At 45.8% G+C, this 51,446-nt stretch overlaps 2 protein-coding genes and 1 long non-coding RNA gene across 7 annotated transcripts in view; 2 read left to right on the forward strand and 1 right to left on the reverse strand.

Annotated features, from left to right (window-relative positions):
- C15H19orf12 (chromosome 15 C19orf12 homolog) overlaps nt 1-9,866 on the forward strand; it is an 11,974-nt gene extending 2,108 nt beyond the window's left edge. For 2 of the 5 annotated variants that reach the window (XM_037408752.1, XM_037408757.1), the window contains exons 2-3: nt 5,926-6,034; nt 8,504-9,866. In XM_037408752.1, the coding sequence (XP_037264649.1) occupies nt 5,935-6,034; nt 8,504-8,769 (366 nt within the window). In that variant the 5' untranslated portion in view covers nt 5,926-5,934 and the 3' untranslated portion in view covers nt 8,770-9,866. Of the gene's footprint in view, nt 1-1,932; nt 3,281-5,857; nt 6,035-8,503 lie in introns of those variants that run through there. The other 3 variants (XM_037408755.1, XM_037408753.1, XM_037408756.1) reach the window with 2 other exon arrangements.
- Nucleotides 9,867-19,596: 9,730 nt separating this feature from the next.
- LOC119157955 lies at nt 19,597-32,573 on the forward strand. The gene is made up of 3 exons (XR_005107712.1): nt 19,597-22,996; nt 23,147-23,472; nt 30,125-32,573. It is a non-coding gene; the product is annotated as an uncharacterized LOC119157955 (long non-coding RNA).
- PLEKHF1 (pleckstrin homology and FYVE domain containing 1) lies at nt 24,520-32,874 on the reverse strand. Its single transcript, XM_037409377.1, has 2 exons — nt 32,808-32,874; nt 24,520-27,639 (listed from the first exon to the last, which is right to left on the reverse strand). Exon 2 carries the CDS (start codon nt 27,625-27,627, stop codon nt 26,806-26,808), a length of 822 nt encoding a protein of 273 aa, XP_037265274.1. The 5' UTR covers nt 27,628-27,639; nt 32,808-32,874; the 3' UTR covers nt 24,520-26,805.
- Nucleotides 32,875-51,446: the final 18,572 nt, after the last annotated feature.

Here is a 51,446-nt window from a genome sequence, read left to right on the forward strand (position 1 = left end):
TATTTAACCCAAGTTTTACTGGCTGCTGATGCCAGTCATGATTTAAATCAGACCACCTGCTTTGCAGATTTGAAATACTGGCTGGGCTCTAAAGGTAAGATTTTCAGGAAGTGATTCAGGAGCAGAAATGCTGCTCAAGCCAACAGTATGCATATGGATCAGTGATGAGCCAGCCCTCCTTTGTAGATAGGAATATCTTGATAGCCTGCCCATCCACCAGCTATTACTTAAATAGTCACTGAACTTCTGGCCTGTTTAATCATCAAGTCATCTCTTTTTGCACGCCATTGTTTTTGAGGTTGTGTTCTTTACTCTGTCTCAGTTGCTGAGTATTTTGCATTTGGTTTTGCTCTAGTGCTGATCTCATATTTATTTTAAAAAGTTGCACTATAGATAGAACCGTTGCTGTACAGTTGAGACAGAAGAAATTGCCCTGGGTTATCTCCTGGGCATCTGTGCTTGCATTAATATTTGCTGTTGTCTTAAAGCTCCAGTTTGAAGACCTACACAGATCACATGTATGCTTTCTAGCAGTTGTATGGAGGTTCTTGCCCCACATTCTTGCTTATCACTGTGTGGTGTCCACCAAGACAAAGTTAGCTCCTGGTAAGAGGACTTAGACCTATGTCTTCATTGTTTGGTAGGTTTGGAATTTGTCCTGTGGGTGATTCTACATGTGTGCACATTGTAGAGGTGTTTACTGAAGAGTATACCCTATTAACTCACTAAGAGGTTATAAGAAACTGTGAGGACAGTTCAGCGGCTGTCCAGGCTGTGTGCTGGTTAGAGTACCTTCTGTGTGGACATTTGGGAGGGTGTTTATTTTTCTATAAGTGAGACAGTGAGCCCAGGAGGTAAAACGGCTTTTGCCTGTCTAAAGTTATCGTTCTGTGAAGGTGAAAGTAGGGTAATGAAATGGGAGTATTAAATAAGGAAGAGCTGGAATGAGGTTCACACCACAGATTAATTTGGCAGCCCTCTTTTTGTTGTTTGCATTAATAGGACTTTCAGTAAGTTGCGTATGATGTGATCCTTTTCTTGTTTCAATTCTTTCCATGTTATTTTTCTTCTTAAGAACTAATAAACTAGGTCTGAGAGGAATGTACTTTTTAGTGTAGGCTCAAAGATGAGATAGAAACATATGTTACCATTCTCTTTGGATAGGTAAAGTAGTATCATTGCTTACTTTACTCACCTCAGATGAGCATTTGGGGAGACCACAAAGAGAAGAGGAACGCAGCCACTGAACTGCAGTAGATCAAAAAAGGAAGGTCTGTTATACAACAAAGCTTGGTTTCTTAGCAGCTTTGTTTTCCAAAACTCTTGGTGTTTTTTTTTTCCCTTGAAGCAATGGATATTGTCAATGCCATGTGAAGTCAGTAGGGGACTCAGCACCTCTGAAAGCCAAGCCCATTTTTATAGATGTCATTGACATTTCCACCCCTCCATTAATGCAAATCCAGTATTTTATGTTCCTAGTGTTGCTTAACATATGCGTGGGTTCTGTAGGAAATAGTTCGGTGCTAGAATCAAATTGCACTTTTGTTTACTTGTCAATTACACAATCAAAGTTTATAAATATTTTTGGCTGTCATTTGGTTCTGCTTCTGACACAAAACTTACAGCTTCTTTTAATCTGGGGTAGGATTCTTGCTTCTTGTAGTTCACTGGCATTTTCAAATATGCTTATCTTCCTATTCTACTCGCTCAGCGATTCTGATCATTTGGTTCATGTCAGCCACAACTTTGTGCTCTGCATTCTTGCAGTTGGCTTCTTACAGGCCTTACCAGTCTGTGAGGTGTTGAGAGGTCTGCAGCTACAGATCTTTATAACCCTTTTGTTTGATTTCCTTAGCCTAAAGCTAGCTGTCTGCCTGTTGATTTAATTTTTTTTGGGGGGGGTGGGGCGGGGTTTGGCTGCTTGTCCTAGTAGCAGGTTATACTTTTGTGGAGTTTCTATGTTGCAACCTGTTAATGTGTTGTCAAAATATCCTGCTTTCATGGCCTGTGGTGTATGGTTAAAAAAAATACCATGCTCACTGAAAATTGTCTGGTTGAGCACCATAGTTCTGTGTCAGAGCCTGAAATTTTCAAAGAAATTCATAATGGTGTGACTTCATAAAAGATCTCTGTAATGTTGGTCCACTCATCTGTGTCTTTGTGCTCAATGTAGGAATCTTTGGGTTTACTTTTTGTGTTCTAATACGTGGTTTACGTTTTGATGGCTCCCACTAGTGCCCTGTATGTACAGTATAAAAAAAACCCCACCAACTTGTATGTGCTGTGCATCAGCTCCTGTATTGACTAAAATTCACTGCAGGACTTAAAATACAGTGAATATGCTAAAAGATCATAGAATTACTTTTAAGAGTTGAGAGAAAATGAGTGCTGCTTGAAATGTCTATGAGAATTTTGAGTGTGATGCTCACATTCGGAATTAAGCAGGACCAGCTCTGCTGTGCCAATAACCTTCTTCGATCAAGCCAAAAAAACCCCAAATAAATGTTAATTTTGTGAGTGGAAATTCTCTTTGGGGAAGTTGTGAGGGGAGTAAAGCAGTAAAATAATTTACTATGGAAAAAATACTTACAATTGCTTGAGTTCTAGCATGTTTCTGCTTTACCTTGAGACTAATACATCATTACAAATTCATGTGTTTGCCACATTGTATGCCACCAGATAGCAGTATGATTCCTGTTTTCCAATTGCACTTTGAATCTAGTCATGAAACTGTTTTATATTTATTTGGAGAAACCCAGAGTAGCTGATCACCTTTGCACTGCTTTAGATGCCATTTCACTGTAAGGAGACTTCCTAGTATTGGCAGTGTGGAGTAACGTGGGTGGCTTTACGTGGACAGCCAGCTTCTATGCAGTGCAGGGACCTGATGCTTCAGCTTTGGGTTTCTTTGCTCACAAACACCATTTCATGTATTGGATCAGTTTAGGAGATTGTGAAAGTCGGTCAGTTTGATTGGGGGAAAGCAGATTATATTACTGTCAGCGAGAGCCATACTGTGTTGTCAGTTCTCTAACTTGTGTTGTCCTGGCCATGCCGCAGATCCTTCATACTGAAGAGTTTTGCCAAACTGGATTTAGCCAAAAGAGAAGAAGCAAATCATTTCAGCACTCCGGTGGTTGGGTTAATCTGAGGTCATGCTAAGGAGTTGCAGAATAAGCATGGATCCGTTCCTGTCTCACAGGAGCTGAATCCTGCAGCACTCAAGGCTTCTTGGTGCTGGTGTGAACGTTAATCTGAGTGGCGATCTGTTCACCTTTTGGTAAGAAGGTAGAAACAACAAATACATAATCTTACTTTCTACCATTTCTAGGCTTGGCCGTGTGAACTGTACCAGTTGTATATTTTGGGGTTTTTTTCCTACTTTTCTAGAATGAACAGAGCAGCCATTTGTTTGTTACTTTGAGGCTGAATCATATTGAATGAGATAACATATAACTCTGGAAGCAGAGTGTGCCACTCTGCTGTCACTAACCAGCATGCGTTGACATTCTGATACACTGCTGTGTCATAAGCCTGCCAAAAACCCAAAAGCAACGGTGGTAAAATGAAGAACTTTGATGTTTTCCTTAGACTGGCATGCGGATGGATGAAGTAGTGAGAGAAATGCAGCTATATGATGAATTTCCTACTGCATCTCTGCAGCTATGGAGCATATGTGGTCCCTTCCCAAAACTCGGATTTTTGTGTCGTGTCAGCAGTGCTCGGATACTGCAGTGACATAGATGATTTGGAGTCAGCCATTTTAGTGCAAAAGAAAGCTTTTGCTTTCACAGTAGTTAATTATTAATATGAAAAATTATGTGATACCACTCCGGTTTCGCTTTGCATTGAGGACATTGAGGAGATCTACTCAAGAAGGACTTGAAGACAAGTTGGCTTGGGCTGAGAAAGTATCACACATGCACTGGGATAAAAAGTTTTCTAGAGGCTGGAAAACCAAACACTCATCTGTTCGATAGTGCTAAAGTTACATGTACAACAATAATTCAGCCTTCTGTGTATGTGTGATTATATTTTTAATCATACTGAGTATTTTTCCCCCCTGCAAACCCTTTCCTCAGTGTACAGAATGGAAGGTATTTGCTTAATGATCAAGCTTTTTCTTACTGTTCAGTGCCAAGTCCTCGGGCCTTATTTACTGAACACTTCTCCAACTCTGCTATGGGGATGGAGTTTCTTAATTGCATTTTATGGGTTTTCCTCTGATTTCATTGGTCTGAATCAGTGTCTTTCATTAGTGTTGAACCTATTTTTGCAACATGAGATGGGGATATTTTTATTATCTCTGTCTGTTCTCCTATCTTTAAAATAGCTGTTAAAGTCTAAAGTATCCACTTGCTTTGCCAAACCGAAAGCCAAAGATGGATTTTTTCAGTGCTTGGCATCGTGTAACACTGTACACAAGAAGAGCTGCATTTGAGTTCAATTATTTTGAGGGGTCACCGGTTTTGCAAATCTCTCTTGAGATTCAGGATGGGTGCCTGGCAAAGTTAGAGCGTAGTACCCATATCTAAAAAGTTTGATTCAAGTGACTGGCTTAACAGCAAGCAAATATTGGGTGCAAAATAAGGGGTAAAATATTTTTCTTCAGGTAGAAGCTTTTTTAAAGCAGAGAAGACTTATTGTTTCTTCATGCAGCCTCTTTCCTTGCTCACTACACTTGCTGGCACCTGCAACTTTTAAGTCATGTGTTTGCTTCTGTTACGCCTCCCAGTTTACCTGCTGTGACAGGGCAAGCAGCCTGTGGAAAAGAATATTTAATATGCAGAAATTCCAAAAAGATGTCCTGTATCTTTTTTTTTTTTTTTTTTTAAACTGGGTCATGTTTGTGTGCCTTTTCTCATGGTTATAGTCAGTGCAATAGCATGGCTTCCCATGCCTGCAGGGTGGGGGGCTGGAACCCTCACCCAGGCATACCCCGCTGCCCTTTTTGTCAGCAGTGGCCACAGCAGCAGTGATGGGTAGCCATGCTCTCTGTGGGCCTCTGCGGAAATCAGTGGGCTTAGATGGGCAGCAGCAGCAAGTGAACAAGGTGGGAAAGGTTTGGTCTCGGAGAGATTGTTCTTGGGACCAGGTATCTGCCCCATGCTGGGGACTTGTCACTGCGCGTAAGGGGGCTGAGGTCCCATCTCTGCCTCCCTGTACACGTGTCTGATCTGAGTCCGATCTCTGTACACGTACACCCCTGCATTTCTGATGCCCTGTCTCCAGAGCTCCCCGTTTATTCCCAGTGCCAGGTCTCTCCTCTGACTCCTGAAATCTGTTCGCTTCCTCAGGCTTTTCTTTGTTGCTGTAGACAGCCTTTTGCCTTCAGAAATCAGTGTAGAAGTGTTTAAGCAGGTAGCAAAATGGGGAGAAGAACTGATATGTGAAAACAAGCAACTGATTTGTGTCAAGAATTAGGACAAGGAGAAAATACCTGACAGACTTGTCAGTTAAATTTGCTACTTGCAGTAGAGTGAGACTGCTTTGCCTTTTTCCTGGAGTTGTACATGATCCTGAATATGTGCAGCAGTTGTGCAAGGCAAAGGCGATGTGCTGTAGAATTAGATAGAAATTTTCTTAAGTCTCTCATTAATGGTACTTGCCATTTTTTTGTTTTCTGAATTTTTTACTGAAACAGTTTTTTTTTCTGGTCTACTCTGGTTTCATTTGCAGTTTCAGTAACCTTCAACTAACTTTCCAGAAGTGAAAGGGAAAGCAAATTTATTTTTTCCTGTACTGAGTGTGCACCTTTAGTCTCACAGACTCCAGAATTCATTTTTTTCCTGAATTTAGCAGCAAGATTTAGTTTCTGTTGCAGCAATCAAAAGATAACTTTAAACTTCTTTTCCAGGGTCTTAACTCGCCAAGATGCCCATCGATGTTGATGATGTGATGCAACTGTTTTGCCATCTCTCTCAGGTGAAGGGCATGAAAGCTGCTGTCAAACACTCTGGTCTGGGAGCACTGATGGCTGGTGCAACAGCATTTATTGGGGGTCTGATGGGAGGTCCACCTGGAATCGCTGTAGGTAAGTGTGTTTTGCTTTAGGAACAAGAAGTATGTGTAACTCCCTGAGTGAAGAAACTAGGAGGTCTGTGTAGTAGCCATGGGTTGCAGGAGAGGGATATGCAGTGTTGAGATTTCATGTAACCGGGCTTTAACAAGATGCCATAGAATGTCGTTTTTTTAGAAGATAGTATGTTGGCTTTTTAGAAACAAGGTGTGCATCAGAAAGGCATGTGTCAGTATTTACTTCTAGGGTGATAGTGACCTTACTGACTTTGACTCCTGTGCAGAAAAGGGAAGCTATCCAGATCTGAGGCTGAGATAGTGGCACCTTGAAAAACCCTTTGAACAAGGTGTTAAAAAATCATTTGCTTTTGGTGGGTTTCCATCTGCTGAGGTACACCCGTACCTGGGGTGTGGGATGAAACAGCAAACTAACGGGCTCTGAGCTTGTTAGTGCTAGCTTTGCTCCGGTGCTGTGGTAGGGGAGAAAAGAAGGGAGGGGGGAGGCAGGGGTGAAGAAGCAGAAGAGATGACGTAGCAGTTGTGGGGGATGTTGGTACCTGATGGCACAGAAGAAAGAAAAAAAATTGGTGTGTGAAGTGAGGGTGAATAAATATTCTTGGTTAGCTTTAGCATGAGACAGGATCATTTTCCTAATGATCTTACTAAAAATGGTGTTTGTTTCTGTATTTTAAAAGTACCTGCTATCCACTTTGTGGTGAACTTGAGTTTTTCCTCTGGAATTCATTATTCCCTGTCATTTTCTTTTTTTTCCTTGCATGGAAGATTACAGGAAGGCCAGAGTCCAATAGTAAAGAGTTGTCTCTCCTTTGTCTCGCCTCTGTATCTCTTGAATTAAGAGTTTTCTAGTTTGAAAGCTGCCATGTCACTGAAGTAATGTGGGCCTTGGTCCCTGAATGCTCCTTATTCCTGCAAGCAGTTCCAGCACTTTCATGGGCTTATTGGCATTGGAGTGAATTGCAGTATGCCTGCGTGAGGGTTAGCAAGATCGAGTTACAAAAAATAAACAAATATTATGTGAGGAGTGGTAACAGAAAATGCAAAATGAACCTGTGTATTTACTCTTTCAAGTACAGAGCTTACTTAATAGCCAAAAATACTATTTTGAAATTTTATAGGTAAACAATGCTGGGTCTTCAGTGAGTTTTAGGACAGTTTACAAGGACATTTGCACTTTCACTTACACAAACAGCCTCTATTGCTATGGGACTGAGTAGCAGGGATTGTCCTTATTGCTGCCTTGCACCAGGAATTAAAGGATGAGTTACCTTCCATCTGCGGTGGTCACTGGAGAAACTTGCAACGTATTGTGCTTTCTAAGGACTGCTTGCTCTCAGAAGAATGGATTGTGGACGTGTTGCTTGGGGGGAAAAAGTGTGATCCTGTAACAAATCCTGTCTCAATAGACAAGGAACTTAGACATCAATACTTCTAGTGACTTTTGCATTAAGTGCCCCTAAATCAGATATTGATGTTCTCATAAAAGTCCCTTGAAGATGAATTCAGCCGTTGTAGGCTTTCAAGTATTTCTGTGGTATCATGGGAAAAAATGCCAACTGCGTAAAAGCTTCAAATTACAGAATTTTTGTCTAATGAAAAACTGCATGCCTGTGAGTGCCTAAATGACTTTGTAGGAGCAGTCGCTGGCAGCGAGAATTTTGGAGGCAGGTCAATTCTGATCACAACCCCACTGTTGTGAGGGTTCTCCTTCCTTCCACCAGGATGCCTGTCCCTGGGCAGCTGCGTCAGTCATGTGAACTGCTGTTGGAGAGCACTGTGTTGCAAGTTAGACTGGTCACTCTGAAAAGAGAACAGCCGTGTAGGACTGCAAGGCTGGTGACTAAGCAGCAGCCACAATCACATCAGCTATAGAGGATCCCTCTGCTGAGGGATGACCTGGAACGACTCTTAATTAAGAGCATTTCTTGGCCAGCTGGGTTGGGCAGTGTGGGTGGAGTGTTGATTTGGTAAACGAGAGCATGAATGTGTTTAACCCCACAGAGCTGATGTGTTTGGTCTCTGTGAGCACCTTCTGAGGGGTGGACTTCATGGGAGTAGGAGGCTGAAAGATGTGGCTCTACAGAAGCAGAAAGCTTGGGTCAGTCTGGGAATCTCTAATAAGAGATCATGTCTTAATGGCACTGATAAAGTAATTGTTGGTCACCTGTTTTCCTTGGGCATGGTTTTTATTTAGTAGTAGAGCTTATCCTAAAGAGAGACCGCTGCCCTAGGAAGTGCTGTTTTGTTTCTGATTTCTGGCTTGAAGCTATTTGCTTTGATTGTGTAAAGAGTTCCTTTGTGATTGCTGTGGGTGTAAATAGCTGTGGTGCTTTGAACATCCTGTGTAAATCTAGTTAAAGTAGAGACAACTCTGCATTGATTTCTCATAAAGGTGGGAACATTGTTGATGAAGGCTGTGGATAGAATTTCCTTAACTGGTAAGGAGTAACATCTCTCTCTTTTCCAGGAGGAGCATTTGGTGGATTGCTTGGTGCCTGGATGACCAGTGGGCAGTTCAGGCCAGTTCCTCAGATTTTATTGGAATTGCCTCCTGCTGAGCAGCAGAAACTGTATGATGAAGCCATTGTTATTCTCAGGCGCTTAGACTGGACCGATATTGCTCAGCTGACTGCTCTTGTAATGGGAAATGCTAGTCTTCAGCAGAAGTTAACAGCAGTGCTGATAAATTACCTCACCAAAGAGCTAAGAGCAGAGATCCAGTATAGAGAATAAACCTTTCCAGGGCAGGCTTTTTACAGTGTAATGAATTTTACTCTGACGGTTGTGATTCTTCAACATAGCAGTTATTCATAATTAGTAGTGATAACTAATCTAGGCAATTCTAAGCATTGTTTTGGGGTGGGTTTGTTTTCTTGTAATGATGGTATTAGGTTACTGCATTATCCTGACACTGACTTGCTATGTAATTTTGAATTCCTTTGCACTAGGACTGAATTAAAAGTCGCTGAAGGGAATTATGCTTTTCTTACACTAATGTATCACTGGTTAGAATTTTCAAAGTCGTTGTGTTTTATTTGGAAGATTTAATCCTGTTTGTGTAAGTGCTTTAAATTTCGTCTGTGAAGGTGCCAAAGTAGCTAGGGCACTTGGAAGGATTTTACCTACTGTCTGTTTTAGTCCTGCAAAGGAAGATTATAAGAAACCATGTTATTCTACTGTGAACTCAAAGATGTCAATCCTTACTTTATTCTTTGTTGCATTTTTATTGTAGTCCTTGAGTTATTTGTTCCTTTATGTAAGAAGTGAAGTCAATGCCTAAACAAGATTTAAAGCAACAGGTAAACAAACTGTGCACAATTAAGTGTTCCTGGTGTCCTAGAATGGGAAGACATGGCAAGAATACTCTTCTAAAATTTTTTTTTAAAGGGGAGCTGAATCTGCCATTTTTGTACTATCCCCAGGCTTAGGATTGTCATTTCAGCATTGGTTTCTTGACTGAATCTGAACAGCTGGTCCTCGGTTTTCATTCAGATATTCATAAGAAGCATCATAGTGGTCTGTGTTTTCCTTGAAAGTGAATGAACTCTTCAAGAAAGAATACTGAAATTTGAGGAAGAAGTCTTGTACTGGACAGCCAGCAGTTGGTAGCGGGGGTGAGGAGTGACATGGTGGCTGCAGTTAACACTGAAAGCTCCAAATGCATTGTTGCTGAATGTCCCAGCCAGTTTTTCACCATTTGTTTCAAGGCACTTGTAAGACAAGTTTGTGAGTCAAAAAATGTGCAGGTGTGCCTTTTTTTTGTATGTAAAACCATGTGAAACTGCTCTGATAATTTCATTTTCCTCCTAAAATAAAGAAACATCTCTCTGTGTGTGGTGAGGTTTCTAGAAGTTGAGTTTTCAAGGGTGAAGCTCTAAACTCAGAAGTTGCTGTTGTATACATTTGATTAATTCGCTTCTGCAAGTACCATTTGCCAGTTATAAATTCAGTGTACTTTCCTGCCTGGGGTGCAGGGCAGTGATCGTTATTCTCATAATTTGAAAACACTTTTTCAGTGATGTGAAAGACAGACGGAAGTGAATGGTAAGTGGGCGCTCCTTACTTTGTCATAGTTTTATAATGCCAAGCCTGAAATCGGCATTCTTTCAGTTTCATTGACACATTACATACACTGCACTGGCTTTTTAAGACTTTACATACTCTGTTATATCCATTTAAAAATATTGTTTTAACGAATACAGTTACTTTATATTTGCAATCTTCTAGTTATTTCTCAAAGTAAGTTTACTCTTTCCAAAATAACAGCAGATGATTGAATGACACAGTAGGATGGAGCCTGCCATCTTACAATCAGCTGTTCAAACCCAGACAAGAAAGAAGTTGACATCTGATTGTAAAGCAGGCCATAGGAAAGGTGTTGGTTTCAGTTAATTTATAATAGTATCCAGTATTTAAACAGACCATTACAAGTTTCGGAGTGATTTCAGACATCAATATCATGACCCTCATTTTAGAGGTATTCATAAATTCAGGCCCAAATGTAGGTAGTCAATTGATTTTTATCACTCATATCAATGCAATAGACATGAATGGAGCTTAGATTATGTGAGTCCTGTCCTGTGCTCTCCCGTTACTCTATTTCTTAAGGTATTCTTTTAAATGCTTTTTATTATACCCTTAGAAATACTAAAGCAGTTGGAATTACCATCTTTTTGCCTTCATTGTAGTATGAAGGGGGCATCTGTCATATGAATACCAACAAAATTGGATCTAAGTAGCTCAGAGTTCTGTATGGACCAGTCTAGCTTATGTTAAACCTCACAGCTGCTGTGGTCCCGAGAAGCTTTATATTCTGTGCCACAGAGTAGCATGCTCTTGGTCATTCCAATAATTTTTACTTCCATAGGTTTTCAGATGAGTGAAGTAGAACCAGGAAGAAGTGAATTGAATTCTGTTTGTTCTCTGTTTCATTATTTAACAGGTTTGATGCTTGTGGAACTTCTTGGAAGGTAGCAGGTATCTATTTTCAAAGTGGTAGCAATAGGCTTGCAGTTTGGTCTGAAATACGTTTCACTGCTGGTACTGGAAGAGCAACAGAATCCAGCTCAAGTGTTCGTCTCAAGTGAACTTGGACATAGGAGAATTAGGAAATAACCGCTGCTGATTGCAGACCTGATACATAACTACCGAGGAAGAATAAGCATGGCACCCCACAGTGGTTTTGTGGTTTGTATTTTAGTAGTTTATGACAGTTCATGCTGTTGAATACTGCAGAAAGATCAAATTCTACCTTTATTGTTCTGACTGTAGCCCTATGCTATCATACTGAGGTCACCGTGATATTGGTGTGTAGCCTTCTGGGAGGATTTGGGCAAGTTAAAAGAACCTTTCAGCAAATTTAATCATTGGAGGAAAAAGACCAGCTGCATGAGTATGTATTAATATCCATCTGTTGCTGCTCTCTGGTAGAGACATGGCTGTCCACTGCTGCATCCCTTGTTGGTATTGGGAACAGCCACAGGCAGGAGATGGCATCTTCTGAAATCCATTCCAGCTGCATAATGTCCAGGCTGAGTGTGAGGCACAGCTATTGCCTAGGAAACGAGGTAACGCAGTGCCAGCAGTTTTGGGAAGCAGCTGAAAAAGTCACTATGGGGAGATGTACATATTTATATAAAGAAACCATCTGTGATGCTAGTTATTAACCTGGTTTGGTTGTAGATGTGACAGAATCAAGCTAGGTTTTCACTGGCAGATGGTGTATTTTTAGTTAAAAATTCCTTTTTTTTTCTATGTGTTTTTTAAGCTGTCTGATTTCAAAATAGAAAGCAAGCATAATTGCAAAGTGTTATGTTAGCAAAGAGAGGGAGTATCTTTTTTTTTTTTTTTAAAGAAAAAAGCTATCCTGAATTCAAACATAGATTAGTAATTGAGATGTGCCATCTAGTGGCAATTAGATTATTTCTTAAATTTGGACTATCAAGGCTGTGTCAGTATATGGATAACACAGTTATCTTTTTCCATGAAAAGTAGGGTTAAATTCTTTTTTTTGCTCTTACTCTGTTAAATTCCTGGCTTTAATGAATTTTTATTGGATTAGAAATATCAGTCTAGCTTCAGACTGGACTAGAATTCATGTATGTTCCCTGCTGAAGTTGGTTTTCTGGTGATTATTATGTGAGCTATGACTGCACAAATATTTACTGCAGCTGCATGTCACATTTAATTATAGTGAGAAAATACACAATCAGGCAGAGGAGGGCGGTTTCACCCTCATGATTACTGAAGGACAAGTGGATTTTGTGAGCTGAGCAGCAGCCAGTTTGCAAAGACTGATTGACCACAGTTGAATTGGCAAGCCAGTAAAGAGTAATTGCTTGTTGCTTGGAGGATTGCATTTCTTTGTTCGGTTTCATCACCTTCAAGGCTGCATCTGCAGCAGCTCTACTTGGGCCAGTGCAGCCTTCGGAGTGGTGCTCGCCTCTCACATAGACTGGCCTGTGTGTAACTGCTGCTCACGTGGACCCTGCAGGACCAAGGAGTTTGGTTGGGCGGTGAAAATTCTGTTCTGCTAGTCACTATCACAGCACAGACTTCCCAAAGCTCCTGTTGCCAGTGGCATCACGGAGACTCCCAGGCTTGGTCCTTGAGGAGCATGAGAACTGCAGCAGAGGCCTTGAACTAAGGGTAGAGAACAGGGTGCTCGAGTGGTGCACCACGGTGCCCAAGGTACTCCTGAATCATTGCTGTGGTTCTCATCGGCTGGACGTTTTACGGATTGTGGTGAGATTTTTCTGCTGTGGGAAGAGGGTTCCCTGTATTGCCCACCGACTCCAGAGCGCACAGAGAACTGTGGAAGCAGAGCAGTCCTGAGGTCCCGTTGACTGGCTGATGCTGAGTTTACAGCAGGCAGTGAGAACCTGGCCAGCAGCGGGGATCTGCCCAGGGGTGGCCAGGCAGAGAGCTGCTTTCAACCTCAGCTGAGGTTTTGCTGAGTAAGTACGTGCCCCCACGAAGGAGGGTCTGGTTACTCCAGTCTTACTCCAGTCTGAAAAGTAACACAGATTAGCGGTACGCGGGCAGATTTTCTAAGGACAGCCTCTCCTTCCAGGGCTGCACACCTGCACCTACGGAGGGTGTTGGTGGGGAGGAACATTCCCAAGCAGGAGGGTCTCCATCTCAGTCCGAGGTCTCCGGTGGGCTGCTGTGGAGGGGCTGCTCCGCAGCCACCTGTGTGGGGCTCCTTGCCCCCCTGGCGAAGCCCCTGGCCGCGGTGCCTCTGCAGGCTGCTGCTCCCCAGCCCGTGCCTGCTGCTCTGAAGGGCAGGCTGGTTGGCGAGGTGCTCTGCTGCCTGGCTGAGGGCAGCTTGTTGAAGGAAGCAGACTGATCTGCAGCAATAGTTTGCTGGGGTGGCTTTGGACAGTCACCCAGCTTCCCCGTTCCGCTGCTTTTGTGTGAGATGGTGGCGACAGCACCTGGCTGTTAAAAAGGGCTGTGCGAGGTGGTGGCTGCTGACGGTGGGGCGTGATGCTACCAGCGTTTTGTTACTATCATTCGATTATTTCTCACTGTATCACATGAGAAGATTCTGGTGGTGCTATGTGTTGTCCTGTCTGCTGTAGCCCAGTCACAGGGCACTGTGCCCTGGCAGAACTGCTTCCCCTCTCATACTCCACGATTTATAGCTCCTGCCATAGGTGCTTCAGTGCGTGGGGCACGGGGGCGTGTATGGCTGCAGTCACCTGCTCCCAGTAACATGCACCACTTTGGGGGGCAAAGCTTGTGCTGCAGGGGACTCATGTGGGCCAGGGTAGCTGCTCTTTTGAGGCAAAACTCTGGCACACACAGCATGAAACTACCGAGACCCAGTGTGTCCATGTTTCTTTCAGAGGACAGCTCTTTGATGATTGCAACCTGATGGTGGTTAGCGTGCCTTTATCTCCCTTTTGCTTGGTTTACAGGAAATTAGTGTTGCAGAACTCACTGAAAGATCTTACAGAAAGGGATTGTGTTCAAAGTCATTAAGCAATTTGATTTTACACAGCCATGCCCTCATGGCATACCTGCTCAGATGGTCTGACGACGATTGCTTGTGCACAATACGGAGGATGAGTCAAATCCTCACTTCATTGCCTGCGTTCTTCTTGATTGTAAGTGATGAACTATTTGGACACATCTTTTATATCCTTTAGGATATCTTTTGTATCCTATTGCTATTGCCTTCCTGCTAGCCCCTTAGCCCACTGGGCTAACAGGAGGAGGGCTGGCATCTGCGGTTTGCTGCAAGCTCCGCCACTGTCCTGCTGCCCGCACTGGCTCTGCTGTTCAGGAGCCGTCTGCGCTGTGGGACCCCCGGCATCTGACCGCAGCGACGCATTCCTCCGCTGGATGCAGTGGCATCCCTTGCTCTCCATATAGGCCCCTCTTGTAATTGCTGTTCTAGTGCTTGCACGCACGTGTATTTCTGGTCATACATAATTTATACCAATCTTAATATTTCTGTTAAAAACTATGCAGATTCATGTCGAAATTATTTTTTTCCATTTTTTCCTCACAGCGTTGCAGCGGCTCCAGCAGTGCTCACTAGTGGAATAGGGGCACACTCAAGGGTTTAATCCTGTGTAGCTGCTGTGGTAGGACCTGCCGAGCTCAGTTTCCACCAGCAGTTGAGCAGCACTGGTGCAGCCAGAGGATGGAAAAGCAATGCGTTTTTTTCCCCAGAGTAAAAGCCCTTACAGAGAAAGCAATAGCTTCTTAGAAAGGCTATCATTGCTTGACCAGCTGATGTATAACTCCAGACTAATTGAATAGCAGACTTTCAGCTGGGTTGGAAAGCTTTTAAAAAACCAAAGGCCTTTGCATTGCAGTGAACTAAAGCTATTAGGCCCTAATTAAAACATGAGGTTTCATCTTTACCTTTCTAGAGATCACAGAAATCTATGTATTTTTCAGGCTCTAAGCCAGAAATCAAACATTCATCACATAATTGCAGTAAGTGTGTGCTAATACTTCTCATTAACTGTGATTTATGAATTCCAGAAGAGCCTAAGAGGTAAATATATAAAATTACTCTGAACTCTGCAAAAATGAAGGCATTCATTTCTTTGGATGACTGTTCAGCAGGAAGGATTTAGACAAATGTGAACATTATAGCTTTCAACATTTGGTAAAGACACTGCATTTGGACATCTCTACCCTCGCAATTCCCTCAAAATGGTCTGGTTTCATCTAGTGTCACTGCTGATGTTTCAATGAAGGTCTGTCAGCAGGGAAAGCGGTGCAGCTCGGTGGAAAGCCCGTTTTGCTGGGCCTCAGGAGAGGTACCACCTTCCCTGGATGTTCTGCTTGTTTGCTGGGTGACCTTGAGTAACTTCCCGTCTCGATCCTGAATGCGTTTTCTGGTAAACGCTTTGTAATCTATCAATAGGAAATGGTGTGGTACAAAAATGTGATAGTGCTATTATGCAGCTAACCACTCGCTGATCCTGTAGTCAGAGCTCATGCATCGAAGGAGGAGGAACGTAATAAATGTTAGCAGAGGTTTGCAGCCATCGGGATGAAGAAGAAACTGCTAGGTTGTGAAATGTAGCTACTTACTTTGTTGCAGGGGAATGAAAGATTTACACTGGTGTTTGACCTTAACTAATTAGACCCTGCACAGGAGTGTCTAACAGGATACAAATGTTTTGTATTTCTTATTTCCTGCTCAGTCTCGGTGGGCAGGAGTGATTTAGGGTGAAATTAAATCTTTCCTGTGCTCTGACATGCTGCTTTGGAGTAGAGCACTCGGATATCCCCTTGTATGTGTAATGTGAAGACAGCAAGAAGGGTTTGTTATTTCTGCATCAGTCAATAAGATATGATTAATAATCTTTGTCATTTGGGGTCAAAACTGATAAAGCAAAAGCTCTGAAGGTCTTATTTTTACCTCGCCCTGCTGCAGATCCCTGAGCAGCTCCTTCTGTTGAGCTGTTACAACAAAATAATTGGAGAATCAACCAGCTGAGTCAGAATCAGCCCCTGAACTCTGATAGAGGTAGGAGGGATCCCGGCGAGAGAGATCATGGAGCCGGAGCAGATGTGTGCTTCGCCTCGACTATACCACACCAGCATTCCCTCCCAGCTGGAGGAGATCCGCATCTCCTGCTGAACTGTATGAGCCAGTGGGTGAAGCCTATCCTGGGCTCAGAACTGTAGGTAAGCTCATTCTTCTGATATGTGTATGGATTTCCAAGGTGATTTTTCGTTCTTGCCCAGCTAACTGTGCCAACAGACAGTTCCTCTAGATTTCTGCCCTCTCCCTGGCAGGCAATTCTGCTTGATACTGATGGAAGTTTTCTGCAGAAAGAAAGGAGGCCAGGGCAGCTCTGACTTTTGACTGCCACCTGTGTTTATTCAAACCTCTAAGGATTCCACTCTTTCAGGCCAAAGTAAGGTGGCCATCTAACTTTTCTACCTTCCAGGTTTATTTTAAGCCCTACATAACCAGATTTTCAAAATCCTCAGTTAAAAGATTTGCTCCCTTGTAGAGCAGCAAAGGTTACAAAAGGCACAACAGCTGAATGTAATATTTGGGCTTGGGAGAGACTAAGTGCAAGAGCAAATGCTTCTTTTTTGAAAAAAAAAAAAAAAAAAAAAGGCAAATTTACTCAAGAAAACAGGGGACAAGGCAAAATACTGCGTTAAAGCGGAAGGCTTGCTGGAGTATCAGTAAGAATCAGCTGCCTGCTCTGTGCCTGTCCATGAGCTGAAGTTCACGCAACAGACTTTGGACCAAACTGCAGTTTATTAATTGCTTATACAGGAACAAAGTCAGTAATAAAAAGCTAAACAGGGTGCTGGCAAGGCAGGCTCTTGGATGTGATTTTGTTGGTTTCCATAAAAGGGGCTTGCTTGCTTTTTCCCAGCCATTCTCTCCAGGAATCTGTGTATAAAAATATTTGTTCCATAACCACAGCGAACAGCCTCCCATCGCCTGGCAGTCGCCTGCATACTTGAGGCTTTCTGCTGTCTCTGAAGTTTAACTCTGCAGGAGCCTGTGCTGACTCTGAGTCTAATCCTAATTTCGGGCTTTCAAGTCCTCAGCCTGGCCCGTGGGACTGGGGCTGCTGACAATGGCGGCAGCACATCCCCGGTGAGTACAGGGGGAAGATTAGCCTTCACGTTGTGCCACTAATGATAAGTAGCAATGAGGATAATAAGGAGCACTCTTGTAGTGCTTTACGTCTTCAAAGTGCTCTGCTGATACTAACTAATTAAGCTGCCACGCAGACTTGCGACAAAGGTATGTATTTCTATTGTGCATAATTTAACCGTACTGTATTGTTGTGCAATAAACCAAAATTGGATGGTGTCTTCAGATAGCAATCAGGAAATCAATTAACCAACTCCTGGCTGCTCACACCCCAACAACTGAGTCAGCTTCAAAGCTGCCCCATGCTTTTTGGATAGGCTTGGTGCATCTTTGGGAACCTCTAATACTCATGCAAAGCAGCACAATGCCAAATATTTAAAAAAGTGGCTCCAGTGTTTCGCAGCAGCTCAGGTTCCACCCGTGCCTATGGCCTCCGCCACCTCTTGGCCCTGCCCAGAGGATGCAGTCCCAGTGCCACTGAGTTAAACCCAGAACTGCTCAGCTTAACTGAAGAGCCCCAATTTCTGCGCTGCTGGTGCTGTGTTCTAATTACAGTGTCATACTGGTGTGTACTGGTTGCAAACGAGAATAAGGTCATGCTGTGCTGCGCTGACGTGTCAGGGAATAGAGCGCATGCTCTATGTACCTGCACGGTGCCAAAGCCTTTCTGGGCAGTGAAGCCACTTGTCCACAGCCCTCTGGTGCCTGCCATCCACGCTAGCATTGATGCGAGCCAGCAGCCAGTAGAACAGTAGGTACTGGTTTATATTGGTAAATGCCACCAGACGAAAGATAACCCTGATTATGTAGTCACAGTGCTGGGCTCCAAGTGACCTATTTTCTCTCAGGAAAGAGCTTGAGGTCACTGTGGACAGATTTCTAACAATACAGGCTCAGTGCTCAGCAGCAGGTCAGAAGGCAATGTGAAGGTTAGGACTGATGGGGAAGGAAATCAAGAAGGTGGTAATAAATGTTTTTAGGTCACTGGATAAATCCAGGTAGCGGCCACATCTTGAACAGCCTGTGCAGCCTGCTCAGTCCACTCTGATTAGTCCTTTTGGAGTCAAAAAGGGCATTGCAGGGCTATGAAGGATACAGAGAAGGGTAACGCTGTATGGGAGGACATCTGTGTAAAGAGAGATGGGCTGGTTTAAAACTGTTCAACCTGGAAAGGATGCTAATGGGGAGAGCTTTGGTCATGGCGGTGAACAGCACAGAGGTGAACGGGAGGAACAATACCGTGGCATGGAAGGCAGGGTGCACCCGCTGGGCTGGCGGGGGTGAGGGGAAGTGCTTGTTCCCACAGTGTAACGGAATGCAGCGCTAATTGGCACAGGATGCTCTAGGTGCCAAAACGCAAGTGTGTTCGGAAAGTGATTAGGCAGATTGGTGGCAGCAAGGACTACTAAATGGACCGGTCCACAATCATTGAGAAGTTTCCCACCATGGGCTGCCAAACGACAAAAGCAGCAAAGTATGGCTCTGTAGGTGCCTCTGGCATGGCATCCCTCATCATTTTGGGGTAGGTGAACTCTGGCTCTGGTGTATTAACACTGCTTTCATATGTTATCCCAAACACATGCAGTGCACAATTTCTGCAGTATTGTGCCAACATATGTGCTACCACGGCTGAAATATGACGCATGTGCTGCCAAAGCAATCACGTTCTGGAAACAGTGCAGCACGCTTTGTGTTGTACAGACGGGTTTTCCTGTGACAGGGGAAGACCTGCCTGTTTGCCTTTGTGCCTCTTATCCTGCTCAGGAGTGGAGCCTGCCTCCCTGAATGCTTCCCTGCGTACAAACAAGTGATTAAACAGAAGTAGGAAACCTTCACCTCTCAGTCCATCAGCTGCAGTCAGTTATTTCATGTTCTTAAAATTGCAGTATCAGCTTAAAAATTAAACCAGATGTCTTTATTGCTTGCAGCAAGAAGAAAATGTCTCCATGTCACCAGAATCCAAATCACCAGACAGTACTTTTAAAGAAGTGAAGTTCCTTTATTCACACCCACATACAGTGGAAGTTGTATTAAGATATGGTCATGCTATTGCTTTGCTTTGCAGAAGAAAAAGTTGTTTTACAGAGACTGATTACAAGGGTCATATGCTGATTGAAAAGTTCCTCATGTTTCCTTTTTGAATGTTTAAGTGTTCTCACAGAACTAATTTAAAGTTTATATTAAAAAAAACCCTCCTTCTCTTCCCCTATTTTGCTGTTCTCCCTGACCCTGCAGCCAGCAGACCCCCAGCTGGCAGAGGTGCCTGTTGTGCAGGGCTGGTTCAGCGGGGGGATGCCCTGCCTGCCGTGCCCTGCGTGGGCAGCTGCCATGTGCCCCCGTCACAGCAGGTGTCCCACTGGCATAGCTGGGCGAGCCAGCTCCAGGAAAACCCTGGAAAATTTTCAGGCTGGAAAAATAAACACAATGGACAAATCCAGGGGAGGGAGGATGGGCAGGGAGGAGAAAGTTCAAGTGCTGCTGGGTGGAAGGCAGAGCTGTACTGGAGGTCATCAGCCTGCTGTGCTTCAGACAGCTGTTAGCACCAGGGCTGGCTCTGGAGCTGCCTGTGAAAACTTGTGTCTGGGGAGATGCATTGCTTGTGCTTGGGTAATGACCAGCTCCTCTGCCTGCTTCCAACGTGGGATCCTTCCCCCATCTTGCACGGGGAAGAGGAGTTGTGACCCTGGGGGCTCCCCCATGCTTCATGGATTGCCCAGATGGTTCTCCAGAGTGGTGAGGGTGCTGAAATGGGAGGCTGTGTGGAGGAGTAACCCGGTTTTTACCAGTCTGTGTCTGACTTGTAAGGTCTAAACCAAGAAATATATCCTTCAGAATCCTTTCTGTGCCGCAGCCATATGCTGGGCTTTGGCTATTGTATGTCCCTGAGGAGAGAGAGGGAATGTCAGCTGGCAGGAGGGATGCTTGCTTGGTGCCTGCCAGGGTGCTTGCAGCGCTGCTGCTCCAGAAGGGGCTGCTTTGGGGCTCCAGGGGTCTGCTGTGTGGGGCTGCCCTTGCTCGGGGGCTACACCAGCTGCATTACAGACCCTGTTTTTACGAAGGTAACGCCTCTAGCTGCTGTATTACAGGAACAGCAATGCTACTGCTGAAGTCTTGAAACAGTGAAGTGTGACAGTCTCCATTTGTTGTTCTCCCTGGATTAACAGCGTAGCTTTACCAGTGGATTTTGTAGAGCCTCTTGTCGATAAGGCTGTTTCCTTGCAAACAGATGGCTGCAGCGTGTGACGTCCCAAGTGCCTGTTGGGACCCAGCACAGATACAGGGGTTGCTCAGCCTGCTGGCCTGCGGGTGCCTCTGCCTTGAATGTGGTACTAGTAGAATGAACAAATGCGTCTGCAGCTGGATACCCAGTGGGACAAGTCCTCCCCTGGGTATGGGACAGGTGTGGCTGACACCAGCCTGTCTCTGTTGAGGTTTGGGGGTAAGGCATCCCCCCTGCAGGAACTGCAGCAGAGGGTTCTGCTGCAAAGGCGCTTGCAGGGGTAACGCACAGCGTCACTCCTCCCTCTGCTCCCCCAGGGCTATTCAGTAAAGTCAGCTGTGTGAGGAGGGTGTGAGGGAGAGCAGCTGGATCCTGCCAAGTCAGTGAAAAACAGCCTCTCCTCGGGAGGAGACACGGCTGCAAGTGGTGTGGGGGTCCCTCCCGCTGTGGAGAGGATGCTCAGACAGCTCCCCCACTTCTGCAGCCCGGCCATGGCAGCTGCTCCGGTACCGGTACCGCTGCGGAGCAGGGCTGGGCTGCCAGGGACGTGCAATGGACCTCTGGCCTCGGTGAGCCGCGCACAGCGCAGCTTTGCTGGGCTGCCTGGCTTAGGGGCTGCTCAGAAACAAGTGTTTAGTCAGTAAACAAGGCCATTTTTTGGAAGGAGCGAGAGACTTGGGCTGGTTTGCCTGAAACTCGCTGCTGAGCAAACACCAAGTCAGAGACTCTGACAGAAACCAGGTCTACCTAGCTGTGGCCTGGGCGCTGGTGGCTCTGGTTTGTGGGTTGTTTGCCGGCTCGCACCGCGGCGTCTGGGCCCTTCAAGACATCTGAGGAGCGTGAGGGGCAGCCCGTGCGTGCCACTCTGCTGGGCACGGGGCTCATCCTGCAGCTCTGGCAGCGTGCGGAGCCAGTGTGCCACGACAGGCTGCCTGGAGCCTCCCCCAGCACCCATGGCCACCCTCCGGGCAGCAGGGCCATGCTCCGAGGCTGTCCCAGGAGAATGGCTACATGGGGATGGGGGGGGTGTTAGGGAACACTGTTCCTCCTGCGGGCTTCGGCAGGAGGGGGAAAAAAAATCTGTGGAGATGCCTCAGTGTCACACTTAACTTTTGCCTCTGGTGTCTGTGGAAGATACTTTATATGTGAAACCACCACAGGTCTGGTTTTACCTGATGTATAACTCGATGAAAACCATGTGTAACTTTTTTTTTTTACTTGTTGCTCTCTGCTAGAGGAAAAGAGGCCCTGTCTGGCCTTGAGTTCATGCTTTTCCCTTCTCAAATCCATTTTTTTCTAAGGTTCTCAGCAAAACACATTGTGTCTAAGACAAAAAAGGAGAGGCTAGACAAAGCTCAAGCAGGGGCGCAGCGTTCCCTCGCTGCATGGGGCATCGCAGGCAGCGGCATGGCTGCCGACAGTGGATGCTGTGCCCCAGGGTGGTCCCATCGCGCATGAGAGGGCACTGCACAGGAGTGCTCTGCTAAAGCAAACCCCCATACCTCCCTCCCCTCTTCTTCCTCTGCCCTTCCCACAACAGCAGACTGGAGAGGTTGTGTAACTCGCTCTGGGCCATGAACCTCTCTATAAGAGGTTTACGGAAAACCTGCTTACGGTTTATTCGCATTTCTGGGCCTTACTGGAAATGAAGCCAAATGCCAAGTTCAGAGGGAGTCGCTCAGCGTCTGTCAGTACTCACACCGCCTCCCTGCCCGTCTGGCAGCCGCCCTCTTGGGACTGCAGCACCGGCTGCTGCGCCTGGTGGGAGGTTTTATCAACAAATGCGTGGCCAGGAGAGGCTCCTTCCCACACACGTGTGTGGCACTGGGGCTTCTCCTGGCTGTAACGTGCGATATAAAACAGACCTGGCACCACCCTGGTCCAGTGCTTTACAACATGGTGTACAGCCTGTGCTTCCCTGGAGTGCAGTGCTCCTCCCCTGGCGCTCTGGAGAACATCTCCAGTGCTCGGCTCTTGGCCAAGGGTTTCTTGGAGATGTTTTACCATACTGTGTCCACCATGGAAGTGACAGTAGCTTAACATCTTCCTGCCGACACCTTTCTTAAAGATCCATGGCCTAGAGCTGAAAGAGTCAGAAACAGAAGCCTGTATTTTTCATTGGAGATGCATCATTTTAAAGCTCAGCAGTAGTTGGGACTATCTGTGCTCCTCGATTCCTCCTGCTAACCAAAAATCCCAGGCTGAGGAATACGAGGAACTGCGCTGCAGCGGTAGTGAGTCAGGAGAGGCCGTGGGCTGTGACAGAGCCAGAGCTCCTGCTTGGATAGGAACTCAGTGTTTGAGTAACTGGGAGCAACTTTCTGCCTGAGAAGCTGGCTTACTCCACCCCGCTGCCTCCAATGGCTTGTGAACTGCTGAGTCAGCTGTTCTGGAGCTGGTGGTATGCCTCGGGACAGCAGGGCACACAGGTCTCATTGAACATCTTTGATCCTTTCTTTTCAGTTCGTTCACATAGCAAATCTCCCCATTACCTTTCCTTCAGCTTTTGTGACTGGCTGCTCCAGCAGCGTCATCCTCTTCCCCACCTTCCTACGGACTTTGGAGAGCAGGAGAGGATTGCCTCGCTGCATGGCCTTGAGTGTTTTCCTGCCTCTTTACTGGGGAATCCCCACCAGTTTCAGCAGGTCTGATGCTAACATTCAGGTTTTGCTTTCTGCGTTCAGCACACTAGTGTTCTGAGTCCTGAGAGCTACAGGGACTGTCCCCTGGCTCTCCCGTGCCCAGCAGAAAAGGAACCATTTTGCTGAGGGCTAAAATCTCTTGCTTTTTTCTAGAAGCGCCTGGGCTCTAGTTTCTGCCCGAGGGAGCAGAAGGAGCATTTTCCAGCCAGCCGGATTCCCTGAACCAGCGCACCCCGGGGTCAGGCAGTGCCGTGGCTGGCGTGCGGTGGGGACAGCTGCTCGGAGCTGTGCCCTGCAGGCTGGGGCCGAGCAGGGAACCCCATCTGGCAACGGATCCCCACATATCGTCTTTGGGAGCCTTTCAAGAGAAGGATGTGACCCCACAACATCCCCAGCCTGCAGATGGTTTTCCAAAGGGAGCATTCAAGCTGCTGCTCTTCCAACTAGTTGCTGGGTTTGAGAACTTTAATGAATCCCAGGTAAGGCATTTATTTAGCTCAAAAAAACCCCACCCACTCCCCCCCCCTCAAAGCATGAGGAAATGCCCCATTAATGCACTGCAGATAGATAGAATCAGGCGAGAAAACTCCAGGCTGGACTGTAACGGCACAGCCCATGATGTATAACCCATGTGTTGAGCAGGACAGCAGCCAGCAGCCCCAGGCTCTCATCCCAGCCCGAGCTCCCCAGCTTGGCTAACAAAACTGCAGGAAGGGGGGGAGAGGCTTTGTTTCAATTTCCTCACGTTTTCCTGGGCAGGCTCCATTTACTATATGCATTAACAGTTAAAAGAGTCACTAGGTTACGTGGGGCTTCCATGTGAAACGTCTTCTGGAAGCCGTGGCAGCCCCAGCCTTGGCGGGTGTCCCCCCCAGTGCTGCTGGAAGCCGTGGCAGCCCCAGCCTTGGCAGGTGTCCCCCCCCAGTGCTGCTGGAAGCCGTGGCAGCCCCAGCCTTGGCAGGTGTCCCCCCCCAGTGCTGCTGGAAGCCGTGGCAGCCCCAGCCTTGGCAGGTGTCCCCCCCCAGTGCTGCTGGAAGCCGTGGCAGCCCCAGCCTTGGCAGGTGTCCCCCCCCAGTGCTGCTGGAAGCCGTGGCAGCCCCAGCCTTGGCAGGTGTCCCCCCCCAGCGCTGCTGGAAGCCGTGGCAGCCCCAGCCTTGGTGGGTGCACGGCTGCAGAGCAGGGAGCACCACAGGCTGCGGGGGGTGATGCACGGGGAGGGGGCTCGGGAGCACACGCAGGGCAGTGTGCACGTCAGAAGCCTCTGGAAGCACAAGTGCTCACATGCACCTCTTCAGCTCCACAACACCACACCTCAGAACAGCAGTGTGTGTTTGTGATGTGAGGGGCCCTTATTCAGTTACTCAGTGTTGCAGCTTTTCCTCCCTTGACTCTTCTCCATCCCCACCTCCTGCAAGGAATGGGGACACACCAGCTGCTGGAAAGTGCGTGTGTTTCCCAAAAGACCATCAACTACAGCATGCACAGCAAAAAGGGGATGGGTTGTTTTTGGTGGAGCTTGCCTGTTTGTTTTTTTGTAGGTTTTTTTTTTTCCTGCTGTGATTAAGAAAAGCTCTTGCTCAACAAGACAGCATTTGTTAGAGACGTGCCTGTCCTTCATTAGTGGATAAAAACAGTTCATAGTTCTTTTGGGGCTGATAATAGCAAGAACTTTGGACAGATAAGATAAAGAAAAGATGAAGTCTAAGAGAACTGAGGAGTAGGTTCAAAACTGAAGTAAGTTTCTGGAGCCAGTTACTAGGAAGAAACTGCGAGTTTTGCCTCAGGAGCAGGGAACTGGAACGTCAGCTATGGATGTGGATTCAGTGGCTGGGCTATTTTTGGCTTGTGAACCACTCCAACAGTTGTTTATTTTTAAGGTCATTTTCTGCTTGCATAGCATGTACACCCTTCTGGTGGGTGGGAGGCATTGTAAAAACAATCACTGCTGTGCAGAGTTATGAACTAAGCTTGGGGAGGGATGGAAAAAACAGAACCTGGTGTACTTACTGCTTTAAAACCCAACAACATCTGCTTAGGTCATAGGGTTTGCTGACCCACTCCAAGTTGTGTCCCCACTGGAAAAATACCATTTCAATTAATACAGACTACTGCAGGGGATTGCAAAAGACTTGGGAAAACTTGGTCAGATGACAACATGGTATAAATAGAAAGGAAGCATCAGATCTGGCAATTATTTTTCACCCCCGCTTACCTTCAAGGAGTAAACAGAAACCCAGACCATTCACCCCATGGCTGAGGAGTCAGAACTCACGCTGGCCGGCCGGGCCTGAATCCCAGCTCTTGTTAAATAACAACACGCTTTATTGTCCTATTTTCCTGGCTTCTTCCTGTTGGCCATATCTTTATTCACACAGTCAAGTGATACAAATTCATTGGAACAGTGGCAGTTTACAAAAGACAGTAAGAATGATTACTTTGAAATTTAAAAAAAACAAAGTTCAGCTATCTGGCAGGCAATGCACTGTTCGGAACAGGTAAGGAAACAGTTTATAACATTGGCAGTGTACTCCCAGCCATGTTCCTTTTCCAGAGCATAAAATATACAATATAAAAATATACTAAAATTAATAATGGAGTCTGTAGAAATGTCTGCCGCAAAACAATTGCTGTTGTCTCATTTTCAGTATATTTACTCCCACGCTATATGATGATAGAATACTTGAATAAACATGGTTTATTTCTAACTTAATTTGAACTTTAAAGTTGATCTCAAGTTAACTGGAAAGTCTTGGGTTCCAACCTTGGAAGTACATAAAGGACCTTAACTTTGGATTTGCGAGACTGATAGACCTGAGATGAGCCCGCAAGAGAGCATTCAATGCCTCGGGCTCCTGCTCGGGAGGGAAGAAGTGGAAGTGCTGTACTTCATAGGATCTTTATTTGGGGTGTTTCCCTGGATTTCAAGACTTTTAACAAGTCTTCCCTGGGCTGTCTTTTTACCTAATAAGCCTGAGTTCGTCAAGTTGCTGGTAATCTTGTGGAACTGCCTGTTTTTGAGATCTGGAGCTCTGCACTTAGTTGAGTCAACTGTGAGAAGTCTCTCCCTCCTTATCTCACCCCTCTGCATAACTTCACCTGTCCCTTTCCCTTCTCCTCCCTCCTGGCCCTGTACCACCCCAACAGCCCCTTTCCATGCGAGAGCTGGATGCTCCAGTGCTTTGCTAAGGCTGCTCACACCAAGCCTCGTACAAGCTCCCTGCATTCGGAGCACGATTCCCGTAGTGTTTCCAAAGTTGAGAGATGCAGGTGTGGACACAGAAGCCTGCTGACCTTACCATGCAGGGGTGAGTGGCTGTCCCCTCAGGCTGGCACGCTTGCAATGACGATCTCTGACGTATGTGCTATGCTTATGGGAAACAGCATCCAGAGTGCTCCTTGCCATAACAGGAACACCCTGCTAGCAGGCAAGCGTGCTTAACTCCAGGATTTCTTGCTCCTTTTTTCTCCCAAGAGCCGATCTCAAAGTATTTGAGAAAAGAAGTTATTATTGTTCTGTTCTTGCAGCCAGGAAGACTTAAGGCACTGAAGGGTGAGCTCATTTGGCCAAGGCTGACCCGCAGGTCTCCGCCCCAGTCCGTGCTTGTCACTGTGCTATTGCTTTCTGCACTCGTGTTGTGTGATACACGTTTTTAGAGGGGTAACCCCATCCCTGCTCCCCATTCAGACACCACACACAGGGGCCAAGATCCACCTTCCTAGGCACGGCCTCCAGAGAAAACATCCAGACAGACAAGCACTGGCGGCCAGAGGCTGGGTTCCCAGTGTCTCAATGCCACTGACTCCCAAGGAGGTCAGCTATGGAAGGATGACCAGGATACTTCTGAGGTATAAAACTCTGTGTCTGCTGGCCACTGGTCAGCTTTGTCATCATCAGACTTGTCACTGTCATCACCACTGGAGGGTTCATAGCCTGGGATGGTAGAGCAGATCGGCTCCGGCTGCTTGCGATCTGCCTCTGCCTCCTTCTTCTTTTCTGCCAGCAGCTGCCTGTAGCACAGGTTGCAGACCCGCAGGGGCTTGGGGGACAGCCGGGGCATCAGGAACCTCTGCCTGGAGCAGTCTGCGCAGACCACAAAGCCACACTTGCGGCAGTGGTGCCGTCGGGTAAGCGTGGAGAACTTGGTCTGCGTGCAGCGCATGCAGATGTCCGTCGCCTTGTCTGGGATCCAGGGGGCCGCATGCTCCGTGGAGGGCTGCCGGCCCGTCTTTGTCAGCAGGTGCCTGATGCACTCCTCCAGGTGGCTGATCCACTCCTTCCTCTCTGTGAGGGAGGCTGCAGAAACCACGAAGGACTTCTTGGAGGTTTTAATCATCCAACGGTTCTTCATCTGCAAGGTGTCTGGCAGCGTCTCCAAAGTGACATCTTCAAGGGGAATAATGTGCTGGGAATTGTACTTCCTTTTGTTGATGACGATGCTGCCGTAGACGAGGATGTCGTTGAAAAGGAAGAATATGCGAGGCTTCGGTTTCTTGCGGCATTCTTTGGTTAAAATCCCTTCTCCTAGAAGGACCCTTCCTGGCACGGCTAAGGGCTGTCCAGAAGCCCCAAAGCAGTTTTCCACAGCAGCAATGCGCTGGCTGTTGATCTCAGTGTTTGCAAGATGGTCCACCATCTCCAGCTTGCTCTGAAGAGAGGAAAATAAAGAGGGAAGTGGTGAAGCTGCAAACATTTGCCCCAGGGTGAGGCTGAGTAGCAAACATATGCAGAGGTGAAATATTCCTAACGCAACCTGAGGTTCCAAGTAATCTCCTTACAACTCCTCACTTTAGTCTGTTACCTTTCTAAATTAGATTTTCAGAATTTCCGACTCAACTTTGCAACAGCCTGGTCTATACTCAGATAGTTCAGTTTGCAGCAGTGGAAGCCCCTGAAGTCAGAGACAGCTCTTCCATTACAGATGTGCTCTTTACCAGGATGACTGTGTGCCCATAGCAAAGGAAGCTGGTTAGTCTGAACCTGCTTTTATGCAGGTGTAAGTACGTGCTCAGCAGTTACCGCTGTGACAGCTGAAGGGTACCAGGATGCCTGTCGTCTATCCCTCTTGGTGCTGGGAGCTAACTGATGCTGGGCTGGATGCAGGCTCAGGGAGGAGACCCGTGGTCTTGGGAGCAAGCCTCCTGTTTCTGACTGCACACCTGCTTTCTTGAGGATTACAGACACATGCACCCCGCAACGTCATTTTTGACCAGAGCTGAGGCAGGAACAAAATGAAGCAATAGCACTTGTTCCCGCTCATCCTCCCTGTGTAACAAAAAAGAGGGGGGAAGAAAAGATAGAAGCACTCGCTATGTGAGTAAACCCACAAAAGCCAAGCCCCTCCTCCATTACCCCAGTTATGCTGGGGCTGCCGGCGCTTCCAGTTAGAAGACACATCATTCTGAAAATAGTCTAATCTCTGCTGAAAGGGAGGCAGAGGGCAGCAGGCTCATCACTCCCCACCCCTCCATGTCCTCCTCCCTCACACAATCTGGGGTTTCGACAGTCTGTTGCGTTATGTTTAACAGAAAAACCTAGGTAAGGGTAACCGAAGCAAAAGCGAATGTTTGCTGTTGGTGGTTTGCTGTACGGGAAGCGCTCTGTGCTGCAAGCTCAATTTTTCGCTGCACCTAGCCCCTCCGGTGCCGGAGGGTGCTGCCCCGAGGCCGGCCGGCCACGGGAACGTGAGTCATTTCCTCCTCCAGCACCAAGGTAGCTCAGCCATCACGAGGCGGCTCCAAGATCACAGGGATGTGTGTCGCCCTGGTTGCTGTTAGTGGTTCACTGAATCACTAAGGCAGAGCCGCTCCCCACCATCTCCCCGGTCCTCCTTGTCCAGAGTGTGCCTGTAGCCATGGAGGCTGGAGGGGAAAGGGAAGAGGAGAAGGGCAACACGTCTGCTCCTGTGTGTTTGGGACAATGACGATTTACAGTCTTCCCTTGCCCTTCACCCCAAATCACCCCTTCGGTATGCTAGAAGGGAAACCACAGAGCTGAAGTTCAAGGCTGCTGCCTGCCGTTTACCTCTTGCCTGGGCTATCTGGCAGACGTACCGGCCAGTTCCTCTGAGGTCCCAGAATTTTCTGTTCTACAGCCGGCAGGGTACAGAGGCACAAAGCTAAGGTGCAGGTTTAGCCCCAGGAGACCTCAATGAAGCAACCTACCCTGCAGAAGTAGCTTTCACAGAGAAGCATCAAGTGGCCAGTGCTCCTGAAAAGCTGGCTTCTTCAGGGTCCCCCTTGAGCTAGAGGGAGGGTCCCAAGACCTCCAGCTTCCTTCTGGAAGGATGTCTATCCTCAGGGCCTCAAAGCACCAGCATGGATTTAATGAAATGGGACAATGTTAAGCGTATCCACGCACATGTGTGTTCTCCAGCGTGAAGGGCAAGTTACAATTAACTGCCACGCTCCGGGCAGGGGGAATCCAGGGGCCTGACAGCAGCACCAGCAGCTGAAGTAATTAACGCCCCAATCAACCTACCATTTTGATACAGGCATGCAGAAGCTGTGCAAAGGGATTTACCCCTGGCCAACAGGAAAGGAGAAAGGCTCCGTTTCCCCTCCTTGATCTGTCAGCCCAGGTGGACCCGTGCACGAAGGGAACTGCTCTGCTGCAGGACATTCATTCAAATCTATTCTCAATTACAACAGTGCAGCACCGTTTTTTTTCTCTGTCCCTCTTAAATACACAAATTAGGCTGAAGAACAAACAGGCAGGGCAAACTAGGATCCACAACTGAACACCACACTCCCTGACTATGAATACCCAGAGTCTCACCTATCCTGGGATGTGGTCTCTCAGGGTTTTCTACAAACAAATGCTTGGATGCAGAGCTTTTGAGTGAAAGAGCAAGATGGGCACACAAAATAAAGGGGAAAAAAAAAATCCTTGAAATTACAGCTTGGGAAGTTTGGTGTGGAAAGACTGTGAATGCAACAAAATACTGTCAAGAATTTTTGGCACCAGCAACACCAAGTGGGATAAACCAAAGCAGTTAATCCTGCTCCCACCAGTTTCCTGTTTCTGGGTTATGGAGCTCCAGCTTTTAGCCTGCTTCTTTTAGTTTTATGTATTTTAGAAGCACGGTCCAACCTCTCAAGCATGTACGGTACTTGACATGACTCTATTTCTAGGGTTCTCCGTGTACTGGCTCCCGGTGGAAATGAAAACGTTCCGTCAGATATGAAGACCATGCCTGCAAAGAGCCAGGAAACATAAGCTCATTTGCAGTGAGGAGTGCAAGCCCTGCTGCCATGAAAGCTTTAGCTGTTGCATTGGTTCGGGCCCCTGCATAGGCCAGAAAGCTCTTGGACTTGCCGTGTGGAGCAAAGGGAGAAGGGGCTGCACAGGGGCTGGATACAACCCCACAATGTGAAAGAAATGAAAGTGAGCTGTCACGACACATCGCACTTCCACCTGCAAGGTATGTCCTTATTCCTCCACCCTCTGGTTTGCTACCTAGCTAAAATGTCACAAATTAACCAAAAGCTAACTGTTCTGGGAAAAATCTTCCCTGCTAAGACTAAAAGTATCAGCTGCTGCTCTAGTCCAGGGTATTTCCCAAAGGAGTCTTCCCAGAGAAGCAAAAGCGAGCAATTTTCTTCCACCTCTCTCCCCTCAGGCACAAATGATTGGAGAGCTGCACATACACATACCAAGCAGTAAAAAAAATAGGAGGGGTGTGATTCACATCACCTACCCTTGGACTTGGACAACTAACTCTACACGATCCCTTTTCAGCTAAGGGGGGAGAAACAGCCACCTGCCAAGGGTGACTCACCTCATCCCACCACGCACAGGATCAATCCTGCCCCAAGTCTTAGACAGTGCTCAGCTGCAGTGCCCACATACAAGCCAATTTCACATTGATATCGTGACTCACTGCAAATAATACTCTGTTTGGCTTTCAGATGGAAGTATTATGTGAATGTGGTAAAGATAGATACCTGCTGGGAGGTGAGAGTCTCTCCCTTTGGCACAACAGTGTCGAGAGATAAAAATGAGGATATAAATTGTAATCTATTTTATTCATTACAGTAAATATTTTGTTCGTGTTTGTTCTGCCAGGTCAGCAGGGTCACAGGGCCTATTACCAAGTGATACACATGCACATGCACCACGTGCAGCAGAAGCTTGCACAGCTGAAACGAGGGTGGGAAGGATGGATGTACTTTACTGGCATGCTACTTTCCACAGGAGTTTTTGGCATGGCAGAGTTTGGGGTTGTTTTTTTCATCTAGATCTGTTGGTTCTGCATGTGATCAATACTATGCAGTGAATCTATAACTCAGTGAATATAACTGATATTCACGGGGAAAAATATGCTGTTTGGCACTCCACTCCAGCAGTAAGCAAGCCACGTCTTTTAACAATGAGCGCTTGTTCACTTGTGATTATAAACAGCCATGTTGATGCATGCCAGCAGAGCATTTCAACTTAAGCTCCTGGGTCAGCGAGTCTGGGGTATGTTTTTCAGGTCTGTGTGTACCTAAGGCTTAGGCATAGCAATGCAGTGAGCTGTTCTACCTGATTCTTCCGTTCTTGCTGTCAAACAGAATTGACGGTCTCGGTATCCATTGCATACCTAACGCATAGCAGATGCAAGGGATGGTCCTCGAGTACTGGCACACTGAGATCTGACTGCTGAGGGCCACCAGCAGAAAATGCCCTGAGCCTCGTCCCTCTCTAGCTCTCCCTTACTCCCTCCTTCTGCTTTGCTCAGCTTGAGAAGCCTCTCCTGGAGTTAGGGCTGGTGTAAGCTCTTCCTCACCAAGCACGGTAAGCAGGATGCAGCCACCTTTTTGCCAGAGCAGGCATTTGGAACAACGCAGTTCCTCTCTTTTTGCTGCCGGAGGGGATTTTGGCTTGCCTGTCCCTCTCTCCCAGCCGTGTTGTAACTGCTGGGCCACCACAGGCAAGGGGGGCAGGCTCTGGCACCCACTTCCAGCTGCGCTCACGAGGAACCCGGCTCGGCACACGGACTTTTTGGGACAGACCGTCACATCGGGCCTTTGATTGAGAAATGCCACCAGTCCTGGCAGGATACGGGCTAACCAAGCTACTGAGCTTCTTGCCACTGTCGCTCTGGTTGCCCTGGGCTTCTGGCACGTACGGCCAGAGCAAGGGGCCCGCTGAGCGGCAGCGATGGCGAGCACGGGCTGATGCTACCAAGCCCGGGCCGCCGCTCTTGCACGTGCCCCCGGGCGCAGGCATCCCAGCGGCTTTGCAGGGGAACGAAGGAAAACCCGAAACTCCGGGAGGAGCCTCCCCGCTGCTTCGGCGCCGCTCTCCGTCCTCGCACGGGGCCGCGGGCAGGGCCGGGCCCCCCGGCAGCCCCCGCCGCAGCAGCCGCACCGCAGCCCGTGCTCGGGCCGTGACAAACTGCACCGGCGGGACGGCCGGGCACGGCGGGAGGAGGCGGGTTCCCGGTCTCCTCACGTGCCTTTCAGAGCTGTACGGCCCGGGGGGGTCCTCCTGCCGCCGGACCGGCTTCGGTACGTGGTCAGGGTCGGTCAGTAACGAGGCTCCCCCAAACCCCCACTTCCACCGTCCCGCCGGCCGGCGCAGCAGCCGGGTAAGCGCTGCTCGGCCGCCCCCGGAGCGGGACACCCCACGCGTGGCGGGGCACCCCCAGGCGGGCGCAGGTCCCGCACGGCCGGGCCCTCCCGGCGGCGAGCACGGCCCCCCCCCGTCCCACGGCAGGCGGAGACGGTTCCCCTCCCGCTGCACCGGCCCGGCGGCGGAACCCCCCGACCCTTCCGGAACTCTTCCTTGCCGCAAAGGCTCGCCCGCCCCGCCGAACCCGCGGCCCCGTACCTCCGCGGCAGGACCCCGGCCGCCTCTGGCGAGCGCTCCCCTCCCGCCCCGCGCCGGGCGGCTCCGCTCCGCCGCCGGGCCGGGCTGTGGCCACGCCCACCCCGCGCCCGCCGGCCAATGGGCGCCGCTCGGCTCTGGCTGGGCGGCGGCCAATGGCGGAGCGGGGCAGGCGGCGGCGGGCGGGGTACCGCTAGGGGGCGTCCGAGGACGGGCTCCCCCGCTGCCCCCCGCTGTCCCCCGCTGCCCGGGTTGCCTGGCGGCGCCCTCGGCCCTCCGCGGCGGCGGCGGCCCGGGGCCTTCGGGCCTCTCCGCCTCAGTGCTGGGGCTTTTCCCCCCGGGGGTACTCCGGTGTGTGGCTGCTTGTGCCACGGGCCCCGAGCGCCCCTCCGGAGGGCGGAGGCCTTAGGCGCCCCTCAGCGGGTGCCCGGGCTGGAGGCGCGGCTGGGCCGAGCTGCCGCCTGGCCTGGCGCTGTAACACAGCCCCCGGCTGCCCGCGCTGATCTATAATTCAGGCGCTTACTCACTTCCTGTAATAGCTTTTCTATTTTTAATGGGAACTGATGGACCTGTCAAAGTATTTGAAATGTTTCTTTTCTCCAGGTTTTCGTTTTCTTTGGTAATAATAAGGTCGGCTGGGAAGCTCGTGGTGAACCTTAGCGCTGAAGTGCTTAGGCTGTCACGAGAATTTCTTTCCACAAGACCTTATCCCTCGTACTGCGTGTTTGTGTGGGATGGGTGGACGAGTTCAGGTGGCTCCCTGGCAGGGTACAGGGAGGGTTGTGGGAAGGCTGTGGGTTGCCAACGGGCTTGTGAAACCTGGGAGAAGAGAGCGCGCTGCAGAGGGCAGGCAGCTGGCCTGAGCAGGGCTATTGCTGGGGCCTCAGTGTGGGGCCTTTCCTGGCCTTAAGGGAGAACGGGGCTGAGCTGTTGGCGGGAGTGGGGGCAGAGCCCTTCCAGACCAGTTCTCGCAACTGGGAGCTGGTTTGGGTTGAGCCCGGACACCAGCCATCTCCATCTGGGCTGCCTTGTGAGCAGCCTTCTGCGTCTGGGGAGTTCTGCCCAGCTTAGAAATTAATCCTTGGCAAAATGTTAGGTTTATTTCTTTTTTTTTACATAAAGCTATCTGTAAATATTCAAAGTGCTGAACTAAATATGTCAGAGTTTGTCTTAGCTGCCAGAATAATTCAGATCTAACCAGCGCTAGATTATTACTCTTAAACTGTTTTTTCCCCCTCTGCTAGTCTGAGTTTGCTTTCATCTTATCCTAATCATAGTCTTTATCACTGAAATGTAGTACTTTGATTTATTTTTCTTGTTGTTTCTCAATATGCTCATCTGGGCAATAATCGTTACAAGTTGGCCAAATGTTGCATTGTGTTAGCCAAACAGCCTGAGATGGGAAGGTTGTTTCCACTTTTAGTCAGAAGTAGAGGTGTGTTCAGGCAACTGCTGCATGAGGCAAGGGAAGCCTGGAGGTACAGGCTGGGCGTGCAGTCAGTGTTAAGTCAGTTGCACTTGAGAGCTGACTTTCTGTTGGTATTTTGTTTGTTTTGGAAGCTGTCACATCCTTGTTTGAAGCCCTTACTGAGATACAAACTCAAGAGTTTAACCAGTAATCTTAGGAGCTATTTGATAGGCAGGGTCAGGAGCTCTTTTTTTTCCTGGCTGTTAAAGTGAAACATTTGTGGGACCACTTGAAAAAGCTGTAGCCCAAATTGCCAGCTTTTCATGAAACTGGAGCAAGGTAAAGAGACTTTATCTGATCTATTGCCTCTGGTGTTTTCTCCAAAACCACTTGTTTCTCAGTAGCAGAAATATCTTGCCCAACTGGGATGCAATAATTTCAAAGCAAGTAAAGGAAACTGCAGCTGCTCAGCTGAGTCAGCCAAAGGTAAGCTCTGCAGGGGAGAAAATGGCTTTTTATTATCTTCTAGTGGCAAAATTACTACAACAGCCTGCAGGAAAAGATTAGATTATAATAGTAACAAAAACATCTGTTAAATTCTGAGCTCAGTGTATGTTTAATGGATGTTTTTCTAGAAAAAAACACCAAAACAACAGAAAAAAAAACCCACCAAAAAACCAGGCAATTGATAGAATTATTTTGAATAAAACTCGAGATTCAGTTTGGGATGTTAGGAACCCACCAAGATAGACAGTGGTTTTAACTAATTGGCTACATGGAGCATTTCATCAGTGGATGAGACAGCTTTTAGCTATGGAGATTTTATTGAACTGAGCTTGGAATACTCCTGTTCTTTAATGAGTGAGTAAGTCAACATGTGTTCATTTTACGGGTTACTTGTAAGCATGAATAACCTCTGTCCTATACTCACTGAGAGCGCAGTGTGCATGGAGGGATGAATGTTTGTTTGATCTGGCTCCTGGTGGATTTAGCTAATCAGCCAATTTTAGAAATGTATGAATTGCTGTGATTGATTTGTGTCTCTGAAGCCCTACGAGCATCATTTGCATGCTTTAAAAATGAGGTGCTTCCAAGTCTGATGGTGCAGAAATCAGAGCCCTGCTCAGCTCTGTCAGTACAGACAAACTTCAGAACATGGGTTTCCAAAATATCCCTAGTCCACATGCCTTGAGACTGCTGCCAGACAAACCCGTTTCAGAGGGTTGTTGTGCCCTCGGGGCTTCTCTCAGCCCACTGGGGGAAGTTACCCACTTCTTGAGTTGTTCCTGAGAGCCTGGCTGCAAAATGATTCTCAGAGTGATGAAAGTATTCCTGCAAGCAACCTTGAGACCTGCTTGCTCGGCTGCCTTTTGCATAAGGAAGCAATACACAGTCTGTGCTTTTTACAGTGCCGTTCCTGTGCTTTGCACGTGTGCAGCACTTTATGCTAAGGATCTTGAAGTGCAGCATAAATTCTAATAACTGTGAGGCTTTGTACCCTCCTCATGGAGTGTAAAACTGAAACTTGGAGAGTTACATATGGTCATGCACCGTTTGATCACTGAAACAGGAGTAGTGGGTTGTTTGCTATTGTTTTCAGCAGTCCCAGGCTCTGGCTCAATATGAATCACTCAGGAGGCCGAGGAATGTCCCCCAGAGCTCCTGACTCACAGCCCCGTGTGTCTCACCACAGGGTCATGTCCTGGCTCAGAAATCTCAGTAATTGTTACAAAAGCCGTGGAACATAAGGAGCACAAACCCACTCACACTTGGAGATTCTAAAGTTGCAATTTTGCATCATAAGAGCCTTTATGTTTGCTGTGCCTTGCCCTTACCTGCTCAGACTTTCAGCCCCTTGTCACATACGTGCAGTGTTGTGCATAGCCTTTAGGTAGAGTTGGAACCGAAGTCTTGAACAACCAATAATGACCAAGCAGGTAAACGGCAGAGGCTACATTTAAATGCTGTGTATAAATATGTAATAAATATCTGCTTTTGGTTGGGTTCTAGGAGCAGGAAAGAAGGGGGGGTGTTCTCCCCAGTAAAAAAGACACATGATAGTCAGCACTACGAGAGGGGTTTGCAACCCCTGTTATCTTTAAGTTGTATACTGGTGTTTGTGTTAAGCTTTGGCAGTTGTCTGTGGATCTTAGTGCTGTGAAGGCATAAGGTATTTTGCTTTTTCCTTCTTAATTTTCAGTGATAAATAGCAGTGGTGAAACATACAGTGGGAGAGAGGAATGCTAGGGGTTTCCCTGCTAAGCCAATTTCAGTTTTGATAGCTTGTTCTCTTCACAGTGGTCTGTAACTGTAATCACAGAAGTGGTTAGAAGATCTGATCCAAATCTTGGTAAGAGTTTTAATTTCTGTTTTGGATCAGCATGTCGTATGTAGTTCCATTCATATCCCCCTTCTTAACTCTAAAATACTCTGTGTGTTTTATCACTGAAGTGTTCTTTGTATGATGACATTGGTGTGTACCATATTGCATGATGGAGTATATTGTGAGCAGGAGACGTGATAAAACTTGAAACTTAAAACCATGAACAGGCCATGATTTATGATTTATGCTCATGGGGTGAAGCAGAGAGTGTGTGGGAGCACGGTGGATGTCAGGAGGGCACACTGGACCTCTGGCACTGGGCATGGGAAGCTGCTGCTGCCAGGACTGTGGGTGTGCCTTGCCTTGTGGTGCAGAAGCACCCTCGCCATCCCACGCTGGCAGCCCTTTCCCTGCCTCCCAGAGCACCAATGCCCATGTGCCCTGTGACAGCTCTGTGGCTTCTCCCGTGTGGGCTGTTGGTTGAAGGTAGCAAGGGCATTTTGTAGCTGAAAATTGAGCAGGTTCAAGCAAGGAAGGAGTTGCATTGGTTCAGTGAGAAAGGTTGTTTCTTTTTTTTCAGTGCAGGTTACCTAGTCTCATTTTTTTCACATGTCACTAACCCATGCTTTCTTTAATCCTTAACAGCATAAACTTCGTGTTCGTTTTCTGAGTGGATTGATCAAGTGCGTCAATTGGCGTGAGTCTCCAGGTTGCACCCAAGAATTGTCCAGCACAGGGACATACAACAGGGTAAGCTCAGAAGTCTGCTCTCTTCAGAGGGGTGGGATGGGTGAGTATGCACTGACAAACAAGCAGTAGGATTGGCAGGCTGCCAGACCGCTGTTTCTGAGTAGTGTTCCCCAGTAATGGGAGCAGGTTCTAGTCCAAATGTGAAAGGGAAGAGCGAGAAAGAGGTGAAGTAACAGGCAATTAAATACCAGAACTGTGATAAGGTGCAGGTATTCAGTGCAGAGAGAGGTATAATGTTAAAGGAAAAATGTATGAAATTAATGTGGAAAAAGAGATGTGTCTAGAAAAGCTGCTGAAAGCATTTCACAGCATTTTGTGAGAGAGTACTGCACCTTTTGGGCTCAGCCTTCCTTCCAGAATAACACCATTCTGTTCTCTGAACTCTTTTCCTACTACTGCCATTCTATTTAAACAGTGATCTCATATTCAGAGTGTGCTTTTATTGCACAAGATAAATCATGGTGAACAATTAGGTATTTCAAACACTAAACTGAGGTAGATTAGGCATTTCAAATATTGAAGTGGGGAAAAAGCACAGGGAACAAGAGTGTGATAATCATTAGTTAATTTAAAAAGATGTAAATGTGTTCACCTATGATTGACTGAGTAGTCAAAGACACATAAAGTGTTTCATTCATAAACCCTGCTTTGCCCATGGATATAGCTTCTGTTTAAGTGAAGAACATGTTTTGGTCTCTTTCCTTTGGAACTGCTACCCACACTGAGTGTGTGTGTTGCTCAGAAAGGAAATATCATTTCTATGTAAGGGACCCGCGCCTTGCCCCACATCAATGCCTTTTGTGCAGGAAGACATCTGCTGTGATTGCTTGGGGAAGTTTTATGCATTGGGTGTATAGTGCAGAGAGCTCTGTGAAAGGGGAAGGGGGAAAAAAGAAAAAGGAAATCCTTGTCTCCTCTCGTGTTCTTCAAATATAAGGGAAAACAGGAAGGTGGTATGTTTTTTTTCAAGGTGTTCTGCTGATATCCTGGAAACCAAAAGAGCATACCTCAGCTTGGCTGGGATCTCCATCCATTGGCATGCTGGATCTTTAAATGGAGAGGTGCTGAGCTGAAGGAGGAACCATGAGGAACTCTTACTAGATAGAAGAGGTTTATTGGCCTTTAGAGAGTGTATTGCTGCCTGGGCTGTGCAGGGTATGAGATGTGACACAGGCTAGGATGCAGAGGATGTGTAAAGGATCACACCTTAATTATTGAAGTGTAAAAATTATTGCCTGCTCGAGAAACCAGACAGCATTTGTGTAATAGGAGGTGTGTGGTGGGCTATTGAGGGACATCTGAAGGAGCTGAGCATTCTCCTCTGTACTTCAGCTCAGGCTGTGCAAAAATTGTCCACGTGTGTGTGCTACCATCCTGCCTTTCTGGGAGTAGAAGGGACCTGCAAGAGTTAACTATTTCCTGAGATTTCTCTCTTACTGGTATACTGAAATATGCAGGAAGCTTTGTTTTTGAGGTTTTTTTTCCCTGATTTTTTTTCCCTTTTTTTCTTTTCTCAGAAGGAAATATTTGTTCTCTAACCTGAACCCTGAAGAGCAGTTGAGGGGAGGCAGGGGAAGGCACCGCGGTTTGGCTCTGTACCATTGGTGCTGTTTGAATTAATTAGCTTGGGAGCCCCCCCAAATGCCTCGGGCTGTGTACCTCCTCATGCACGCAACTTGGGAGGATCTTTTACCGCTGCTGCATGCATTAGCCTTCATTAATACAATTAGCATCATAGTGATTAGGATTCATTATTCCCTACAAAAAGATAAAGCCAGTAACTTATATCTCAAAACCAAATTCCTCAGCATCTTGTCTTGGGATTGCTTTATTTTGGAGTTGTTTGCTCTTTATATCTTTCCATCTCCTAGAAAAAAGAAAGCCACTTAATTGTAAAACTGTTTGGGTCAAAGAAATGCACTGAGATGATCTTTCACGCATGCTAAATAGGTGAATTGATCTATGGGACCCACATAGCTCAGACAGCCACTGAACAGTCGAAACTGTGAACTTCATCTTCTTCAAGCACAAAAGCTACTTAGTTTCCCCATGTTGAAGACTTTTTATAATAGCAATAAGACAACTCTAGAGAGAACCATCTAATATTAACTCCAGGGAGTAATCATCTAATCACAATCTGGGGGTGATTTGAAGCACTCATCTGGACCAAATGCCTCACAACACCCCAGGAGTGGTTTTATTGCATGATAGCAGTACCCCATTGAGCCTTATTGCTTAATTAAAAACAAATTCCCAAGTAATTTTTTTGCCTTTCCATAAAAACACAGTAGTACATAGCATGTATAAAACATCCATTAAATGATGGTAGATGCAAATTTACATTGTGAGATACAATCCGTTTCTTTACCACTTGGGGTTGAAGTTAAATGTAAAACCATTTCCTGTAATCTGTGCACTGCTGTGTTTAGAGAGGAATAAATATGGGAAAGAGAGGTTCATTGTAGGATGCCTTGTTTTTATTAAGTGATATGTTTGATCTCCTTACAAAGGAATTCAAATTCTCGTCCATCTTGCAGACACAATAGTCAGTCAACAGTGTGGCCTTTTCTGCTTCCTCCTGGAGATTTCCTCAGCTTGTCGTCATTTCAGTGCAGATCTTCAAAAGAAATCCTGTGTTTCTGTCTGGGATTTCCATTTCTCTCTGAGGAGAGAGCATGAACAGTGCAGGTGATATATCTGGGATACATCTAGCATACTATATGAGTGGTGCCTGGGTGTCCTTTGTGGGTTTTGTAATCTAATGTGGCTTAAGCCTGGTAGATGCATGGTACAGCCACTTTTGGTGGTTTTGCCACACAGCTGGCCTCTGCCTGCACCAAGTGCATGGCTGAGATCTCTCCACCTGCTGCAGTTTGACTAGGATTGGCTGCTACAGCTGTGGCTGCTCTATGTGGGACCCAGACTGGATGGGAAGGGTATGAAAATCCTTTTTGTCCATGTTGAGGCATGCCTCAGCATCCCAGCCCACAGCCCCCTTACACTTTTACGGAGTGCTTTTGTAGCCCCAAAGTGATTCCCACATGTAGTGCTCACTTGAGGACTTTGAATATTATTCATATGTTACAGGCAAAGGAAGCAAATCCAAGTTTTTAAGTGATTGTCCAAAAATCATACAGAGAGTGCTAGAGACACTGCTCAGAAATCCTGGGAGCCGAAGCTGTAACTGGGCTTTTGGCCACAGAACTGAAATGGGGGAAAAATGTCTGAAGACATTTTCTTCAGATTTGCTGCTCAGGGTGCCTTTAATTGGTGGAGATAAGCTTGCGAGTACAATTTTTTAAATAAAAGCTGAGAATTAGTAGTAATTACTAATATAATTCTTCCACTTGCCAAAGCCGCCTTGTGATACCTGTAGGCTCTGGACAGAGGATGACCACTTGTATCAATCTCACCCACTGTGGGCTCTGCTTGGTGTTACACACCCTTCTGGTTTTCCCCACCAGGTGGAGGTTCCCCAAGTACTGGTGGGAGCTGAAGCCACGTGTGAATTATTTACTGCTGACAGCAGGTTGCAGCATTCAGGGTGATAGAGGCAGCATGCTTTGGCCCGTGTTTAGTGGTGAACCGCTTTGCTAGAACATTTTGCTGACTTCACATTTAATGTCCTGTTGGAGACACGTGAAGTGTTGTGGTGGAGGATTTGTTACAAAAAGAGGTTACAACACTGTACTAAGGAAATGAATGAGTAAAGCTAGTCACCGGCTTCTGCTGCCTCAGATCAGTCTGAAAGTGGCAAAAAGAATAATTAAGTCTGTGTATTTAAAACAGTTCTGTAGTAACTTGGGGTGTTGCCAGGTTAGGAAAGGACATGAAAGGTCCTGACAGTGTTCTTGAACAATAAACATTTTTACCTGAAAGATCTCTGCTGGCTTTATTAGGAATGCCATTACCTTGCTTTGATCTGACTCCCTAGGACTGGCTGCTCATACAGCTGAGCTGACGCTGAGCAAGTAGCCAACAAAGGAAAGCCCTGACAGGCTTTAATACCTTTAGCGAAGAGTTTCTCTTCCCCTCAGATGTATGTCATTTTACAAAGGCGCTTTTCAGTTTAATGTGTTCATGGAGATGGCTGTATGCAGTAGGACATCTCTGTTGGTTAAGGGGCAGGGTTTAGAAGATTTGCTGCTAGACTTGACTGGCGCTGTCCCACTGCTCAGCATGGAGCTGCGGGGAGGTCAGCAGTGCTCCTTGCCTGCCCTGGCTGTGGAGCCCCTACATCTGCAGGGCAGTGGGTGGGAGCTGCTCTGGAGCAAGGCCTGAGGGAGCAGCCATGGTAGAGCATCTCCCGCTGCAGGTTGTGGGTTTTATTGGTTGGTTCGTTGTGTTGTTTTTGGTTTGGGGTTTTTTTGGTTGGGTTTTTTTGGTTTTTTTTGGCAAGTAGATTTTGAAGCAGAATGGGGCTTTGCTGGCCTTCAACAGAGTGAAAAAAACCAACCATGCCTTACCCTGTGGCAACCGGTCATGCTGGGTAGCAGCATACTGCTGGGGTAGGCAAAGGCACGCTTCAGTCGCATCAAATACACAGCTTACTCTGGGTGACTGCAGCAGTGCTGAAGGGTCTGCAGAGTACAAGCCTAGCCTATTCTCTCATCTGAGTATGTATTTTTAAGGTTTAGGACACAGAGTAAACATAATATTATATCTGCGTTTATTTGGCCTTTGAACAAGGTGAGGAGATGAGAGTATTACATCGATGGTTCTGGGACATGTACGACTCCCTTGAAGAGTATATCCTCTCATGAAGGAAATTAAAAGTGTGGCATTTTAGCAGTTGGAAATGTCTGGCTTAGTTTGTTCTGTTTCCTGATTTCGTTTTGACATTGTAGGCAATTCAGAAAATACATTTGCAGTAAGGAAAATTCAGTTGTTATGGGAACATCTGAGAAAGGCAGCTGACAGAGTAAGGCATGCACCAGATTAGCAGTACACAGACGCAGTAAGAAGGCAAGTTCATGTAAGGTAAGGGAGCAGTTTCTAGGCACTGTCTGCTTCATGGGTGGTTTTTGTCAGAACGGGGGGGGGGGGGGGGGGGGGGGGGGCGCGGGGGGAAGAAAAAAACCCAACTTTAAAACTGTGAGCATGTGGCTCCATCTTCTGGTATCAAAGCAAAATGTGTTGCTCTGGGGATAGAAAGAGGTGAGGGGAAGGGGATTGCTATAGCGGTTTTGTTGGCTGGAACAAAAGCAACAACAAAACCAACAGCAGCAACAACAATAATAATAATAATAATAACGAATTAAAATACCTGTACCTCAGAGCTGAGCCACAAGTTATTAATGTCGTTTTCCTGAAGCTACAAACTGTTCTGCTGTATGGGAAGAAAACTGTCTTTTGAAACGCTCTCTTAAGTGTGTGGCCCCAAAAGTGGCTTGTCTTCCAAAATATAACTCTGCTCAATAACTCATTGGTTTCATGTAGCATGGACCATACCAGTGGAGCCTGATGCCTGTGTTGGTGCTAATACTGTCGCCTACTTGTAGCTGTAGGATGTTTTTCTTTGTTTTCCCCTCTTCAACAATATCTTTAGCAAAGTAGCTAGAATTCATGGTACATCTTCACTGAAATGCTAGTTGCGTAGAAGTAGGAATGAACAGTTCTTTGAGGTAGACTGCCAGAAGTCAAAAGAAAATAAAGCTGTTTTATTACTTCACCAAGCAGTGAATGTTGTTACAGTGCATATTGCGCATGCTTAATTGAGCTTGATTACTCAATCTGTTCACCTTAGTAGCTCATTTTGTTTTAAACAGAAGTAAGTCATTGTTCAAAACCAGAAGATGTTATCATTCTTTGGGTAAGCCTTGGGTTTTCTAAGTAATTCTAAAGAATTTCCTCAACTTTATTGCCTTAAAAAAACCCCACCCCAACAACCAAACCAACAACACAACCAGAAACAGAGGTAATTATCGTGATATCATTGCAAATAGGAAGTATTGCACTGTAATGCAAATTTAAAAATTTGGATCATGTGTTTTACTTATTTTAATTCCATGTACATGTATGTTTCTCTTTCCTCTGGATATTGAGCCTAGTATATAAGGGACCATGTATGCTTTGTATGAAGCATTAGTTTTAAGTTGTATGGCTGAACTGTGAGAACGAAAGTGAGGGAATGTAAATTTAATGTCCCCACTGCTTCTGTCTGTCCTTGTGCCACTCTTCCACTAGGACAAGTGATGATTCGTTATTTGCATGCAGCACTTATCCATGGGGAGTGATATGTGGAGGTCTGCTTGGAAAGAGTGTGTTCATGTCAGTCCAGCTCCTGTATGGCAGGGAGTCACATCACAAGAATCATCCCTAAAGGAAGCACTAGCCAGGGCTTCTCATCACGGCCTCAGCAGCAAGGCAATGGATCAAACCCAGAGGCAGAACTAGCCTTTACGCTGCAGTTTGGTGCTTTTAAGGCCCCACACAGAGGGAAGCATTTTAAATGGCCGCAGGCTGTCCTGATACAATATGATTGCATTCTCCACGGTTTGCGTTTAGCATTTCTAACCTGTCATTGCAGCCAGAGTGCATTGGGCCTCCCTTTGGCAGTACCTGAGGTGTCCTGTTGAGGCTGCCTCCAATTCCTATGATTTTTTTCCCCTCTTCCCTATATTTAACTTTCAGCGTCATCCTGTTTCATTTCACTGGTGATTCCAAGCTTTGATTTCTAGGGTCTGTGGTTCTCTCTGTATCCTGTGGATTATTCTAAAGGGATCTACTCATCTTTCTGAAAGATGTCACAAGGGTAGCACCTTTCAATGACACTAACAGTAAATAAATACTACAGACCTCTTTTATTAGGAAGTACAAACACACAACAAATCCTGCCTGGAGTGTGTTTGATAAATCAGATCTTTTGCAGACATCTGGAGATTGTGTTTGCAAATCCCCAGCCAGCTTGTTTTGTAGTCATTGTTACCATAATTCAGGTTAATGTTGTTGCCACTTTTTACTTGCTAAAACGCATGTGGTGCTTTATTGCTGAAAAAAAGTGGCTGCCTTGGAACAGAAGTTCTTTTAAAACCCTTCCTGGAAGTTTGCTGTTTGGAGAAATAAATGTCAGATCAATTGTCCTAGCTGCAAAGTGCCATTCTGAAAATGCAGCTGTGAAAAGAGATTACTTGGGTACTGAAATGGGGAGTGTGTAAGAATCTAGATTGAGAATTATGTAGTGATAGACACCTAAAATAACAAGTGGAACAAGTAAACTTTTAGCTCTTCCTGGAAAGATTTGCTTAAAAAATACTAGATCCCAAGTGAGAATGCTTATGCCAAGTTTTAAATCTCATTTGAATTTTTATAGCTGTTATAATCTCTGATATATAACCTTGGAAGTAGGGTCTCGTAACAGAAATGCCGAGTCCCTTGACTATTGCCTTGCAAAAAAGAGTAGCTGTAATAGGCTACAATTCTGAGACAAGTTTGCAAGGCTGGCTTATGTCTGTATATCATCACTCAAATGGGTCTAAGCTGGGCTCTTCACATTATTTGAGGGTATTTGTGTGTACGTGATCAGCCGTATGCAGCTGTTCCAGTAATGTCAGCCTTTAAGTATAACAGACACAATCCAGCATATCCACTGAAATGTTGCCACAGAGAGAAGCTTGGAGCTTGGACATGCTGTCATGAAAAGTAAAGAAGATCTTATTCTCTTTTTTTTCTGTCCTTATTATTCTGTATTTCTGTGCAGGAGTGGAAGTTCCCAAGGAGCCTGGGCTGCAGAAGGATTCCACGTGCCAGTACTCTTTTCCCTCTCATTATCATACGCTTGCAATCAAACTCTAATTTTTGAAATAAAAAACCTGCAGGATTCTTTATTGGGACTATTAAACCTTCAATCTTCATTATTTAGGATGGCTACTTACCTTTTACTCAATGAAGCCATAATGCAACTGCTCCTATAAAAACTATTGAAATGGCTACTGTGGCAGTGAGTAGATTTTCCTCCGTGTAAAATAATCCTCTGTGAGTGAGACATAACTATCATTTACATTAATTAGGCAGCCATATAATGGGGTGTTCAATAGCTATTACATCATTTACATTCTTCAGTGAGCACCTCAGCCACCCAAGAATTATCCAGCTGAACATTTCCGAGTCCATAATTTTGAAATAGTCCTTTAGAGGAAGAATATGCATGGCAGAGTGTTGCAGACGATTTCACAAAAAAAATTTCATTTTACTCAGATTTATGGGATTATTTTAACATTTACAAGAAGTGCATAACCCTGTTTTTCCCTCCCTCCCTCCCTCCCAGAGTAACAGTGCTATTAAGGGGAGTACGTTTTGGTGCCGATACTATGTGTACACTAGAGGATGGCCAAGGAGCTTGCAGTCAGAGATCTGCTTGACAGCTGGACTCAGACACAACAAGCACTTTTTCTTAAATGTTCTGTTACAAGCCTGGGGCCCCAGAGACACGTGGCTCAGCTGAGAAGCCCTGGCTCATGGAGGAGTGCAGTCATGCTTGCGGTTTTGAAGTCTTAACTTTTGCCTTTAACAAGCATATGAGGACTTTAGCATTTATATTCAATTTTGGTTATTGATTTACAATTTATGAGGTCGAGCCAAAGTCCTTTGGCGTTTCTGATAATTTCATACTTCCTAGAAACTATTACATGAATATTATAATTGATGTTCTAACTATAATATTTTTTTGTATATTTTAAGATTCCATATGTCATGAGGCTAGGAGCACATCCTGAGAGCTGAAAGAAATAAGGCTGAATTTATTAACTAATACACCGGGAAGAGATTTCTATTGACAGGCCTGTACTTTAACATGCTGTTCAGCTGGCCATGGAAGGTTATTAGAACATTGGTCAGTGCCTGAAAGTATATGAAAATAACATGTAAAGCAGTGTTGTTTGGCAAGTTCGGTGCTACAGCAATAGTTCATAGCAGAATGAAAAAAGTAATAGCCCAAAAATGGCTGGGGAGCAGGGCAGGATAGACTGAAAAGTCTGCGTTGTTTCTTCTCCTTCAGCGTCCTGGTTCAAAGCTACTAGTTATGTTATTTTAGTCAACTGTATGCTCAGGTTTCTTTCTCTTCTTAATAGTTAAAAGGTACTGTACCTTATGTGACTAATACAGTAATAGAAAGCAGCAGAGAGCTCTCTTGACATGGGAAGCTCTTAATTAGATACTGAATGTCGCTGGGTTCTTTGTAGTTTTCCGTAATCCCTGTCCAACAGGCAGAGTGTGCAGAGCTAGGTGTCAAAGCCCAAGCCCATCTGTAGGCAGAGCACCAGGTGCTGTTTGTTTGGCCGCTCAGGAAGTTTGTGTTTGCCAGATATAACTGCTCTCAGCAGCAGTGGATGCTTGAACTTCTATTTTTCACATTCACTCATTAATTTAATTAAACCAGTACACTGAGGGAGATTTTTGCCTTACTAAAAGAATACCTTTTCATCACACACTGTGGGGAAGATGACTCAGAACTGGAGTGAGTTGGCATAGGAGTAACAGATTGAAGGAAGGGGAGCATGAGGCAAAGGTGGGTCAAACTTCTGCAAAATTCCATGGATTCAGCTGCTGTCAACATGTAATTTGACCTGGTACATAGGACCATGGTCTGATTCATGTGGTAACATGACAAGATTTGTAAATCCAGTTTTTATTAGTCTAACAAGACGTGTGAAGGTGAGCACTTGTTATAGAGGTCAACTAATATGCTTTACTCACCAAGGCCCTGCATGCTAATGAGGTCATCTGGAGTGCAAGAAGGCAATACAACCAGAATACGAGGCACAGCTGACAACAGTTAGTCTTTGAAACTACTCAGGTGTTTTCTATATCAAGAGAGCTTGTTTGGAATTTTGGTGTTGCCCAAGAGGCTAATTGGGCATTTGACTCAGCTGTGATGGCACAGGAGGCTAGCCTGATGCAGCTGTTACTGGTTAGTGGGGACCTTCTATCCCACTGGTACTGCTCAAACCTCACATGGTGTGTAGGCTTGAAGAAGATGGGGCTGTTGGAGCTGGAAAAGAGAGCTTATGGATTGCTGAAGCCTTGTACTTGCATCACCCATGGTAAGGTGTCCGTGGAGGCAAAGGAAGATTTATCAGGTAAATTGTAGTGTGTGCTGAGGGAGAAGCTAGGAATTAACTGTTCAGTGGTCTTCAGTGTGAAGGTGTCAGTGACTGCAGCGGGAATGATAAGGTGACCAGAACTTTTGGTAGTTAGAAAACCTGTCTGTGCATGTGTTGGGACTTGTAACTGGGGAATGGGTGAGTGTAACTGCTCAGGTAAGGGGCTGAGGAGTCACCCTGTTCAGATAAAAGCAGCGCCACTCTGGTTTTGAGAAGACACTGTTCCCGTTTCCTGAAAATATGCTGCAGATGTAGAGGAGCAAGATGGTGTCTCAGGTCTAATGCAGTACAGTGGGTCCTGCCAGACATCACAGCTGTGTTTTAAGTGAATTTTAATAGGAATAGGAGGAGGTGTAAGAAAAAGTGAACTTTTCTGGTTATATGTGGAGTTATAAGCAAAGATGTAAATTATTTGATGGCAAACCGGTCAGTAGCTTTGTGGTGCTCCCTGGTTCTTCAGCACGTGCGCACCAACAGAAATGCCCACCAGGGTGTGGGCCTAGGTGGCTGCAAGAGCTCTATTGCAAGCTCACTGTTTCCAAAGTATGCTGTCAAATTCCCAAAGAAACCATTCCTTGGGAAGTGAAAAATTTGGGTAATTTTTAGATGGTATGCTGTGGCTTTTGTTCATTTCTCAAGGACTGTTTTGTATTTATTTATGGGATGTTAAAGATTATCTCTAAATACCAGAAGAAAAAGTACCAATGTGGAGAAGGACCAATAGCCTCCAGCTGGTTAGTGTGAGACATGCAGTCTGCAGCAAAATTGGAGTATCTTTTTCCCTAGAAAAGTGGAAGTTTGCAGGGGATGCACAGAATTAGCAGTGTTGCAGTAATGATTACCCGCAGCTTTTCTCTGCAGGCTCTTTCCCCTACCACACTGATTCTTCTTCCCTTCGTTACTCGCTCTGAGCGCTGGCTCATTCTCTTGTTCCTTCTATACTCTTTCTCACCCCATGCCATTTTTTTGGTCTGTCTATCAGAAAACACCACCAATGTTTCCAGTCAAGGTTTCTAAACCTGTGATTTGCAAATTATGGTGAAAATAGCTAAGCCAGGTTTGCCTACCTTTTATGTGCACACCTGAGAACAGTAAGTTTTCTTTTTCAACTCGTACCAGCCATATTCTGTCCCTTTCCAGTTCAACAGGGGCATTATCCTAGTAAAAAAATACTAGTTGCCCTTACCAGGACTACTACTTTGGAAAATGCAGCTACTTATTAAGGACTGTGTGTTACCCTTCCAAATTATTTTTTTAACAAGAGTTGCTTGGTAAAAGGTTGTAAGAGACTTTGAAATAATTTCTAACCTCTTGCATTGATGCAAGTCCTCCCAGATGTGAAATGTTAATATGGATAAAGTGAGTCTGCCAGAGGGACAAGCTTGTCCAAGACTTGCCAGTTTATTAGGAAAGGCTCTAGTCTGGATCAGAGTTTTATGCTTTCTCTCATGCTTCTTTAAAACATTGGGTAGCTTGAAGATAGTTAATGTCAGCTCATGCTGCTGTGACTTCAGTGATTTTAATATGATTTTCCCAAGGAGAGTCCCAGGAGGTTTTGGGCGGTTTCCATTGTATTGCCATGCAATCCATCTTTTAGAGGAAATACAAAAAAAACCCACCTCAAATAGAAATTTCTGTGTGTTTTCTTGGATGTGACTTGGCTTTAATTTTGAGCACTTTCTACATATATTTTTATTTTTTATTTTAATACAATTAATGTTTTCATTTTTAATAATAATAGAATAATATAAAATTAATAATATAATTAATATAGTATTAATAATAAAAATTTAATTAATATAGTTATGTGGTGTTTGTTTTCCCATTTTTACTAAAGTGTAATTTATTCAGTAACTGGATTGTTTACAATTGTTTCAGTTCAGATTGGTTATAAATATATTTATATATGTATAAATAGGAAAGCAGGAATGTGTGTAACGTAGTGAGACTGTATATTGTTCATTGTTGTCCATTATTTCCTAGTTAGCCTTTTCTTTAGTGAGAGTTCAGGTATAAAAATTATTGCAAAACCCATGTTTGCTGCATGCAATTCAGAGTTAAAGATATGAAGGAAGGTGCTTATTAGAGACAGCTGTGATTTGTTCTCCAATTTTGTAATAGTAAATCTATGAAGATTTACTGTCTCAGCTAATGAAGAGAGGGGGAATGGTCATGAATCAGGAGGGGAGGACTGGTGAGCAGTCATGTTCATGTTACCCAGTTTCTAAGGAAGTTCCTTCAACAAGCAATGGGGAGTTTAACGTGTTCTAGTGAAAGATGAACACAGAGCCGTGTTCTGGAGAAAGCAGATGGGACAGGGGTTTGGTTCAGGGAGCTGATGGGTCGACAGTGATACCAGCAGTCTGTGGGAGCGATTTAGCTTAAGTGATTTATGGGGGCTGTTTGGAACACCTCACTGAGTCATTACAAAAAGGCCTCTTCAGGTGATTTACCAACTGCAGTAAAGGCATCTTGATTGCGTTGGCTGTTAGTGCTCTTGTTGTTATTCATTTGTCATCTGTCTTTATGTGCTACTAGAGTGTGATTACTTTGAGGAGACCTTTGAACATCTCTTCAGCATTCTTCACTGTAAATAATGAATGCCTTGCTATTATTTATCGAAAAGGGCTGCTAGATGGTGTTTGTCTCTTTTGGTGCTGCAATAGTTGAAAAAATGGAAATGCCAGTAGCTATGGGAAGTTGTATCATGTTCATCCACGTGGCAGAATGTTATGTCCTTCACAGCACAATGAAACATCATTGTGCCTAATTTCAATTTGTATGGCATTCCCATTAATGACATCTATTTAAGACATCGTTGTTAATTAACTGGACTATGCCAATAAAGTTCTGTTAACTTCCCCCTCTTAATTTAGTATTACAGGCATTTAACAGATGTCTTAATTAGATGTTAAACTGAATGATATGAGCAAAATTAAAATTAGGTCATTGTCCTGAAAGGAAAGTTTCTGCTATGATTTATGCTTTCTACAACTTTGTTTTTCCTTCTGACTTCTCACAGGAAATCAAGGAATTTAATTTCAGAGAACCTTCAGAGGAGTAAGGAGTACTAAGCAGAATACTAACTTGTGTCTAACAACTTTAACACATCTTGTTCTTATCTCACAGATGTAATTAATTGAAAAAAGCTTCTACTCTTTAGCACTTTTAAGTGTGTCTATCCATATTTTCAAAAGCTTTCCTCAAGTTTCTTTCTCCTCATTTCCTGTTGGTGTGAAGTGACTGTGTTTCTGTGTATAAAGTATACATCTCTAGCAAAAACACTGTTTTCCCCATCTCAAGGGCAGTAGTAACCTCTCCCAGCAACAGGTCCAGAAAGAAAGTAGGAGTGGAGGTCAGCTGGCCCGGTGTGTGCATAAGTGATTGGGGAGGGCTGGAGGCGGTGATGGTGATGGTTTGCTCATGGCAGGTAAATGCTTTGTGTGCACGCAGTGCAGGTTAAGAGCTCTAGCTGGAGCCGGCCTCCTAAGCCCAGTACTAGGCTTGGGTGTGTAGTGTATGAGGAACAGCTACGTTCTCTTTAAAGAAGTGTCTCTGGTTGCCTACAAGTGCTTGAATGGTGACATGGAATGTCTCCTCTTTCTAGATGAAGGTCTTCTGTGTGATCCTGAAATTGGATTAATATTTTAAACTGAAAGCTACCTTTACAATATAAACACCATAGAGGCTCTATTATAACTGAAAAATATTTAAGTGATCTGAATACAGGGGTTGCTCCCACCTCCCAAACAAGTAAAACCTGCCTAGTTGGTGACAGATTGTAATTTGGGCAATCAAAAAAGGATCATGGAAGTATATAGTAAACCCCCCCCAAAATAATATGGAAAAAAAGGAGATTACAAAGGGACTGAGGATACATGAAGCATATGCACTCTAGGCTGAACAAGTGCTGGTGCAAGTATAGGGTCTCCATTACAACTGCTGTTGCAGACTGCTGCAAAAAGCAAGTATTTATAAAAGGTTTACACACTAGAAGCTTCTTCACAAGTGGTGCTTTATGAAGGTCAGTCTAGAAGATTTACGCTATGAACCCACCTGAC

The sequence above is a fragment of the Falco rusticolus genome, chromosome 15 (assembly GCF_015220075.1).
Source record: "Falco rusticolus isolate bFalRus1 chromosome 15, bFalRus1.pri, whole genome shotgun sequence".
NCBI lineage: Eukaryota > Metazoa > Chordata > Aves > Falconiformes > Falconidae > Falco > Falco rusticolus.

Bases quoted from the DNA above. Each gene is read 5' to 3' on its own strand.
- PLEKHF1 (XM_037409377.1), bottom strand. From the start codon at position 27,627: ATGGTGGACCATCTTGCAAACACTGAGATCAACAGCCAGCGCATTGCT.